The sequence below is a fragment of the Battus philenor genome, unplaced genomic scaffold (assembly GCF_028537555.1).
Source record: "Battus philenor isolate CCGP_79_NKW_IND1 unplaced genomic scaffold, ilBatPhil1.0.hap1 SCAF_24, whole genome shotgun sequence".
Taxonomy (NCBI): domain Eukaryota; kingdom Metazoa; phylum Arthropoda; class Insecta; order Lepidoptera; family Papilionidae; genus Battus; species Battus philenor.
The window spans coordinates 4503690-4575778 of NW_027181687.1; the positions used below are offsets into that span (position 1 = coordinate 4503690).

At 32.6% G+C, this 72089-nt stretch overlaps 3 protein-coding genes and 1 pseudogene across 3 annotated transcripts; all 4 read right to left on the bottom strand.

Moving 5' to 3' along the window:
- Positions 1–2127: 2127 nt before the first annotated feature.
- Positions 2128–6124, bottom strand: LOC137924505 (UDP-glycosyltransferase UGT5-like). Its single transcript, XM_068767891.1, has 4 exons — positions 5270–6124; positions 4555–4777; positions 3911–4130; positions 2128–2538 (listed from the first exon to the last, which is right to left on the bottom strand). Exons 1-4 carry the CDS (start codon positions 6098–6100, stop codon positions 2250–2252), a joined length of 1563 nt encoding a protein of 520 aa, XP_068623992.1. The 5' UTR covers positions 6101–6124; the 3' UTR covers positions 2128–2249.
- Positions 6125–8769: 2645 nt separating this feature from the next.
- On the bottom strand, positions 8770–12436 carry LOC137924506 (UDP-glucosyltransferase 2-like; annotated as a pseudogene).
- Positions 12437–15173: 2737 nt separating this feature from the next.
- Positions 15174–19318, bottom strand: LOC137924705 (UDP-glycosyltransferase UGT5-like). The gene is given in 5 exon segments (XM_068768124.1): positions 15174–15500; positions 16494–16533; positions 16536–16706; positions 17460–17682; positions 18441–19318. Coding segments are annotated over 5 exon segments (1554 nt in total). The 5' UTR covers positions 19272–19318; the 3' UTR covers positions 15174–15211.
- An 8371-nt stretch (positions 19319–27689) lies between these two features.
- Positions 27690–36882, bottom strand: LOC137924507 (uncharacterized). The gene is made up of 9 exons (XM_068767893.1): positions 35928–36882; positions 35310–35532; positions 34869–35088; positions 33950–34231; positions 32126–32213; positions 31205–32074; positions 29444–29666; positions 28734–28953; positions 27690–27993 (listed from the first exon to the last, which is right to left on the bottom strand). Exons 1-9 carry the CDS (start codon positions 36747–36749, stop codon positions 27705–27707), a joined length of 3237 nt encoding a protein of 1078 aa, XP_068623994.1. The 5' UTR covers positions 36750–36882; the 3' UTR covers positions 27690–27704.
- Between the last annotated feature and the right edge of the window lie 35207 nt (positions 36883–72089).

Consider the following 72089-nt stretch of genomic DNA (forward strand, 5'->3'; position numbering starts at 1 on the left):
TTTTATTACATTTTTCGTATCTAAGTAGCAAAAGCAAAGAAAGATTAAACAAGCAATGATTAATTTTAGCAAATAATTAGCACTACATTTTTTGGACCTAATTCATTTACATTTTTTTGTGGCTTATCTTAGTATTTAATTATTTCTAGTATATAACGTCATACATTACAAAAATACTAAATAAACGTTACTAAACTAGAGAAAAACTTTGGGTAACTGCTGTTACGGATGTTGATGCAGTTAATCCATATGTCACGCTAGATGGTTAAATTCCTGTGTAGGATTTATATTCGAAAACAATACTTCGACATTATTTTTTAAAATACTTAAAGGGGGAATATCAGGCCAAAATATTCTTTACCGAACTGCGTTTTTATTTCTATTGGAATCGTTCATAATGTATTTTATTTGTAGATAATTACAATAATTCACATATTTTGTCCCACTAAGACAAAGTATATGGCCTAAATCGAGATAAATATATTTAGGTACAAAAATAGATGAGTTGTAAATCTCATTATTTCATAGCTGTCTTGGAACCTACGAATAAACTTATTAAAACTGTTGGTGCTTAACGTATATGCGTTAAGCACAAATAATTACTACAAAAAGCTTCAATAAACACTAATTCCTTTGTTTTGGTGTTGATAAGTTATAATAAAATCATTATTTGGTCCAGTTACCAATTTAGTATTTAATATTTTTTCTTATTATTTCGTCTTACATATCCTGCAAATCAATATATATTAAAATTTTAGGATCATCACCTTTGGAAAAAATTAGACCTGTCATCATCACTGTCAATAAATGCTCATGTTTAAGTAGCTCTAATGTCAAAACACATTGCAAGAAATTTGCCGCTGCAATGCCAACCACTGCATCAAGCAACAATCCATGTATCGTTCAATACCAGTTGCAGTTATACTGCAATTGTCTTTTATCTGTAATATGTATTCATGTCCGTATATAATAATGATTACAAAAATTATCTTCATAAATATGATTATAGTTCTCAATATATTTTTTTCTACTATCGTAGAGTTTTTTTGCTGCATTATTAGTACCTATACAGGCGGGTAGACTTTTTGTATAGATGAAATAATTCAAAAGGGAGAAAATACTCTCACATTGCAAAAAGAAAATTTTATATTTGGCTTCTCATTATTTGTTAAATACAAGGTCACGGTAAAAATGTACATGTGTAAATTTGTAATAATATCTTATTGGCTGGACAATTTGTATATGGCTGGTTTTGACGACATAAAAATAATATTTAAAACAAAATTAAAATAGTTTGGCTGGGAAGTTATAATATCCGCCATATAATTCTGACCTTGTCTCTTCAAGTCTCTACGGCTTTTGATCTCTTTAGAAATCTTTAAGTAATAACAACTTAACATCAAAAGTAAACTGCAAATCTAATAGTCGCGTTTTTAATGGTTAAATATCTTAAAATTTCTAGAGCAATTGCATTATGCCACTACTTACAAGATGGCAAAAGGTCACCGGATAAAACGGCACTATAAAATCATGTCTCTAATTATTATACAAAATGCGAAGGAACTTTTCCCCCGCAAATGATGTACTTGCCAAGTACGTGAGGACGTTATCATGCTGAAGTAATATTATTACTTATTAAAATCTAGCCTTTTTTTTCTGGTTCCTTTTCTTCTTGTTTTATTTTTACATTTGTGTATTATAAAGTAACACATATGTTGAAAATTAGTGAACAAACTACAGATATTAGTATTTGTTTTTAGGTATCTTAAAATGGTGGCAATTGCTTAAACTTAAACGCTAAACGCTTATCCTGCCTGGCTGAAGGAATTCAATAATGAATGTAACCGTTCTATCCCTACAACACACATAAATGATTGACATTTGAATAGTTTCTTAGAGTACTAGAAGACAACTATTTCTTCTTTGCCTTTTACATCATATTACGTTATTGATATTATAGTTATTTAACATTTCCACTGATGTTAGACTTTATATCTTTTTTGCATAATGCTGTGATACAGCTTTGGATTTATATTAGTTCTTATAATAATATAAATATAAAAAATACGGCAATATCATTTTGAAACTAGAAAAGTTTCAAAATGATATTTCAGAATGATTGATGCTTTAAAAGTGGTGTTGTTGTTCTAATTATTATTTTTTTAAAATGACTTGCTTAAGTTAATTTTATTTGATACTGTCTTATTAATTATACATTTATCTAATCTTATTTAGCTTACTAGGTCTCACTACGCACGCTTTGGTTTCTTATCTCTCCGAACTGTTCTCCATACTAGTGTTATTATAAGTGTTGTCAGTAAAATGAATACGGCTATTAATGAAACTGCAGCCAAAAACAGTACGGCTACCAGCTTCAACTCCAAATAATCAGCCCAAGAGATATTAGCAGCGGGCGCGCGCAAGTGCTTCGCCCCGCCGTGCCTGAGGACGTATTCTATCCACCACATGGCGCGCTCCAACGGCTTCTGCGGCTGGTCTTGCATTAAAGATCGAAGTCGTAAAATATTGTTCCGATAGCTGCAAGTAAAATAACCCACGAGTTAATTTGCTGGCTTCTAAACCGTTACTCAAATATTTCATTTCTAATACTGTGGCTATTTGAGTAAAAAAATAATAATGGGAAACTATGACTTTTATTTTCAAACATAACCTTCTTTCAGATCGATACATGTAGTCCTGCCATTTTCAAATTTTTAACTGTTTCTAAGTAAAGTAAAAAGTTTTATATCATGTTGTGTTCTGAAGGCCATCAAAATAAATATTTGTTTAGGTTTCCTATAAAAAATTGTAATTCGTAAGCCAATTTATGAATGAATGTTCACCATTTGTTTTTATTAGCTTGATTGAAATTTTTGGCAATGTATTTATTTTGTTTAAAATAATATCGTATCTGGTTAAAAGCTATAATATGGGCCAGTCATCGTTCTGCCCTTCGCTCCGGTAATGTATGCGTATGTTACCGCGTATATATCTACAACTGCGGCCATGTCCTTGTTGGCTGACAGACTCACTTTGGCATGCTGTGCACGTCCATTAGGAGAATGGTATTGTGATGAATCCATGTTTTATCTACGGTTATTTAAAGGTAAAAGTAAATAAAGATTCGTCTGGACAAGTTCGGATCGCCAAACACTTCTTTGAAGTAAACAATCGCGGCACCGTTCTTGCGGACACATTTTTCATATCTAAATATTCATAAAAAATGAGATGTACTTGCTCAATTGAGAATCATACAGCACATCTTCAATAATTTAATATTATGCCATGAATTTGTCGACGATTTCTAGAGTGATGACTTCTTTTAGACAATCTAAACGTACGACGTCAAAGTACTGTTACGACCACAGTGGAACTCACAGTGACTTTCGTTAACGCTAACGCTACAGAGTTTCAATTATCAAGTCAAGGTTTCAATGATGGATCATTACACAATTGACAAGACACGAAATCCACGATTGCCCTTTTTGATAAATTTTAATATACATAAATATATTCTAAAAATCATGGAGTTATCATTTATTTAATGGAATCAGGCGTTACCTTGCGGAAGTCCATCCTAAGTAAGAAAGGGACCAATATTTAGCCACTTCTGCACATACAGTGGTAGTCGTGCAACAAAGTGCATCGCCCGTTGATAAATGCGTATGCGGCAAACAATGCGAATTACACAACTGCCACCGTCAAATCACTCAACACGTGTTTCACCCCTCCACGGGGCATTTTCAGGAGTTATGTTACACCGATTAGGGCCAAACACAGAGTTTAGTTATCAAGCAGCTCTCGTAAAAAGACGGTGTTTATGTTCCTTGCTTAACATTTTTTTTCTAATTTTTTAAATATTCTTTTTCGGGTATAACGAAACATTAAAATAATTGAATTTTGTGCATACCTTTCATTGCGGATGATATCTAAAATAGAATTCTTTAATTTTTCTACAGATAATGTGCCAATATTAAGTTTGATTCCAATGTTATGATGTTCGTATTTGTCCACGTTGTACCACTGATCGGCAGACATAGGTATACCTAAAAGAGGTACTCCAGCTGATATTGCCTCGTCAGTAGATTGCAGGCCTCCTTGTGTTATGAACAACTTAATATTTGGGTGATCTGAAAATAATTACTCAATCTATCATTTATCTATTTAACAATTTTACAACAATTTCTTCATCATTTATGTGTTATCAGAATAAGTTATTCTATACATTTCCTTTGTCATGTTGTTATATATTAATAAATACCACATCTACCAGAAACGAAATGATTTTTCTGTATTTACTTATTAAAAAGTACACGAAATTTAATTCTAATATGTACAAGGTATTGGTGTTTTAAAGTCGTGTCCGTTCTCCTCCTTAAATAGCGAAATACTTATACAACAAATTCATATGTTCTATGTTTAAATAAATATGCAACAGTGTTTGATAGAACAAGCTTTTTAAGCAAATACGCCGCACCTAGTGTACAGTTTCAGATGTCATGATAGGGTTAAAGTAAGCTTCCACCAAAAAATATACAAATTTGATATACTTACGCAACAGATCAGATTGTGGCAGCCATTTATAAACTCGAATATTATCCGATTTATAAGGGAAATCCTCACTGTCCCATTTTAAAATCACATTATATGGTAACTGTGAAAGCGCTTCTCCGAGTATTTCTATAGTTTGCGGAGGCAGGAGAGAAGTTTTCAGGTTTGACCCGAAACTAAGATAAATGACGCCGTTTTTAGAATTGTCGAGATACTGTTGAAGATCCTGCAACACATCGTTATACCTTGAATATAAAATATACTTCCTATAATATACAACATCTTTAATACACTCTTCCTCTAAATTTTGCATGAAAGTGTTTCCATCATAATAACTTATAACATGATTGTTATTCTCAATCATGAATGCTTGTATTCTTATTGCCAGGAGAAAAGCATCACTGTAAGAAAAATTAAGCAATATTTATCCACACTTGTCGGTTTCCTGTTAATTATTGCTGAGTGAAAACTTTTGAACCATTTCAAACAAAATTATTTCCGTTCATTCATATTCTCCAGATGAATGTCGAACACGTAAATTGCAAAACAACAAGTATACGTGAAAAGCATTTTAAACAAATTACTCTTTTATTTATATTATTCTAGAAGAGCATCACCAAGGTTTCGTCAAAAGTGTATACTGAATGACTACAAAAGTATTTCCACATATTTATTACAGTATATATTATGTTAATATATGATAACTATTTTTACTAACCTTTGGCAGTTCTTTCAATGGTTGTAGATGGAGCCCTCCCATATGTATTACACCAGGAGGTACCGGAAAGTATCCCTCCCAAATAGGATTAATATTCAAAAACAACATATCTACATTATTTTTTAAAACGGCTAGAGAGGGAACATCAGAACCAAAAATTCTTTTTATTATTTCGTCTTCGTTTTCGTCAACATAATTTAAAATGTAATTAATTCTCAGCTGATTATACAATTCAGATATTTTATCGTACAAAGACAAATCATAAAGTTTCTGCCGAAATATATTTGGATACAGAATTGGATGAGTTGGAACACCCATTATATCATATGTGTCTATGAATGCTCCGAAGGAACTTACTAAGATTGTTGGTGCTTTATATATATGCGTTATACCCAACGCTATAACGTATAGTGCCTCTATCATAATCAAATCATATTCTTGCGTTTTGTTATTGATTATTTCGTTAAATTCCTTTATTTTTGATTGTTCTACCAGAATTGTTTGAAAATGCTTCTTTAGATATTTAAGTTGTGTTATAAAATCATTTTCATTTCCAGGAGTTAATTTTGGAAAAGCTTTTGTGATCATTTTATATGATACATCATGGGCATTTATTTCGGTTAAGTTTTCTGGTGCATTGCCTTTTGGAAAAATTGGATCTGTTGTCACTACTGTCACTGAATGTCCGCGTTTAATTAACTCTAATGTCAAAGGTCGGAAAACTACCTGGTGGCTGATCGAAGGTGTCGGATATATCGCGAGAATTTTCGCCGCTTCAACACTAACCATTGCGTGAAACACCAATATAGCACTTATATACTTTAACACCATATTGCATAAATAACGTATGTCACGTTAAACAGTTACATTGGAAATGTCTTATAGATAAGATTTTATTGAAATATGTACTTTTATCTGTTATATATCTGTATGTAATCATCATAGATATTATAATCACAAATGTAGTTATAATGCTGACTATCTAACGTACAGTTTTGTTTCTGTACAAAAATGACTTTAGAATAGAAGACTGAAAAATATGTTAGTATTAGTGCAGACATTGCGAGCTCAGCGCTTGGAGTGTTTGGACGTGTCTCCCTACTTTTCCGCCTCCCGTTTTGCTGACTTGCATTGAGTTTTGCTGCCTTTCACCCTGGTGCAAGGAATTCCTGCGCACAGCGTTTGGTAGTGCGGAAGTGTCCTCGGATTTTTCCACCTCCCTCTCAGCTGTTGCTGCTCACTAAATCCTCTGTGCCCCTGCATACGGATTCACTACGCTCAGCGTTTGGAGTGTAAGAAGTGTCTTCGGACTTACGCGCTTCCCGTATTTGCTGACGTTGTGTCCGCCTTCTTGTACCCCAGTGCAAGAAAACCATGTGATCAGCGTTTGGAGTGTAGGAAGTGTCTTCGGACTTACGCGCTTCCCGTATTTGCTGACGTTGTGTCCGCCTTCTTGCACCCTAGTGGAAGAAAACTATGTGATCAGCGTTTTGAGTGTCGGAAGTGTCTTCGGACTTACGCGCTTCCTGTATTTGCTGACGTTGTGTCCGCCTTCTTGTACCCTAGTGCAAGAAAACCATGTGATCAGCGTTTGGAGTGTAGGAAGTGTCTTCGGACTTACGCGCTTCCCGTATTTGCTGACGTTGTGTCCGCCTTCTTGCACCCTAGTGGAAGAAAACTATGTGATCAGCGTTTTGAGTGTCGGAAGTGTCTTCGGACTTACGCGCTTCCTGTATTTGCTGACGTTGTGTCCGCCTTCTTGTACCCTAGTGCAAGAAAACCATGTGATCAGCGTTTGGAGTGTAGGAAGTGTCTTCGGACTTACGCGCTTCCCGTATTTGCTGACGTTGTGTCCGCCTTCTTGTACCCTAGTGCAAGAAAACCATGTGATCAGCGTTTGGAGTGTAGGAAGTGTCTTCGGACTTACGCGCTTCCCGTATTTGCTGACGTTGTGTCCGCCTTCTTGCAACCTAGTGGAAGAAAACTATGTGATCAGCGTTTTGAGTGTCGGAAGTGTCTTCGGACTTACGCGCTTCCCGTATTTGCTGACGTTGTGTCTGCCTTCTTGCACCTTAGTGCAAGAAAACCATGTGATCAGCGTTAGGAGTGTAGGAAGTGTCTTCGGACTTACGCGCTTCCCGTATTTGCTGACGTTGTGTCCGCCTTCTTGCACCCTAGTGGAAGAAAACCATGTGATCAGCGTTTGGAGTGTAGGAAGTGTCTTCGGACTTACGCGCTTCCCGTATTTGCTGACGTTGTGTCCGCCTTCTTGCACCCTAGTGGAAGAAAACTATGTGATCAGCGTTTTGAGTGTCGGAAGTGTCTTCGGACTTACGCGCTTCCTGTATTTGCTGACGTTGTGTCCGCCTTCTTGTACCCTAGTGCAAGAAAACCATGTGATCAGCGTTTGGAGTGTAGGAAGTGTCTTCGGACTTACGCGCTTCCCGTATTTGCTGACGTTGTGTCCGCCTTCTTGCACCCTAGTGGAAGAAAACTATGTGATCAGCGTTTTGAGTGTCGGAAGTGTCTTCGGACTTACGCGCTTCCTGTATTTGCTGACGTTGTGTCTGCCTTCTTGCACCCTAGTGGAAGAAAACTATGTGATCAGCGTTTTGAGTGTCGGAAGTGTCTTCGGACTTACGCGCTTCCCGTATTTGCTGACGTTGTGTCCGCCTTCTTGCAACCTAGTGGAAGAAAACTATGTGATCAGCGTTTTGAGTGTCGGAAGTGTCTTCGGACTTACGCGCTTCCCGTATTTGCTGACGTTGTGTCTGCCTTCTTGCACCTTAGTGCAAGAAAACCATGTGATCAGCGTTAGGAGTGTAGGAAGTGTCTTCGGACTTACGCGCTTCCCGTATTTGCTGACGTTGTGTCCGCCTTCTTGCACCCTAGTGGAAGAAAACCATGTGATCAGCGTTTGGAGTGTAGGAAGTGTCTTCGGACTTACGCGCTTCCCGTATTTGCTGACGTTGTGTCCGCCTTCTTGCACCCTAGTGGAAGAAAACTATGTGATCAGCGTTTTGAGTGTCGGAAGTGTCTTCGGACTTACGCGCTTCCTGTATTTGCTGACGTTGTGTCCGCCTTCTTGTACCCTAGTGCAAGAAAACCATGTGATCAGCGTTTGGAGTGTAGGAAGTGTCTTCGGACTTACGCGCTTCCCGTATTTGCTGACGTTGTGTCCGCCTTCTTGCACCCTAGTGGAAGAAAACTATGTGATCAGCGTTTTGAGTGTCGGAAGTGTCTTCGGACTTACGCGCTTCCTGTATTTGCTGACGTTGTGTCCGCCTTCTTGTACCCTAGTGCAAGAAAACCATGTGATCAGCGTTTGGAGTGTAGGAAGTGTCTTCGGACTTACGCGCTTCCCGTATTTGCTGACGTTGTGTCCGCCTTCTTGCACCCTAGTGGAAGAAAACTATGTGATCAGCGTTTTGAGTGTCGGAAGTGTCTTCGGACTTACGCGCTTCCTGTATTTGCTGACGTTGTGTCCGCCTTCTTGAACCCTAGTGCAAGAAAACCATGTGATCAGCGTTTGGAGTGTAGGAAGTGTCTTCGGACTTACGCGCTTCCTGTATTTGCTGACGTTGTGTCCGCCTTCTTGTACCCTAGTGCAAGAAAACCATGTGATCAGCGTTTGGAGTGTAGGAAGTGTCTTCGGACTTACGCGCTTCCCGTATTTGCTGACGTTGTGTCCGCCTTCTTGCACCCCAGTGCAAGAAAACCATGTGATCAGCGTTTTGAGTGTAGGAAGTGTCTTCGGACTTACGCGCTTCCCGTATTTGCTGACGTTGTGTCCGCCTTCTTGCACCCCAGTGCAAGAAAACCATGTGATCAGCGTTTTGAGTATCGGAAGTGTCTTCGGACTTACGCGCTTCTCGTATTTGCTGACGTTGTGTCTGCCTTCTTGCACCTTAGTGCAAGAAAACCATGTGATCAGCGTTTGGAGTGTAGGAAGTGTCTTCGGACTTACGCGCTTCCCGTATTTGCTGACGTCCTCTGTATAGCTAAAAACGATACCGATATTGTGAAAAAATAGCATAAGTAAAAAGTCGGTACCTGTGATGCGGCCGCCACTTTGAAGATGGTAGATTTTTTGAAAGGTCGCGTGAGGAAATGCGAAACCCTGCCGATTACGAATCTTTATCTCGACTCTTTCCAGGTAAATGATCTCTCCGATCGGTCGAGGGAAGTTGCTCTTCCCCTTTAATAACAAAAAGGTTTTAATTCTAAGTGTCATACTTCGACGCTTTCGTATTGTAATTCTAGAGCCAGGATTAATATGCAATTTCTGATCTTTTGTTGTACCTGTGTGTGTAAATATTTGTGGTATCTGATTTTACAAACGTCGTCAGACGTTACGTAGGCACAAAAACAATTTTTAACGCGTAACGTTTATTCGTTTACTAGAGTTACCAAATTTTCATAAGAGTAGTGTTTATTCTTCAGAAATGCCAAAACAAGTAATTGTAGCCGTAACGTATTACTCGATGCCTCGCCAAACTACTTGCTGTCTGGACAAACTATTTGCCTCGGTATTTGGGTTAACACAATTAGATGTTCAGTTTATATTATCTAATAATACTCATGACACGACAAAATTATATTATGCTATGACAACGTTATGAAAGACTGAAATAAATTAAAAAAAAATCCATTGTTAATATCATTGATTCTTAGTCCAATGCAAAAACTACCAATGTAAAAAAAAACCTTATTAAACCGCAGGCAGCGATTAGAAAATTTTGATGTCGCAAGTTATGCATTAAAATTGAAACAAAATAATAAAAATTTTCTTTTAAATATAGGAAATTTATATAGACAAACCTTTTCAGCACAGCATCTTTGGTTGTCGTCTTGAAGCATAAGGTCCCTAAACTTATCGCAAGGGTTTAAAATATATATTCTCATAAAACTTTTACATAGTTTAAATGAGACATTATATTACATTATACGCATTATTTTTAAAAACTGGGCAGATTGGTACTCTATAAACTAAAGCATGCGAAAATTTTAAGCTTGTTTTTAATTATTACTATATATTCTTCTCTTTTCTTTTCTTAGTTTGTTTTAATTTAAATTAACTTCAGCAGTATTAATTTCGTAAAATTATAATGATGCTGTGTTGATATAAAATTTATATTACAATGAATGAATTTCAAGTATTTTGTTATTCTAATACATGAATGTGTGTCGAATGAAATGTGTAATTATTTCCGCGCGCTTAAGTTAAACAATTGAGTTTTGTCATACAATTGTGTGGTTGGTGATAGTGGTACTTGCATAATCCTTTATTTATTTTGAGTTTTTTGCAGAAAATTTAAATTATTAGCAACAGCCGTTCCGTATATTGCAACAAGATATTCAAGATGCGATTTAATTAATGTATTGTACATAATTGGTCGGACTTTATGTAGAATATAATTTGATTACTTCTCGTTCGTTTGATTATAAATTTCGTCAGTAAAATTAATGCGACTATGAATGAAACTGTAGTCAAGAACAGTACAGCTACTAGCTCTAACTCCAGATATTCAGTCCATGAGATATTCGCGGCGGGCGCGCGCAAGTGCTTCGCCCCGCCGTGCCTGAGGACATATGCTATCCACCACATTGCGCGCTCCAACGGCTTCTGCGACTGATCTTCCATTAGAGTACGAAGTCCCAATATATTCTTACGATAGCTGTAATAAAGATTTACCATGTTTAAATTACTAGTGGTAAATACCATTTTATCTTGTAAAAAAATTTTGGTCTAAACAATTTCAATGATGCAATATCAAAAACGGAATACTTTGTAAATACCTTTGATTCTGAATAATTTCTTAAATATTATCTTTTAATTGGTCTTCAGTAAGTGTATAAAAGTCAAATCTGATTCTAATTGTGTATTTTTTAGTGTGCGTATTTTTCTACATTGTACCACTGCGAATATCGGTATCCCAATTAAAGGTATTCCGGCTGTTATCGCTTCGTCGGTAGATTGTAAGCCTCCTTGTATTATAAATAACTAAATGTTTGGGTGAAAAACGTTATTTCTTTAATGATTTTCATTTACATAATTCATTCATATATTCATTATTCTTCTTTATACGTATATTTTACAGTGATTTGATTTAATTTCGAAACAACGTTAAATGATCTGTTATGCTGAATACAAAAGGTTGGTTTCTTTTTTAAATGTAAAATTTGTAAAATCATTATTATTCAATATTTATAGATCATTTTCTGTCAATTCTCATTTTAAATAGTTTCTGAGCATGAATTTAAAATTTGATTTACTTACACAAGAGATCAGACTGTGGCAGCCATTTAGAAATTCTTATGTTATCCGATTTAGACGGAAAATCGTCTTTGTCCCACTTTGTAAGGACATTGTATGGTAGTTGAGAAAATACGTCTTGGAATATTGTTACCTTTTCTGGAGGCAGAAGTGAAGTTTTGACGTTTGACCCAACGCTAAAGTAAATAACGCCAATCTTAGAGGAATCGAGGTACTCTTGAAAATCCTACAATATTAACATACAAGGTCGTATGTGTTAATTTTTTTGATTAAAAAACTTTTTTTTTTAAATAATTAGCTTAGTATTGACTAAACTTACATATATACATTATTGCTTAGGAATAAAACAGTATAGAAATATTGATGCAAAGATTAATATTTTTGTTATTAAGGCTAAGTTCACATCTGACAATAAAGAATAAAATTCAATTAGCAAAATTGGTATTAAATATATATCAGCTACACTGACCTTGGGTGGATCTTTCGGAGGAAGTTGATGCATTCCTCCCATATATACCACACTAGGTGGCATCGGAAAATTTCCTTCCCAAAAAGGATTAATATCGATAAACAACATATCAACATTATTTTTTAAAAACACTTAAAGGCGGACTATCGGAACCAAATATTCTTTTTAAAATTTTGTCTTCGTTTTGATTGTCATAATTTAAAATATATTTTACTCTTAGTTGATTATAAAATTCAGACATTCTATACCACAAAGACAAAATATTTAGTTTCTGTCGGAACACATTTGGATACAGAATTGGATGAGTTGGAGCTCCTATTGTCTCATAAGTGTCTGGAAATCCACCGAAGGAACTTACTAAAATTGTCGATCCTTTATATATGTGAATGCCTAGAGCTGGAGTATAGAATGCTTCTAACATTATCAAATCTTATTCTTCCTTTTTGTTGTTGATGAATTCGTTAAACTCCTTTATCTTAGATTTTTCTTCAAACGTGACAGCGAAGTTCTTTATCATTATTCTCGTTTGACTTATGAAATCTTTTTATCACCTGTATATGCAGAATTTTTCTCTTTATTGATTCGTATGATACATCGTGCGTGTCAATTTCGTTTAAGTTTTCCGGTGCACCGCCTTTTGGAAACATCGGATCTGTTGTTACTACTGTCACTGAATGTCCGCCTTAAAGTAGCTCTAATGTCAATGTTCGAAATACAACCTGCTGACTGATCGATGGGCACAGATACAGCGCTAGAATTTTTGCCGCTTCAATACTAACTGCGGCGAGAAGCAACAATATTACCCAAATCTCTTTTAACATCATTATGCTAAAATAACGTTTATCACTACTCACAAATACATTCAAACAGGGGTGTTAGTAGTTTTTCTGAAATTATATTAGTAAATATATATATTAGTAGGAAGAGTATGTTTTTTCTGAAATTTATAACTTTATCTATTATATGATAACTTAAAATAAAAACTCTTTCTTACTAGACTACGAATACGAATCTTAATCATCCTGACTGCGAAATTTGTCGATATCGCTATGTTTTATAGCTTTATCAGAATGACTCGGCGGTAAAGCTTGATTGTAATATCGTAATCTTTATTTAGATCTGCTTCTTCTTTAGTTCATAATATTTCAAATGATTTGAAAATTGTTACCTATCAGTAGCGTCAAAATATGTTGACATATTTTGTTAATGCAGATAAAAGAAATATATTACTTTCTTATCTACGTGGATTAATTTTTTTAATAAATATTAAATACGATTTATCGACTTACGGGTATATTATTTTTTAAACTGGATCAAATTATTATAAAAAAAAACTTTGATTAATCTGGGTTAACATCTTAAGTTTTTTTTTTGTTAGTTGAAGAATTATCATTTAAACAAATAATTTTAAGAATATTTATTATTATGTTAAATTGAAATAGGTGACGCCGTGAAGAGATATGCAATAAAAAATTCGAGATTCTAGAAGAGTAATTCATTTGAAAACATAAGTACGTATAGACAATTGATTCCGCTTTATATTACTTTTTCAAATAACTCATAAACGCAGTGTGCTGTCATTACGCCTAGTCCCAAAAGTGGGAGCATTCACCAATACTTTCAAATAGTAACGTCTCAAAAATGCTCAAAAGTAAAGACGAACTCCTCAAGTAGCTAAATATCCCCATGAACGGTATAAAAATCAATATTTGACCAAGTTTATGTAAACAATAGCGTTATATAATACAATTGGCCGAATAGAGGAATTTCGTGCGTCGTGTGTTAACATCTATTACAAATGTCAATATTATACATATCTTACTTATAACGAGCTGACCCTGCGGAGTTTGTTTCACCTAATAGTCAATGAATGAGTAGATTCCATATTTTGATATTTACTCAAAAAAAATCTACACGGCTGACTAGTTGATGTTTTGACTTATAACTCTTTAGTTTATAATTCACATAAAATGTACTATTGTCGGGTATTTATGATATGTACCTATGTTCATATATCGTATACCTTGCCATTTAGGTGTCACCGCGTAATAAAGATTTATAATACTTAATTAAAATTTACAATTAAATAAAATGTGGATGAAATGAAGGTTAACGGGTTAGCAAATGTAATAAAATTTTATATCTTCATTTTAATTTCATAAGGATATCATAGTCATCTACTGCTTGACTTAGATCTTCTCCATAGATTAGCTGAAGGATATATCCATCATCTTCCGACAACATTAGCAACGTAATAAGTTTATAAAATAAAAAAGTAAATGAAAATATTGAAATTAAGAAAAACCAATGAACTACATATAAACTGTGATAAATATACACCTGTAATACAAATAAATAATTTAAGTTTTACGAATAGACCTAGACTGTGATAATTTAAGAGAGGATGAAAGGCGATGAAAAGAATGATATTGAAAATGAATGAGAATGATAGATTATCTCCTATATGTTACAAAAGTGAATGAATGATTATGTGAAGACTGAAAGAAGAGAGCAAAAATAAAAGATACGTGAAAAATGTATCAAATATGTAAAAGTCCCTTTTCCACAATAAGCTTGGGGAATACGAGAGACGCACAAAAACAGGGATCATTAAAAAAATAAAACATTAACCATGTCACATGTCCATTTGTGCACTTCCAGCGCTGTCTACTCCAGAATCATAAGGTTCCAGCAACCAACTATTCTGCGCGCTATATGGCTTTCTCACTACTATTTTCAACCTCTGGCACATAGTCCAGAGGTTGAAAATAGTAGTGAGAAGGCCATATAGCGCGCAGAATAGTTTACGTTAGTTCTCCACATACCCGAATCACTTCCGTAGAGAAATTCCGAACGTAGCCATCTTCATAGCTGTGACTAAAGGCTTCCTAATGAGGTCACAAGTGAAAGACCACGTTTCAATATTTTAAGACGTCAATATTAATACGCATTTGTCGTAAAACTTTGTCTCAAGGCACTTAGGGATATTGGACGAACGCTGTCGAGCCAAAGTGGAATCGATGATTTACCCCTTTCTCGAAGTTGTACCAATCTTGGTAGTTATATTTCTTGTTGACCATGATCACATTCTTACAATTGTTTGCTTCTAAAGTAAATGTGGATTTTAAATAAAAAAGTTAATACTTTAATAATTTAATACTACATATAAAAATAATATAAAATAACATGATAATTGTCAGGCACTTTTGAATTTTTTGTCACGTATCACAGCCATCCATATTCTAGAGATTATAAGTTTCGTCAATAAAGTGATTATGACTATTAATGAAATCACGACCAAAAGCACGAATGCCACCAGTTCTAGCTCCAAAAACTCAGCCCATGACATATTAGCGGCGGGCGCGCGCAAGTGCTTCGCCCCGCCGTGCCTGAGTACGTATTCTATCCACCACACGGCGCGCTCCAACGGCTTCTGCGGCTGGTCTTGCATTAACGATCGAAGTCGTAAAATGTTTTGTCGATAGCTGAAAGTAAGATAAATCATCTATCAGGTAATTCGCACAACTTGATTTTGTTCATAAAGTACATTTTGTATTTTTTTTTCAACATGTATAACAAACAAAAAATTGGACACACGGAATCGCTTAGATGCTTTAACTTAGCTTTAAGAACCGTGACCACGCATAAGGTCTTTGACTATATCAAGACTCAGGACACTGAAATAGTTTCTCACTTCGCACGTCATTGGCAACCTCACAGATGTTGCTATAGAGAGGGTTATCCACGGGATTTTTCTGCGACATCATATAAGCAGTGAGAAGATCCGTAGAAAAACATAAGAAGGATAATAAACTAAGATCTAATTATACTTAAATTAACTAACGACAATAGGACATGATGTTACATGGCAAATAAAAGTATTCAGATATTTTCAAGGGTTACTCACGGTAGTAACTTGTATATAATTATTCTTATTTAAGTCGTTTATAGGTAGCATTTGCGGCGTGGGTAGGCATTTTACAAGAGGACCAAGGACATGGTGAAGGTTGATGAAAGTCGCGGGATGCGGAGAGCGCAAGACCCGTTATTTTGGCGACCCTTGGCCTAGGCCTCCACGCCACAGCAAAGTGAGCGTTTATTGGTTGACATAGTGATGAAGTCGTTTATTTATAGCTCTACTGTTTACGAGTTTAGTCACATTTCTCCTATTTCGTTAGATAGTGTAGGAGTCAAATTATTTCTAATATATTTAGCATAATAATTTCTACTTAAACTGCCTAGATAAGGACTGACCACTTATCGGTTCTTTATATTAGTTGGTCTTTTACTATTTTTATTATTCAACCTAGCTACTATGCCTAGGAAGTCTTATTTATTATTTACACTATAAACAATTTCTAAAAACAAAATAAAATATTTGATTTAGTTAAACAGGTTAGGATTTATTAATCCCATTCTCTTAGCTCGTTATTTAGTTTTTTTTTCAATTTATGTAAGTACCTTTTATTAAAAATTACCTTTCATTTTGAATGACTTCTAAGATAGAATTTCTTAATCGGTCAATTTGTCAAAGTCGAGCCTGATTCCGATCTGGTGATGTACATATTTTTCTACATTATACCACTGATCTCCCAACATCGGTATCCCTATAAGAGGTACTCCAGCTGTTATCGCCTCGTCAGTAGATTGTAAGCCTCCTTGTGTTATAAATAACTTAATATTTGGATGACCTGGAAGTAATTAGTCTATATATCAGTTTGAAAAGTATTCTTACATTAGTCTTTCATTACATGTAATACCTATCATCTCTTTATTATTTGTTTTAAAGCTAATTGCTAATTTTGATTTTGCTATTAGTGTAACTATATCTATTTCATTATTATCTATTGCATTGGAAAGAATTACTTGTACACTGGATGCAGACCACTCTTAACCGGTCTTATTAACTATATTTGGGCGACGGCCTATGTGCAACAGTAGACATCTTACAGCGGATATGATCATGATAATGATAAAATATTTTTTGAGACTTTAATTCAACTTTTTAAATTAATTATAAGAAAAGATCAAAGTACACATTCGAAAATAAATTTTGTTAACGAAATTATTGCTAGTATTCGTTTTCAACTTTCTTGTGAAACAAATTTCGCAGTGAGATTGTTATATTTTCAAATAATTCTATAAAGTATAGAACCTTAAAATCAAGTAAAGAATGATTAAAGTTCTATTAATAAACGGGTAATGGAAGACATTTTGAATGGACTAGTTTATTAAACTTTGTTGTACATGTCTGTTTGACAGCTCAATAAATGAATAAATAAAAAATTCTCAGCCGGAATAATCCCATTTAGAAAACGAAGCAATTTTTATTAGCATGGAAATTTGTATACAGCTGCTTTGCCAAGCAAACATTTAAAACAAATTAAGTTATCTTCTAGGATATCATTAAATTTATCTTGAATATATAAAAAAAAAATACTTACGCAGGAGATCCGATTGTGGTAGCCATTTGAAAACTTTTATGTTATCCGATTTAAAAGGGAAATTTTCATTATCCCACTTTAAAATTACGTTGTATGGTAGTTGTGTAAATACGTTTCGGAATATTGCAATTTTTTCTGGAGGCAAAATCGAAGGTTGAACGTTTGTGCCGAAGCTAAAGTAAATGACTCCATTCTTGGAGGCGTCGAGATATTGTTGAAGGTCCTAAAAATACATTATTTTTGTTATTTAAGTTTGATATTAAAAATCGCAATACGGCATGTCATTTGTTTCTATGTTATAAAGTTATATAAAATTAGTTTAGTTGAAGGAAAAACATTGATAATATGTTATTTATATATTAAAACTACTACTGATCGTTAAATCATTTTAGATAAACGGTTCAATAGTCCACGACTTCAGAAAGATCTCATATCAGGGATTAATAAATTTTATCAATATGTTTTATATTATAAATGCTTGTAAAATATGACACAAAGACAAAAACCGCAGTTAACTTTGTGTTTTATGCATATATATGAAATACCTATTGTATACGAGGAATCCCATGTTGTCATCCTTAGCGCTGCCAAGGAAAAGTTTTTTTTTTAAAAAAATAACAAATGTAATATAATTTTTTTTAATATACGGATATGCAACAAACTATATACACATTTTTAAAATTGTTTACAAACCGTGTAACAACGGAGTATTTTAAAATAAGTACCATGTAAGTAGAGAGAGTATAAACTAAAATAATTAACAATATAACTAAACTTGTTAAAGGATTTAGAAAAAAAATGATTAATTTAGTATAAATTTATTTTTGAGTTCCTCATAAGTAATGTGTATATATTAATTTTAATATCAAATACATAAGTACCATGTATAAATAAATATGTATGAAAGTTAAACCATTTGTCAATATTAAAATTAACTGTTGTTGTTGAACTGATAATAGTAATGTTGTTAAATAAACTAACCTTGGGGAGATCTTTTGGTGGTAGTTGATGAAGCCCTCCCATATGTATCACACCAGGTGGCACTGGAAAGTTTCCTTCCCAAATAGGATTTACATTCAAAAACAACATATCCACATTATTTTTTAAAACGCTTAAAGGAGGAATATCAGGCCCGAATATTCTTTTTAGAACTATATTTTCGTGTTCTTCGAAACTACTCAAAGTGTATTTTATTCGCAACAAACCGTATAATTCAGTCATTTTATCCCACAATGTCAAATTATACAACTTTTGTCGGTACGTAGATGGATATAAAATTGGATGAGTTGGTGTTCCCATTATTTCATGTCCGTCTGGGAATGATCCGAAAGAACTGACTAAAATTGTTGGTCCCTTATATACGTGCATTATACCTAAAGCTGCACTAAAGACAGATTCAATCAATATTAAATCAAATTCCACTGTTTTGTTGTAGATTAATTCTTTAAACTCTTTTACTTTTAATTGTTCTTCCAACATAGTTGGGAAAAGTTCTTTGACAACTTTCAATTGATTTACTAAATCATTTTTCTTTCCAGTAACAACTGTAGCGAAATAATTTCTTAACATTTCATATGATTTTTCATGCACGTTAATTTCTGTTAAGTTTTCGGGTGCACCGCCTTTAGGAAAAATTGGATCTGTCGTCACAACTGTTACTGTATGTCCGCGTTTAATTAGTTCCAATGTCAACGGTCGAAAAACAACCTGGTGGCTGATCGAGGGACATGGATATACCGCTAGGATTTTTGCAGTATCAATACCAACTATTGAGGAAGCTAACAACATCAAACAAATCTCTTTAGCCACCATAACTGAAAAAGCGTTCGTCACAGTTCGCACTAACTTCGTAACAAGGCATACATTTCTATTTATTTTCAATATATAGCTATATTATAATAGATCAGTCATTGCACGAGTATATATCAATTGCCACTTTCATAGTGTTGCATAACCCTTTGCACGATGACTTCGTTATCAAATTGAAGTAGCCATTACTGTGTAAATACATGATGATCATGTAAACTGTTTGTGTAAAGGAGTACAAAATAAAATACAAAATAAAGGTTTAAGTTATTTACTCTTCCAGATTGTATATAATCTTTATCTTCGTCAACATCGTTTCAACTTCTTAGGTTTCAACCATGAATTTTAAATAGGACCGACCGGAAGTGACCTGCACCTAGAGTATTTTGACAATATTTACAATGACGTCTTTTCACCTTATTTATGGGTAGGCATTCGTACGCTATGGTTGATTTTCATTTCAAAAAGATCTCAGCGGTCTTTTGGTACATCTACGAGCTATGTGGTATACCCCATACCACATAAACCTTCTAATTGGGACTATGATAAATGCTGCCCTGCGTTCCATAGATTCTGCAAGGTACAGCAGAAAATCTATGAAAATAAAGTAATTTGTCGGATAAGTTCGGCAACAAGAAACCATAAATTAAATCTAATAAAAGAGTTAGGTCAACTATCGATGAAATGTAATCAGCAATGTAGATAAAGGAAGTAAGGCGAAGTGTGAAAGAAGATCAGAACGTGAAGATTGATAGATTTTGTGAAGGATAAAAAAGGAAGACGGAAAGAATTTGTGAGGAAAGAAAGGAGCAATATTAAAGAAAAACTCAAAAAAATATTTACACCCGAAGTGTAATGTTTTTGCTCCACACATGGAAGGGAAACACATAAGGAATAAAAAAAACTTTCGCATTGGGTGTGTTATGTACTGTATGTATGAATGTACTTTCTTTAGTCTACAGATCTCCATATTTCTAATTTGATCTTGTAGACAATGTACTTTTAGTCAATGTATAGTAATGAACTTTAGAAATTATTTATTTTTTGTTACGCATCAAATTTAATTACATGCATTTGTAAGTTTAATGACAACAAAAGTTATTTTACTAAGGTTTGGTCATGCTTGTAACTTGTGAAATATACTGTTAAATAAATTGGTTAGTTCGAATTTACCTTGAGTTTGTCAAACACTAACTTTCCTTTGTGTAATGCACTTACGTATTTGAGGACTCTGGGTTTAGACTTAAGTATAAATTGTCTTCGCTCTAGCTCAAAGCATGAAGCTAAATTATTAATAGAAGTGCTCTAAACAACTTATTATCCCACTTAACATAGTCATGAATGGTTAGGAATATTATTTCAAAGCATGGGCTCTGATGACTACTAAACATATTCTCATCTATATTGTTTTTGAGTAAAGATCATAGCTGGTTATGTGATCCAGTTTGTTCTACTTCTTTTTCTTTTCAGCCGATGGACGCACTCTGCAAGGCATAGGCATCCGATAACCGGTCCTGCCTTCATTCCACGACTTCCTGCGATCTTAACTATGTCATTGATCCCCCCAGTGGGGGGCCTATCCACACCGCGTCTACTGGCTCGTGGTCGCCATTTACTGAAAATCTTTCGGCCCCAACGGCCATTGCTGTCACGACAGATGTCAAGCGTGCTATTAATAAATTATACTTATTTAAACTCCCGAGAACCATGGTAATTAACGCTGCACTTGATCTTTTTGCAGTCGCTTCTCTAGATGAATACTACCTTGGTGTATTAATATCAAACAATAGTGCGCATAATGGATTTGATTGAAATAACGACGCAGCTATAAAATTCATTGAGCAAGAAATACATTAAACGTTGCTTTTTTAATGTTCAGTCGTGTCTTATAGAGGGGAATAGTCTGCTTGTTAATTAGCAGACAAAAATAGCTTTATTTCTCCTACTTCTACAATAAATCTAGCCGTTAAAATTAAAATGAATAACTTACGTTATCTAAATTAAGAACTAGTCAACAGATAATTATTTATTTTAGATCTATCACACTTTTATTACCATTTTCACTATCTATTCGCTAATTGGTTTTGCAAGAAAAAAAATATAAAAATTTGTACTCCATATACATAAGTTTCGTTGTATACATATTTGATTTATAACGTGAAGTTGAAAAATGAATTATAATAAACTGACTGCGAAAATGTGTTAAAAATTATTACATAACCTAAATAAATATACTTAATGACTAACTAATTTACTAAAGAAAAAACTTTAAGCTTCACTTGTTAAAACTTTACCCTCGGATTGTGTATATTTGCACATTCAACTCTAGTTTTATATGAGTGATTTTTTAATAAAGTATGGTGTTCCCCAATGGCAGTATTTTAAACAATAATCTTTACCCATTATACAGATGATATTGAATACATCTAAAACTGTTTATTACAATAATATTATTGAATACCACAGAACAACAAGTCTTGAAATCATATTTAATTTAAAAAAATTTACTTTGAATAATAAATAGAATATAATAAAATGATTTTAAAAGAATTTATCACAGAGAAGTGTCAGAAAACACAGTTTGTAACTTTCAGAATTTATGAATCACTTTTTACACAGGACTTGGAAGGTCGACACTAAAAATATTTTACCATATATTTAAGAGGCAGTATGCAACGAACACAAGTCATTGAAATAATTTTTTAATGACAATAATATTTAGCATTTATTACTAATTACATCGGCTATAAGTACATTATAGAAACGAATACATATGTCGATTTTTTTAATTTTTTTTTAATTAAATATAGTGTATATACAATATTTGTGTATTTAAGATTTCTTTTTGTGAGTAAATAAATGGTGATTTATAGTTTTTTATAATAATAATTCGGTAAAAAATATTAATAGTCCTTCCGCTAAAAGCGTAAAATAGACGAATTAATAAATGTTTGGTTATGTAATAATGATTATATTATAATCTTTTCCTTATGTGTGATGAAATAACATATCAATGGCGTGTTCCTCGTGTGTCTATCAGAACTACTTACTATATTTATTAACATATGTTTATAAACAAGTGGTGTTTGTAATTTCAAGTAACGTTTGTTTATTACCACGGACACGTGGACTGTATAGTATTAGTATGTCGTGAACACGAGCTAATATATAAATGATCCTTTGAGTAATGACAATATTAGAAGTGCAAATTAGTACTCGCTAATATTTTATGTATAAAGCAGGATAGGTTTGTTGTAATACCTACATATTATTTAAAGTGTTTGCATTTCGCTAGGCATAACATTTTATAATCTTTATGGCAGAGCTGGAATACCATTACGATTAAAGTTGTAGTATTTTCAGGCTATTCACAAATAAAGCCATTATTCGATGTAATGCTAAACATGGACCACCTTCATTTATTTTCAGTAGTACCAAATGGTACCAGCCTGCATCCAGTGTCTTCCGACTACCTTATCAAAGTCGTTATTCCACGTTGTATGCGAACGCCATACGCTGCACTTGCCCATCCAGGCTCAACTTTAAAACCCAAGATCCCAGTAACTGTGTATTTTGCGGGTTATGTACCCACTGTGACTTTAATTTACCGATCCACTGGGCTATGACACTTACTTTTGTTTTTAAATGGATCTCCTTATTACAGAAATTTCAGCCATAACCCGCTTCATAGCTATTTCTTTTCTTGTACCCCTATCTTAGGTGGGGGTCTTTTTTTTGGCAATTTAATTTTTCACTTAATTTTTTATTTTCATTCTCTGCTTCCATTACATCATTAATCTTTCATTCTATTCTTTTATGCCACAATTCTGCTTTCTTTCCCTTTTGCTCTGTTCGATCTTTTATTCTTTCCTCTTTTCTTATTACATTTTTATTTTACATATTTACTTATTTCCCATAATACATTATATATCACATTTGAGTTTTATTTTATCACATTTTATCACATTTATTATTGTATATTTGGATTTTTATTTTTTTTTAAAACGTTTTTAACTATTTTCTTGCAACATTCGAGGAATTCTTTCCTAGTTTCTTTTTCGCCTATCAGGGAGGCTATTGTCTCCTCCCTGATTTCAACGCCAGACCGGCACTCGAAGCCGAACCGGAGTCCCCCGAATGCGGGACACCGGGCCACAAGGTGGAGCACGGTTTGGTCCACACCCGGTTCACAGAAGCACGAGGGGTCCTCCTTGAGCTTAAACCTATGAAAGTACTCAGAGAACCTCCCGTGAAGAGCTGGGCCGAGACCGCGTCCACCTCTAAACTGCGGAGCACGCGGTAGGCTGAAATGACGTCCGGGTAAAATGTCCTCGTTACTGAAGCCGTCGTTCCTTCCATATCCTACCTCCTGTTCCATTCGTCGAGCACCTCCAATCTCAGTTGTCGCTTGACGAATGAATCATGGCTCATTTAGCGACTGTTAGCTTGGAAATGAAGTACTGAGTGAAACACCATGTTTACTACTGTAAGTCACTGGTAATATACACTGGTCGGAGATCTCCTACTTAAGACACTGAAGTAATTCGACGAGAAAACTTTTTGGTGATCTTTATTTGAGCAGAACCGGATAGCCAGACTATATGTTATTGGATGGAACGAATAAAGAATTTCTATTACCTAAATATATTATGCATGCTTTGACGTCTTATCACGCCTCAATGCTATCAATATTCTTGTGATGATAAGTCTCGTCAGATATGTAATTGCGATTATTAGGGAAATCGCCGCAACGAGCACAACGGTTACTAATTCCAGCTCCAGAAACTCGACCTATGTAATATTAGCGGCGGGCGCGCGCAAGTGCTTCGCCCCGCCGTGCCTGAGGACGAATTCTATCCACTACATGGCACGCTCCAATGGCTACTGCGGCTGATCTTGCATTAGAGATCGAAGTCGCAACATGTTTTTCTTATAGCTGAAATAAAATGAAACCATGAATATATTCGTGGTTAAAAACGCATTTCTTTTGTCTTAATTCTGAACCAATCAGCAATCTATTAATTTGTCAAAGTCTATACAAGAAGTGCGAAAAATTTTCTTACAGATATTATAAACTATACAATAAAATACTAAAGTAACTGAATAGAAAATAATAATTGTTTTTTTTTTCAGATTTTAAGTATTATTACTTATATAAAATGGTGACTATAATATAAGACAATTAAGGTTCTAGAACTACCTACATTCCTCATGTTTACATTTAAATTAAATATTTTATTTATTTTAATTGGCTATAATTAAAGTATTAAATGTTTTATTACTTTACACGATCATGTTCATAATCAATTTACACTGGTTATATGTAGCTTGTTTTATTGTTAATTAATGAGATCTTTTATAATAATTATTTATTAATTAAAGTTTAGTTAATAAAGACTAGCATTTTTTTAGCCAGGGCTGTTATATGAGCCTACAATAGGCAAATATTTTTTTTTTGCACAATTTTATATGAAACTTATGTGTTAGTGTATTAAATTTGACTTCAGACGTATCTAATTAAAATAAAAAAATACAAAATGAAAAGTCTGTTGTTTTTTTTTATTTAATAGTTTTCCATATGAAAATGGGTCATTATTACAATTTTACATCACATTTTATTCTGGATTGCTTCTAGAATAGATTATCTTAATCGATCAACAGTAAGTTTGTCAAAGTCGAGCCTGATTCCAATTATGTGTTGTACGTATTTTTTCACATTGTACCACTGGTCTGACAACAGCGGTATCACTATTAGAGGGACTCCAGCTGTTATCGCCTCGTCAGTAGATTGTTAGCCTCCTTGTATTATGAATAACTTAATATTTGGATGACCTGAAAATAGCTACTTATTAATAAATTAAAGAACATTTTTTTGATAAAGTCATGTCATTCATTATTTCATAAATTTGCTTTTTTTTATAGAGCGATTCATCATCCTTATCATCATCATTTCTGCCTCTGGATCTAAATCTCCTCCATAGATTCCACATAACACCTGTTGGAAGCGGCCTGCATCGAGCCTTATGGAAGGTATTCTTCATTGTTGGTTGCCGGCCCGTCGTCTTCACTACAGAAACTTACAGCCTGAACGTCTGATCTGCGCGCTGCGTCTCCTGGCCTGCCTTCTGCCATTTCAGTCATAATTCGCTGGGCTATATCACTTAATAAATGCAAAGATTTGTTCTATATAAATGACAAAAAATAATTCATTTGTATCACAATAATCACTTCTGTTGAGCAAGTGCGATCTTCGTCAATGTTGATTTAAAGTATGTATTTATAATTATTATATTTCAAAGTACTTTTAAATCGATGAATGTATGTATGTAAATGTATTCAAACAGGAAGCTGTTTAGACATCTGTCATTTATTTACGGACTTATTTTAAGATTTTGATTATATGTTTTTCGTGGTTTTTTTGTTTTAGTTGCCTATGTGCCACATCAATAAATAAAGTTAATATACTTACGCAAGAGATCCGATTGTGGCAGCCATCTAAAAAACCTTATGTTATTCAATTTATTACAAAATCCTTATTGTCCCACTTTAATATCACGTTGTATGGTAGCTGTGAAAATACTTCACGAAATATTGCAATTTTTTCCGGTGGTAAAATTGAAGTTTGTTCGTTTGTTCCAAAGCTGAAGTAAACGACGCCATTTTCAGAGGCGCGTGATAACGCTTTAAGTCCTGGAAATTAAGTTTATGTACAAGTTTTCAAAATAACGGAGGAGAGCAAGAGAAATATCGTTTTTCTTTCTTTTATTATTTGTTTTTACAGGTTGCATTAAAATTTGTAAATGAAATCTCTTCTTTTTTACTTATTTTTTTTAATTTTAAAGTTAATTATAAATTACGTTTTGTAAATAATTAATATGTGCTACTTTATGTGCGGCCTAAAATTTTTAAAATTTAAATTGGCTTGTTAATAAAAAGGTTTCTAACACCTAAAAATGGTGCATTTGTCATTATCAAACGTAACTATTGTCATAGATTAAATATCACCATTTGACTTTGTTTCAGATAAACTAACCGTAGGCAATTAATTCAAATTTCAAATTTTGGTGGTCGTTTCGATGCAGTCCTTTCATGTATGTCACACCAGGTGGCAATGGAAAATTTCTCTCCCAAACAGGATTAATATTCAAAAACATTAAATCCACATTGTTTTTTAAAACTTCCAGATGGGGTATATCAGACCCTTATATTCTTTTTATTTTTTCGTGTCCATTTTCATCGCTATAATTCCAAATGTATTTTAAACGTAATTGATTATATAATTCAGAAATTTTATCCCATACGGACAAATTATTTCGGAATTAGATGTGCTGGTGCACCCATTCCCACCCATCATAATTGTCTGCAAATGCTCCGAAAGGACTTACTAAGATTGTTGGCGCTTTATATATGTGTGTTAATTCTAAAGCTGTACTGTAAAATTCTTCTATCATTATCAAATCATATTCTTCCGTTTTGTTATTTAATTAATTTGTTAAATTCCTTTACTTTTGATTTTTCTTTAAACAACGATCAGACAATGTTTTTTAATTGTCTTACTTGAATAGATAAACTATTTTCGTTTCCACTAATAGTGAGAACAAAATGTTTCCTGAATATTTAGAAAGTTTCATGTAAGCTAATTTCCGTTAAGTTTTCGGGTGTTACACCTTTGGGAAAAAATAGATATGTCGTTAACACTGTCACTGTATGCCCGCGTTTAAATAGTTCCAATGTCAAGGGTCGGAAAACAATCTTGTGGCTGATTGAAAAACACGGATACACCGCTGAAACTTTTGTCCCCTCAATGTCAATCACAGAGTAAAGCAAAATTATTAAACATATCTCCTTTGCTAACATAATGGTAAACGTTTGTCCCAATTCTCGGTTTTTGCGATCTTAAATAAGCAACTATTTTAATATACCTTTATCTGTCTGTTGAATGAAAATATTTATAATGACTCCTCCACTAGTCACAAAAATTATAAGTGATTTTGGGTGTCGAATTTGCCAATATCGTATATATATATATATATATATATATATATATATATTTATATATATTGATATATATAGCTATACTGAGATAGCTTCATAACTGTAGTTTATTTGTTAAGATTTAATACTTCTAGTGAATACTTGTAAATTAAAAATACATTAAAATAATTTATGAAATCATTTTATTTCGTTGTAGGTAAATTATGTATCAAACAATATATTATTATTTACTCTACGTTTGTTAAAGTTTACAACAGTTAACACTTTATATATATTTTTACTTAAAATTGTATTAAAAGCTAAATTTGTATGGTATGTAATAAATCTCTTGCAGGTTTAATTGAGATGTAATTAAGGAGACAATAATTTACCTGACATTAAAAATATTATACATGCCCAATATATATAACTATCCAATGTTATATAACCTTTTATAAACAATATTCACGTTTTCTTCAATTTTTTAGGTTGATTGAATTTTCTTAAGATACGCGAAATTAAATACTTAGTTGCGTAAATAGAAAATACAAATATTAGTGTAAATAAAGAAACGAAACTTATTATCAAATACAATTCGAAATACGTTGCCCATGACATGTTTGCAGTGGCTGTCCGTAAATGTTTGGCTCCGCCGTTTCGTAGAACGTACTCGATCCACCACATAACGCGATCTAGAGGCATTTGAGGCTGGTCTGCCATAAGCGACCTTAGGCGTACGAGATTTTGTCGATAACTAAAAAATAAAGTTATTAATTATTAAAACAAATATTTTTTTAAACAGAGAGTAACCAGGTTTTATTGTAGATAAACACAAATAATTCAAAAAGGTTGCTATAAACCGTTTGTGCCATGATAAGGAACCTAAATTCAAAATACTGGATCTTTAATCAAATATTTGCCAATGACCCCTCACGAGGTCTCTTATGTCCTGAGTATATAACTAAGCGCATTGCTAGCTTAACGGCCTTAAAAACCAGTTGGGTATTGTAAAGTTTGAAGTTGTAGTTTCTTGGAGTCCCCAAAATTATTTATTGTAAATTGTCAATGAAGAAACGACACTAATCCGTGACAAAAAACAATGGAACATTTTCTTGTTTGTTACGCATACTACAAGATATCAGTTATACTACTCAGTTCGTGTAATAAGTCCAGTAATTTTAATACTTATGGCAATGATTAAATATGGTGACGGAAATAGGGGTCGTGATCTGACCCTAATTCCTGTTAATTAACAGTGATCATAGACAACTTCAATTGCTTCTTCTTTTCAGACGATAGACGCCACTTCAAGAGGACGATGACCATTCTTGCGCTGCCCGCATCTCATAATAACATTCTCTCGACTTTAGCTATGTTGTCGATTCATTTCAGTTGTCACTGCAGTTGTTTACTAGTAAAATATTCACCATTATTATTAAATTGATTTGTAAAGCTAACAGTGAGTTATTTACGTTTAACTAACAGGTCATTTACCTTTCATTTTCCACTACCTCTACAATTGCTTTCTTTAAGACGTCTTCAGTAATATCTTCGAAAATGAGTTTCAGTCCAATTTTGTGATAAACATATTTTTCCACATTATACCACTGGTCTCCCAGCATAGGTATCCCTAATAGAGGTACACCAGCTGTTATTGCCTCGTCAGTAGATTGTAAACCTCCTTGTGTAATAAATAACTTGATATTTGGGTGCCCTAGAACAATTTTTGTTATATTTTCATTTATACTAAAACATAAACTATTAATAATAATAAATGACTAAAGTGATCTGATTTACAGCCCCACGCATTCATTGTGCTCATGGGAATTATTAGAGCAAAGAATAGTAAATTAAACATAAAGCCTTCCTAGTCTTCTTCTTTTCAGCCATTAGACGCCCACTGCAAGGTATATGCCTCTCCAAAAGATTGCCACGATAACCTGTCCTGCGTTGCTCGCATTCAGCAACTTCCCACGATCTTAACTATCTCATCGGTCCACGTAGTGGGACGCCTGCCCACGTTACGTCTTCCAGCTTTTGGTCTCCACTAGAGAACCTCTCACCACCAACGGCTGCACGAACGTTATAACCCGCTCACTGCCACTTTAGACAAGTAAATATTCAAGCTACGTCCTGACTTTGGTACTATACAGAGAGCCTAAATATTAATGTTGCAAATAAACAAGTAACAAGTAAGCACTTACTCAATAAATCAGCTTGTGGCAGCCATTTATATATTTTTATGTTACCTGCCTTCACTTGTAAAATATCGCTATCTCTTTTCCATATTACATTGTATGGTAGTTCAGAAAACACCTTTTCGAAGATTATAACTTTTTCTGGGAGGAGTAAAGATGGTTGTACATTGGTTCCAAAGCTTATGTATATTACACCATTGTTTGAAGCATCCAAGAATTCTTGCAGATCCTAAAAAATGTACGTTATTTGAATCAAACTCATTGCTGTTTAAATAGTTTATATTCTAGAACATTTTAAAATCCCTACCACGTACAATAATAATGCGCAAAGCGTTTATGGAAAATTTCAAGAAGTAGTAATATCATTTGAATTAATTATATGGTATATGTTGAAGATAGATGATATCTAGTTTCTAAACAACGCAATGACGTGTATTTAATAGAATTCATTCACAAAATGTATGTCATTGCGCAGTAAACCTACGTTATTTTATAACGGTTCTTAGGTATGAATTGACATTCTATATTTATAAGAGTTTACGTGTTTCTATCAGTGAAAATGATGAAGATACTTATTTAATTATTGAGTTCTTTACATTACATTGTTTTAAAACTTTACAAGCGTGGGACTCTTATTGTTTAAGAGCCAGATATAGTTGACATCAGGAGTCTAAAGAGAAAGTCAGTCCCGTACTATACTCGGTAATGTGGGTTTCTAAACAAACCCTGTTTTGAGAAAACTTCGCAATTTTATGAGATCACTTTTCCAAAAAACCTGGCAATTATTTGACAAGTTTTATTATCACTTAAAAATCTTTTAAAATGTAATAGAAAATTTTCTTAGATGATTACTAAAATTTTCAAATAGATTGTTTGATAATGCAGAGCTAATAATTACATGGGAGTTAACTATATTGATTGTATAAAAGTACGCAGTACAGCATTTGCCTACGACGAAGTTCCTAATTTTTCAAACACATGCAAAATTTTATTTTTAAAAATAAAACTTTCGGATTGGTAAATCAGGATTTTCAAATCCAAAATCGGCTTGTAATGATTCGCTACCTTAATAAAATATAGTGGTGCAAAGTTTTATTTTACATTTTGTATACAAAAGCTAGATTTATAATTAGGTTTACTTTAATTTTACCTAAATTACAAACACCACAACAATTTAAGTCATCTACAAAGTCAACTTTTACAAATATTCTTGATACAGTAGCTAAATCAATTTCCAGAATAATACAGTTATCACTCAAAAATTTTTTACACGACAGTGGCATTTTTAATTCATTTTATTAAGAAATGAATTACGTTATTACCCTTTTATTTATTAAAAAAAAAAACTAATTGATTTTGAATACCGATCAGTATACCTTAGAGGTTTAAGGTTCTGATGTAGAAACCAAAGACCGACAAGTGCTGCGTAGATCGTCTACTCTCAAGGTGGACGGATGACATTGTCAAGATCGTCGGAAGACGTTGGGTGCCAGCGACTTCCAACCTGTCCTTTTGGAAATATATTAGGATTCCAGCAGTAGTCTTATGGTGATAATAACGATGATGATGATATATAATATTTAATCATAAATACCAAATTATAAACCCTAATTACTAGTAATAGAAGATACATTTCTATACAGAAATGTTTAAAAAAAAAAACTACAGCAGTGTTAATGCTATGACCAAAAATTATGCTATAATATATTTAATAACTCATAAATACAAGACAAATGTGACCAACAAAATGTATCGAATTTCACGTACCTTCGGTAATTTCTTCGGTGCTTTTTGATGTAAACCTCCCAAGTGTATCACATTCGGAGGCACTGGGTAGTTTCCCTCCCAAATTGGATTAATATTCACAAACATCATGTCAATATCATCTTTTAGAGTACTTAGAGACGGCGTTTCAGGCCCAAACAGTCTCTTGAGCATATTGTTAACTTTTACCTCATGGAGACTAAGGTCATAGTACATGATAGCTTGATTATAAAGCTCCGTTACTTTTTCCCATAATGTTAGATTATACAGTCTCTGTCGCATCATATTGTGATAGAGCAGTGGATTGGTAGGCGCACCCATAATCTCGTAAGATCCAAGGAATGGTCCAAATGAACTTATTAAAATAGTCGGCGCTTTAAATATATGTCTATAAACCAATGCAGGAAAAACAATTGATTCTATTATGATCAAATCAAATTCCTCTTTTGAATTTTTTATTAAATTTTGAACTTCTTTAGTATAAACTTGTTGTTCGAAAGTATTTGAAATGGTATCTAAAATAGCTCTAAATTGATCTTTTATATCAGTTTTAGATCCAACTGCGAAAGTTTTATAATTCTTTTTCACCATTGCGTATGACACATCGTGGACATCAATTTCAGTTAAATTTTTTGGAGCATTACCTTTTTGGTAAATTGGATCTGCAGTCAACACTGTCACTTGATGTCCTCTATTGATTAGTTCCAATGTTATTGGTCGAAATACCACTTGATGACTTATTGACGGACAAGGATATATTGACAAAATTTTGGCCGCATCGATGGTTATGAGACTACTAAGAAAAACTACACACAGATGTTTTGTTCCAAACATTGCAAAAGCCAGAGAACGTAGATGGTATAGCACTGAAAGCTATTAAATTTTCTTTCGCGATGCGGCCGAGGTCACTACACCGTACCTCACTTGTATGCGAGCCAACCGTAAATATGACATTGACTGATATATTATTATATATTCTCCTTCCTCACGGAACGATATCATGATTTCTAGGCTATAAGTATTAAAGTACTTCATAATTAAACTACATAATAGGTAAAACGTCATCGTGTAAATATTTATACACTATAACGGCATAATCATAAAGCATGCGGAATATTACTTAAAGATTGCATTATAAAATGATAAGCATCATATACAAATAATTAGCAACCGAACGTGATATGTACAAATTATTTAATTATCAGGCTTAAACGAATTCTTAATGCATTTACGCACGCACAACACGGTATCAATGGCATGACAAATTAGATCATTTATAGTCGAATCATTATATCAAATCAAGTCTGTCTGTTTATATATTTAAATATATATATATATATATATGCTGAAATTGTTGGTGCCACAATCAGCAAAATAATCCCAATAGAAACTATCAAATGCAGCGCCGTCCCGGGACTGAGACACATTCTCGAATCTCCGAACGACCCAATGACATTATAAAAAGCTAGCTTTCAATTTGAACTCATTCAAAAACTAACCACTCCTGACAGAAAGATCATGATCTCCCTGTCATGTTATATAGAAAAGTTGCTGGTTTCCGCCGCTTATTCTCCTAGCGTTAAGCAACTGACCAATATAAGAAATGCTTGGCGGGCCTCATATTTAACATCCCTAGTTTATGACATTAATATTGTTTTTACGATTATATAATGAATATCGAATCAGAAACAGGGAGATCTGTAGACAAACCTAAATGACCAATATAGCTCAGAGGTTGGGCAAGGTGAAATAGCAGTGGGCAGGCCACATAGCCACAAGAACGGATGGCCGTTTGGACTTGAAAATTTTGATAAGGAGACCATAGATCGCATTTTGAAAATGCATAATTGTTAAAAATTTAATATAAAAAGATAGACACATATTTTGTATGTGTGATGCCTAAATAAATGCCTGATTCTTCGTTTCAGTCCATGCATACAAGGCATACGTCTTCCCCAAAGATATCCTTGAGGGCATATGCCAAAATAAGTCTTGACAGGCGGGTTGGCCATAGCAGTTTGGTATTATGGTATGTAGAGGACGCTGCAGTCGATCCTATGAAAACTTATTTTGTGGGTAATATTAATCTTATGTAGTTCATGCACAAAGTGTTAATTACATGATATTGTATCCCGAGATCGAACCCTACAATTGAAAATCTCATTCTTCTACCGCTGGGGTACCACTGTACCACTTTATCTACTATATACTTCTTTTATATATGTTCTATTTTATTGGAAACCTCTCATTATTAAGACATAATTAGTTGAAGTATATTTATAAGTCTTGGTGGTGGGTATAAAATAATTACCGCTCGAGGTTACAAAGAAAGTAGGGTTGTCAATTAAACCGCCAGAGCATTAGAATCTCTCAAGACGATACGTTGTTATAAAACGATTCTACGAAATTGTGTTGTATTGGAAGTTTGTAATTATAAACGACAATTAGGTATATGTTGGCCGCAAAGCTGAGATAACTGTCTTACCAACAAAAACTATCTAACAAAACACTCAGAGGTAACTTCTTCTACGTTTATGTCATTTCTCTCTGTGTGGTCGTTTAGATGAATTCTCCATAGAGTAACTGGGTTTAAGAAACCCTGTGAAAGGATCTCGGTCGTAACTCTGGCTAAAAACGCATTTAGCGTTCCAAGGATTCCCTGAACGTCTGGAGTAATAAAATATAGAAATAGATATATGACAGTTGTTATATATTTTTGACATACGATTACAAATAACATCAGTTTACATTTGTTTTAATTTCTTATTCAACATAAATTTAGATATATGTGATACTAAAAGTCTTATAAATGTAAATATAATCACCAAAATTATCGAGGTCGATAAAAGGAATACTATAATAAGATCTATTTGTAAAAATTCTGCCCAAGTCATATTAGCAGCAGGTGCACGTAAATGCTTCGCCCCACCATTTCTCAGCACGAAATCTATCCACCACATGGCGCGTTCGAGAGGCGGCTGCGGTTGGTCTACCATCAGTGACCGCAGACGTACGATGTTATCGCGATACCTGAAGTAACAGTGTATCAAATTTTCATTTATTATTTATGCAAATCACAAACTGAAAATATGTACAACAGATACAAGGACAAAGAGTGTATTCCTTTAACTGGTCACTTTCAAACGCAACGGCGAATCTGGAATAGCCACGCCGGTGTACAATGATGATTTATTGCATTCTTTATAGAAACGAACTGTAGTATTTGAATTTTTTATACACAAAAAATTACATTTGCATGAGAAAAATTATAAGCCCTAATTAGACTTTCGCTATAAAGATCAATGAATAATTTTATTATATTAAATGTGTAAACTTAATACATTAAAACATCGATAAAAAAATTACAAGAATTTAAGGCGTTTAATTAACTTTGTACGAAACGTTTGAATTATATTCATAAAATATTTTGAAATTTTGTTGTCTGAACTAGTATTAGTTTAATCAAATTAATATATATATACGTCAATAATAAATAGAAATGTTAAAAATTTATGAAAATGAAAAATTACGAATTAGGAATTTATATATTAAGTTCTTAAAAATAATGAAATTTTTTTAATTATTTACGATATAGACTCTTAGATAGAATTCAAAATATTATTAAAATATGTTATTATATTAGTTTTAATTTTTATAAATTAGCTACCTTTTATTTTCTACAATTTCTATTATTGCATTCCGTAATTTATCTTCTGTTAAGTTCTCAAAGTCAAGGCGAAGTCCAATTTTATGGTAAACATACTTTTCAACATTGTACCATTGGTCTACGAACATCGGTATTCCTAGTAATGGAACACCGGCAGCGATTGCTTCATCAGTTGATTGTAACCCTCCTTGGGTTATAAATAATTTTATATTTGGATGTCCTGAAAGAAAGACACATTATTTATTAACATACATTATAAACTGTTTAGATTATTTATCATATCAGCCAAGAGACGTCAACTGCATAGCATAGTCTGTCCCAAAGATTGCACCGATGACCAGTCTCGCCTTGTCTACCCACGCCGTGTCAACCGCCTCGTGGTCAATGCAATTAATTATTACATTTATACATTTTTATTAAAATAATTAACATGATACATACTTAACAAATCCGCTTGTGGTAACCATTTAACAACCTTTATATTACTTGACGTGACTGGTATATTGTCATTATCCCATTTCCATATAACTTTGTACGGGAGTTTAGATAAGACTTTCTTGAAGATAGACATTTTTTCTTCAGGAAGAGTAGACGGATGTACATTGGTTCCAAAACTGAAGTAAATCACACCTTGCTTTGATTCATCAAGGTATTCCTGGAGATTCTTAAAAAAAATGTACCAAAACGTTAGCGTTCACGTGAAAATGCATCGTATTACGGGCCACTACGACCACAGTACTTTTTAAAGTTAAATTTAAACAACAAACTTAAACTTTTTAGAATTAAATATTATTGCGCGCTCGAATTAAAATTGGAACACAGATTTTACGATATGAGCTAGTCGATGCCTTTTGTTTAGGTTAAAATTGTAAATAGTACACGATTTTAAATAGTCTCTTTATATATATATGTAATATACACAACACTATATACATTTCAGATGGCTTTATAAATGATGGATATATAAACAAAGAAGAATTACAATATTACTTTAATCCTATTACTTAATCATGTCATTGAAGTACGTTATAGATTACGTATTAAATGCTTGATAAGTACCTTTGGCAAATCTTTCAATGGCTGTAGATGTAGTCCTCCTAAATGTATGACGTTAGGAGGTACTGGATAATTTCCCTCCCACATTGGATGTATATTCAGAAACAACATGTCAACGTAGTTTTTCAATACACTAAGAGATGGTACATCGGATCCAAATAGATCTTTAAGAATTTTTTCATCTTTCATCTGACTTAATTTTTGGTAATAATACATTGTAAATTGGTTATATAGTTCAGTTATTTTTTCCCACACTGTTAAATCGTAAAGTCTTTGTCGTAACATATTATGGTACAAAAAAGGATTAGTCGGCACTCCCATGATCTCATAAATTCCAAGAAACGGTCCAAAAGAGCTAACTAAAATTGTAGGTGCTTTGAATTTGTGACTAAAACCCAAAGCTGGTAAGTAAAGTGATTCTAACAGTATCAAGTCAAATCCCTCTGTTGAGTTCATAATAAGCTTTTGAACTGCGTCTGTTTTTATTTGAGTTTCAATTGTGAAAGAAGTAAATTCAAATATTACTTTCATATGTTTCACCAAGTCAGATTTACTTCCAGTTACGCTTGTGTTTAAATATTTTCTTAATAAGCTATATGACATATCATGTACATCTATTTCTGTTAAGTTTTCCGGTGCACCTCCTTTCGGAAAAATTGGATCTGCAGTTAACACTGTCACATGATGTCCATTCTTGAGTAACTCTAACGTTATTGGACGATACACAACTTGGTGACTGATCGATGGACACGGGTATATAGCTAATATTCTTGCTGCATCTATTGTACAAAATGCACTAATAAATAAAATTACACTAGTATACATTGTTAAAATTCTAGAATGCAATTACTGAAATGAAAATAAACACTCTCTTATAAGGCGGTCTCTGGAACATATTGCACCATATTTATAATTGTATGCACAATATCGACATGACACTGAACCCTTGTAAAGCGAAATAAATGACAGTCATTCTTATGTAGTAGCTGCAGACAAACTAATGTCTTTAACGAACTATCATTAGATATACATTAATATTTGTACTGTAAGTCTGGATGTATTTTTAATAAAAATCAACTATAAAAGACAAAACAATTATTTTTTTTAAATAACCAAATCATGCTAACAATATTATTGTACTTCATGTAAAACTTGTAAATAAAAAAAATTATATAATAACATTAATAAAAACGTCGTACAATTTTCAGTAGTTATTAGTCAAGCCTAGTTGTTAGTCAGCTATTTAGTTAGTAAATAGTACACTAGCAAGTAGTAGTATTTACTGATTTGGGTAATTAGTCTAATTTATTAATTGCTGCTTTTTGTTCCTAAATAAAGCAAAAAATTCATATATATCTATGTATTATTATGACCGGAAAGTATAGTTGTTTCGACCGACATACTTTACAAAAAACCGACTGATTTTTGCAGCTCCGGCAATGAAAATTTTACTAGATGGCAAAAGGTTGTTGATAACAAAGGTAAATATATTTTTGATTAGAAATAAAAACTTGTTAAAAACGTAGTCGTGTGATTTTAACTTAAAAAAGCGGCATTACTTTCCGGTTCTCTAAATACTAAGTACTACGTACTAATATGTAGTAACATATGACGATATCTTTTTATGATCCAGAATTTTGTAAAAATATTACTTTAACCAAGTAAAATTCAACTAAGAAAGGATATACGAAATTGTTACTGCAAGGAGGTTGTAGGGGGACAAGCGGGGTGTTCATTTAGTCCACAAAGTGGTGGGGAGACTGCTACTTATATATACTTATGTCAAACCTTACATTGACCATCATATTTGTTTAACTTAATTGCTTACTAGTTAAACATTTGGAGAACTGTTTTGATTTCAGGTGCAACTTCTAACTGGTTTTGCTATAATATAAAAAGGCCAGGAGATCTGGGAAGCCGTGGATGTCTTACGGCTGATATGATGAACATACGACATTTATTTTAATTTATCTTTTGTATACCGTTGGTTTTTTATTTGTTAGATATTCATGGAAATTAATGACAAAAAAGACAATAAAAGGTAAATCATTTAAAGCTGAACACATACTGGCACATGGCAACAAAATTGAAGAAAATTCTATGAAATTGAAAAGATATAAATTGTATATATATTTATATATACATATTATTACTTTAATTTATTTGAATAATTGGGTTTATAAGTTATATTTATTATATGGGTTATGAGTTATATTTAAAGATAATTTATATAAATACGGACACTTATCAATTATCGTCTTTAATCGTAATTATCTGCTGGAATAAACGGTTTCATTATTTCCTATATGTGCTAAACGGATAAATTAATGACAATAGTAAAATAACATAACTGTCTCATTATACAAGAGTTATGAGCTATTATAAAATTATATTATCATACTTGAAATCTTGACAAGTAATGTGTAGTAATTTGATTTGAAGCCATTTAGCCTATGAGAATTATAAAATAGTTATTTACACAAGGCAGGAACTTGAAATAACAGCTAGTTCGTTATACTTCTTTCTGACTCTGTCAAATTGATAATAACTCTTTTGTAAGCATCTGTGTAGGCTTATTCAAATGTATATACCCCCTAATAAAAATCTTTCAGACCTAATGGCTTACGATTGCACGAGTCATGTGTCTCGCTCATTGCTACTCCAGACAAGCAAATCTTCGAGCTATGTCGGTGTTTTTGCTTATTCTGCAGATCTCCGCAATTCTCAATTGAACTCTTATTAACTAACATTAATAATTAGACCAATACATTTATTTTGCTGTTTCACTATGAATCTTAAGTCTGATAATATCTGAACGGTTTTCTCAGATTACCATATTAATTGTTTGTAATGATTTGCATTTTACGATTGCTCTTGTATGATAATGATAACCCCTAATTATCAATTGCCGATGTCGGCTCGTGATATTCAATAAAATGAGCCCTTATCGCATCATTTTCCATTTTACGATGCGTTTTGTACTATAAACATGATATAAACTAATCTGGATTATGTCAAGGCATCTTTTCTTATATCTAATGTCTTGGAGGTACATAGCTCCGGGTTTTTCAAAGATTAAATGCTGTACCATCCTTTTTGGATATGTGACCAAAAGACTTCAGTTATCGGAGGCAGGGAGTAAAAAGCGGGATGATGATTTTGTAATCGTATAGAATGGACTAGTTAATACATAATGCAATCTATGGAGTCTGAAGCATTATCTATTGCACTTTTTTTCGAAAGGAACTATATGATCTCAATAGGCCTTCTTTAACGTGCACTACGTTTCTGACTCGTGATTGAATATGAAGAGGATCTGAAAGCAAGAAGGAATGAAAGAACAAAATGAAAGATATTGTGAAGGAAAAAAGGTAAGAACAAAAGAAATTGAGAAGAACGAAAGTGAGTGAAGAATAAAGATAAAAATTTGAAAAACTTATTTGTAAGCAAAGAACCTGACCCCAACAAATTAGGGATACGAGAGGCGTCCAATAGCGGGGGCCATTAAATAAAAAAAATATGAAGAAGACCTTAACGCGTGATTATTGGCCTATCGTGCACTGCACAAAGTGCAGCTGGACACGGTTCTGGTCCAAATGTTCACGGGGCACGGGGGATTCGCTGAGTACTTATGTTTAAACTTAAGAGGAGTCCCTCGTGCACCTATGCCCAGCGATGGATTTGACCATAATGCACGCAATACGAGCTGTCCCGTATTTGCAAGGGAAAGATGCGAAGTGGAACTGAAGGTAAGGATAGAAAGTGGCGCCATCAACTCCATATTGGAAAATATCTACAATTTTTTTATAAATATTGTTACAAAATAATAAAGAAAGTCATAGATAATTAAACCGGCAACTCACTCTCTATGTGTCTACATACAGTTTATATTTATTTATATACAAACATTCGTGTTTCGCTATAATTCTTCTCATTTCCTTTTCAGTCGATAGACGCCATGTGATACAAACAGTCTTTCACAATCTAGAATAGAATCTGCTTGTTGGCGTTATTAACCTTGTGTCGTGACCTTGTACTGTACTTCGTCCAAGACATTGAATGCAATGTGTTCCATTACTAGCCGCCGCCACTTGAACATTCATGTCTTGTAATAACAAACTGTTAAATAAAGGTTTAGGTTAATAGTTTATGTTTAAAGTTTTATATGTAATATCTCATGAGTGAAAGAATGTTATATTTAAATGCGTTTGTTTATTGCGTCTTTAAAACTGCGATTCTTTTTATTGCTGAATTTTAGGCTATGGATACACTGGTTTATAAAGAGCGATTATTGTTTTTTTATTTTTATTTTTGATTAAGTTCATGATCCGTCAAACGGGCGAAGTTAATAGCAAACTGATAAGAGTTAAATTAATTAAATAGTCATTATATTTTGTAAAAATTTGAGTTTTTAATTTTTCCAATTTAATATTTTTTGTGTTAAGAACCTTCCGCGAAGTATAAGGAAAGTTTTTAAATAAATTTACATGTAGATTATTTATATATGTACATACATAGATATACATATTACATCGTTTTCTTTTCTTCTCCTTTTTTCTTTTATGTCATGCCATGATTTTTTGTTAATATGTTGATTCAACACTATTTTTTGTCTTTATATATCTACAGAGAGACAGGGTCTTTTTACGGTGTTAAATAATTATTTCACATTCCTGTTTTTACTTTCTTTCTCTCAAGTTTCACCACTCTCGTGTCCGATAAAGTTGTTGCTGTTAGACCAGAAGGCTTTTAAAGCTTCATTAGAACAAAGTTCACAGAACGGAAGAGTCGATGAACTATTCCATGTTGATTCAGCCACGCGATACTTCTTTTCTAGGGAGAAGAAAATATTAGCGCCATCTAAAGGCGCTGTCTGTAACTACATAGTTCTAACATATTTATATATACAGGTACATATACGCATATATTGAGAGATAACTAGCTGTTGATTAGTGGTAAATTATTATAATTAACTACAGTAGGTCACGTATTTCTAGACAGACCCCGTATTATACGTCCTATAAATAATATATCATCTGTTTAAACAAAAAAAAAAACATCATCGAGGTGATCGACACATGCCAGGATCAAAAATATGTTGGATAACAACTTGAACTCGAACTCCGTTGTCGATTATGGCCTCTCTTTCACATGAAGTAGGCTTGTACTGCAACAACAAAGGTAAATAGATAAGTTGGCGTTCCCTTTCTATTATATAAAAGGCTTATCTATTTTCTAACTATTTAAAGATGATGACATACTCTAAGCAAAAGCATGCCATCACGTTGGTGTGGCTGCATTAATCGCGCAGACAATTTTTAAAAATGTTGTAAGTTGATAATATTGGGGTTTATTGACGATTTGACAGACAAAGTGGACATTGAAAATAATAGAAAGCTGTGTGTGTGTTAGCTGTGATATGCTGATCCGCAGAATCGCTAAACGTACTAAACAAGTTAAATTGTGTTTCCTTTTGATTTGGTGTGGACCTAAGTTATTTGTTGGATATACTGGGTTAAGATAAAATTAGGTGAAATAAATTGATGTCAACATAAATCGCTTCAGTTTATGACATAGAGCGGTTTTAATGTTCATTTTTATGATATTGCATTATCATTTTACATTTCACAAAGACAATATAAATACTATTAAAATCTTCTTTGCGGCGAAGCATAGGTACACAAGGATATACGGAGGTTTTCGGGTTTGATTTGGTATTTCCCTTTAAGTGATCCGTTTTTAATACATTTTTTTTTGGATTGTAATGTCCTATGATGAACATAAATATTTAAATACGAAGTTCTCATAATATGTTCTTAATATATATGTTTACTATAGAGTGTACACTATACAACTGTTGTATAATATACAGGGTGATTGGTTAAAGATGTAAAAGCATTATCGAGGTAAGTATATCGTTCATTACCTGTCAAATTTATGTATGGTACCACCCATAAAAATTAAAACAAATACAAAATCTCTTTATTCAAGAAAGCGTTTACATGCGCTTTTTAATTTTCGATTATTTTAACATTATAAGTAGTCAGGTACTATCGGCTCGGAACGCTGGTGTTGAGAAGAGCCGGCTAGATAGGATCAACAGCTGCTATTTTAAATGAAATTTTCATGTGTATATTATAATAATAACCACGTAAATTAGTCAACAGACTTAGTTCCACATATTTTGATCAATAAAAACTCTTGAATGCTATAATATAATAAGCTATAATAATAGGTTTATTTAGTAATATACGTTTGATACTATATTTAAAACTAGGAAAAGGTAGGTCAAAGACACCTTGTGGAGTTTTATTTGTAATATCCCTGTCCAAAAACCAATATTATTATTTTTTGGACATTTATTACTATATTAAAATGTTGTATTGCTACAGAGTTTCTGTGAAATGGTTATATCGTATAAATTATACAACACTTTTGTGAGAGTTAGTACCCGCAATTTACTATCAAAGTCGCTGTCATTGACCACAAAACCAATATAATTTTAAGTCTCTAATTCAGAGAAAACAATTGTTTTGCTTTTAAATTTCTCTCCTCATTATTCATACGCTCGAGGCTTATGCCATAGGAATATTGTTAAATTTCTATAAAATATAAAATTATGATATTATTTCATATATTCGTTAGTATTCTCGTAAACTTTAAATTTAAAACTTTCGCGGAAAAAACTTTTACTCGGGTTAAATAAAATCTACGTGAGCATGAAATTGCGTTGACAAAAAAATCCTTTTATCTCTATCGCACGTAAAACGTTGTCATTCGGGCCGAAAGGTTCTCAAGTGGCAGCTTCGTTGGTAGATACGGCGTTGGTAGGCTCCCTACTACACTGGACCGTCGACATAGTCAAGGTTGCGGGAACTCTCTGCATGAGTGTAACACAAGATCGTTCATCATTGCAAATTTTGGTTGTCGTGGTGATGATGATGAATAGTTGCTTCCATAAGGCAGTCAAGGTTCCTACTATAGTTATTTTTTTAAAATAAAATAAGAGCAACGGACTTGCCCGACTCGTATCCAGTTCAGGATTGCTCATTCAAAAAAGTGGTCTGGCCTAACAAAAATATGACAATATTCAGATTTATAAAAAAATCTGAAAAGATATTTACAAGAAATCTTAACTGTTTTTAAAAACATGAATGTACTACGCAAAGCAGACAACAATTTTTAATCCGACAAAGCGTAAGGTTAGTAGGCGAAATTTAAAAGTAGTTGCCGATCTAAATTTTACACTTCTATATCGTCCTACTCAATTTTATCGCACAACATTCTTAAAATAAAAATTGTACACAATTAAGTTTTCATTTGTTATTTTCGTTTCTTATTAATAAAATGAATATATGTGAACCATCATGTCTTTTTTTGGAATAAGTATATATATGATTTCGTCAAAAACGTGTGAAGAAGATCGTGTGTATAAACAACATAAATAAACTTTAATAACACACATGTATATTTCCAATTAGACCGGACGGAAGCGTCGTGAATCCAGCGTTTTCCACAACCTTAACAAGCCCTCACCTACTTCAAGTTACTTACCCCGGATTGACTTTCGTTAGGGTAAAAGGTAATTTAAAAAAATATATATAATCTGTGTAACAAAGTTGTTCAAAGTACTTCTATTAATAACTTAACTTCATGCTTTGTGCTTGAACGAACGCAACCTGTACTTAAGTTTGATCTAGAGCCCTCAAATACCTAAGTGCATTATACAAAGGTAAGTTAGTGTTCAAACTCGAGGTAAATAAAAACTTATTTGTTTATGTTAAAAGTACACAATATTAGCAATTAATATAAACAAACGTAATTAAAATAACTTTGGTCATAGTTAAACTATTTTATAAACGAGGGTGAATCATAACTGATCAAAACAAATATAACTGTCATAATACAGCGAATTGGCAAGTTGATTTTTTTTAAATCTTTTGCAAGTTGATTGGGGCTAGTGGACGGAACCCATAGCGAATAGAACAAATGATCGCTGGGTCTCTATGGTTCTGAAGTGGAGACTACGTAGCAATCGGCAAGCGTAGAGGTTTTTATTTCGGATGTATCGCTGCTCGTATGTATTTCGTGATTATTTAGGGACCGGTCCAATAATACTTCTGTAAACAGTTACTAAATTTTAGAGTGATGTTTTGCTTTCACTGTTTAGTTATGAATAAAGCGGCCGAGTAAGCTCCTTTTTCCGCTGTTTGTCGTTCAGGATGACGCTAACTTGATAGGCCTTTAGAACTCGACTGTGAATAATAATGGTTCTGGGAAGGGGGCGGAAGCGCTTCGAGAAAAGCACTCCCACATTTTGCACAGGTTAATTTCTTTTATCTAGTTCTGGAACTATCATTATTATGCTGGCAAGTATAAAGGCAGACGTCATCTGCGAAAACGACTCGTTCTACTCCTTTCACGTGTGGTTTGTTAACTGTAGACCGGTCCTTGGGGCACACTAGCTTGAAAGTGGCGTGAGCATAAATCCCCGACGCGGTACTAAAACGTCCGACGGCAGATATAATTATCCACGATATATATTTGATGTTAATAAACAAAACAGTGTTCAGCATTCATTATTTATATCTACCTCGCCTAAACGGTTACCTCGTAAAAAACGTGTTAGATATTAAGTTCTCCATTATACATAAGAAATGTTAAAAATAAGTATGTAAATAATAGTTATATTCTACCCAAAAAAAAAAGATTATGATCGTATGTATACATCGGAAAAGATTTTGATACTAATTTTAAGGTGTCTGTTTCTAGATCTACAAGGTTTGGATGTAGGTATGAAGTCCGAATAATGAGTGTAAACACAACATGTTCCATTCTCGCAATTACAGTGTTATTTGTGCCGTGGTCCGAGGCAATTTACGTTGCGGTCGGCTCTGCAGGCTCGTTTTTAGGTACGGTTAAGTAGTGTCTCTAACGTCTAATACGGAGTTTTAATTATACGTCATTTACAGTCATTTTAATACATGTCACAGCTGTACATGTTGCGTACTGAAATAAGTTTTTTTTTTTAAAACATAAGCTCGGTTTCAAGTTTGATGTCTATACATCTATGATATTTCAAATAAAACACTGTAAATTTGCTGTCGCGGCATAAGTAATGTAATATAACTAACTTATTATGTTGTATAGTGAGGATTACGATTCTCCTTCTATATGGTTACGTATAGATCAGTATGCAACCGAGTTAAGTTTACCTTGGGTAAGTGAAGAACACACTATGCTTACAAGTACGTGTTCTCTACTCCAGAACTTCAAGGTCCCTGTGGGTATCTGTTCTACGCAGTATGTGGTCCACCTATTGCCACTTCAACTTCAATGTTTGATGGCACAAATGCAGGGCAAGACCGGTCATTCTGTCGAACTTTGGGTGAGGCCTATACCTTGCTGTGACTGCCTATTAGCTAATCTGTTGATAATGATGTTGGTGATGAGGAATGTATCAGTAAGTTCATTAAAATGCAGTGTTTTTATTAGCAAAAGGCCTATCTTGAAATTAAAAATATCCGAACAGAAATACATTTTACGATTGTAAAAATATTTTTAGCTACCGTGTTTGTAATTCACGTGCAGAACTTTTCGGAATAGCTTCCCCGTGGATCCTTTTCGTCCTTATTGTATTAAATAAATGACAATTCCAGCATTAAAATCGACCCTGCGCCTTATCTCGAGCCTTTTCTACTTTATCCATAACTGCCAATACGCTGGATGGCCGTCTATAAAGTTTTATGTTGACATTCAAAAGAATGCGAATTATATGTTGAAAACTTTGCCCAATTTAAACATTGGACACCTGATGTTACCTGAGTTAGGGTTCAAACGGCTGCGATGAGTACAAAGTATTTTCAACTTTACACATTGGTTTTAAAGGTCTTATTCTTTACTCTGAATTATCATGTGATACACCTTAAAAGTTTGTTAGATATTAACGTAAAAATTTTATTACTGTATTAATGATTTGAATGTGAATATAAAGCTTGCGCTTGGATTGATATATAAAGGGCTCTTTTTCTTCTTATCAGTCTATAGACGGCCACTGCAAGGCATAGACATTCCCCAAAGATAGCAGCGATGATCGAACTTATTGTGCCCACATCCATTGACTTCCTGCAATCTTGACTATGTCGTGGCCTGCTTAAGTTTAAATAATTTTTATTACTCTTTAAGTTTTCCCTAAAAAAACATTTCAATTTCTATTGAATTATTTTCACATTAAGGCTCATTTGAAATATACATTGGTTTAAGTTGAAAAATGCCATCATAGGCTAGCCCAACCTGATTATGGTATACATCAAATTGGGCTTTTCTAGCATTCGTTTTATAACGTATTTAGATTACTGTCAATGATATTTATTAGATAATAGTTATGACCGAAGACATATTCATATGAGTTATTTTCGGAAAAAAAAAATAATTTATTTTTCATTAAGTGATAAAAAGACTACGTAACAAACAACAAATAATTATAATGTATAGCCTTAAAACTACGTTTTCATTATTACCGTACAAATTGAATTGTTTGAAACCAGGCCACAATAGATTTAAACATGGGCCATACTATTTGGTTACTACTGATTTATACAGCGTCGAACATAAATAACAATTTTTTTAATTAATTTTGTTTTTAGCAAATATAGAAAATGCGAATGCGAATCTCTGACCGGACGAATTAGAGTTTAAGTTAAATACAGTTTTAATTATATTACCACCGTCGTTTACAAGCGGAACAACATAACTTAAGAAGGACTTGGATGATCCTGGATCCCTTTGCTGTATATATATAATCTACATATACATTTATTTAAAAACTTTCCTTATATTTCTAGGAAGGTTCTTATGAAATAAAATATTAAATTGGAAAAATTACAAACTCAAATTTTTTCACAAAATTTAATGACTATTAAATTAATTTAAGAATTAACAGTTTATATACTACATGTATACTTTACCACGTAAATTTTAAATGTAGATTGACCTGTAAAAATGTTATGTGTTGGCGTTACACAATTAAATTATGTAGGAAATAAGAATGGACAATAATGTTATCATTCACATTGTGACAAATAAACTTGAATTTAAAGATTTTGAAGGCGCTTATTTATTAATTAATTTTTAATACAAATTATGCACGGATAAAGATCCACCCGGTGTAGTTCTAGCCTTAATTTAATTACGCGATTGTATCGTTAGAGGATTATTTCCGTGAGTTTGTTATTTATGACGTCCATAATGTCACGAGGCACCAAGTTTTAGCTATGTGTGCTTCTCAAAATTTATTGACTTTACAAATGTACGTTAAAGCTTGAATTTAATTGTGCAGCTTTATTTAGCCTGTAACGATTGTCAAAGATGGTCTTTAAGTTTGTTTCTATGTATTCCTTCTTCTAAAAAGATAAAAAAAGAAAGTAAAAATATTTCTGACAAACAAAAGATTAAATTCAAAACTGTGTTTTCTGTGTATGCTACAAAAAGGTTTCAAATTGAAAATAAATTGGCAGTACCACTGACTTCGATGTTCTATTTTGCTTTTTCATGGTAGCTATTCAATATTGGGGATCAATGGAACTACGTGATTTCTGGAAACATTGTACACATATAACATACTCACGCTATGTTCGTTTTTAATTAGAGATACAATGAAAATGTAACGATTATGTACTAATATATTTTGTGTTGTGTTCTTCGTTCAAGGTTCCTTAAATAAATGATCATCTTAAAACTTTTTCGACAAGAGAAATACATGGTGTATCGTAAAAAAATTGCTAACACAAGTGATGGCTTTTAAATGGACTCAAATTTAAAAATTCTTTATCTAATATTCGATGAATTAAGTCTCCTATTAACATATCTCTTAGATCTTAGAATAGGGAGACAAAACTTCTTTTAATTATTTAAAAAATAATATATATAAGATAACGACAAGACCTTATGTAAAAATCTTAATATTCATTTGTTTAACTTACCAGTTCTCCTCAAAAAAAATATCTACGGCAGAATATTTTCATAAGTTGGCCCGCCACATTTTTTAAATCTCAAGGCATTTATAGGTCTGTAGCGCTTGGACAACAACTTGAAATAAAATAACGCACCAATTAATGTATACTAGAGTAAATTTCTAAATTATATTGTTTACGTGCATAAATTTTAGCTATATTTAACTATAAAAAAATTGTAAATGATAATAAAACGCTGACGTGACTCGCAGTTGGGAGAAGAAAGATCCGTATCAGATAGCGGCAATCCCTGCCCGAAAATGTCTGCGCTCAGTAAACGCGACAATAAATAATATTTTAAACAAACCACCTTAGTAATACAAATTAGAGTTAATTAAAAAAAAAAACAGTTCGGTTCTCGTTATTACCCATGACTTGTATTTTATTAGGTAAATCGTAGCATTGCACTAGTTGTCTGGTGGCAGATTTATGTTTTAAACTTAAATATAATACGTGATATTTGGTACATAGTTTTAATAAAAGTATAGAATAATATGATAAAAATGCGGATTTTATTTTCAAAGTTATGTAATCCAAATGCCTTCTCTCGTATTGCGAATACTGGTCAAATCGAAGCCTTGGTTCAATTCAGCTAATTTCTCAACTTCTTCCCAAGCGTTCGGAAGTTGTTAATGCAATCTCTTTCTTTATGATAGTTCTATCAACAATCAGTCGGATATAAGTAAGGTGGCCTTAGCATATCAAAGCTACGAGAGTTTACGATAAATTACTTATATCGATATATATATTTATGTATAACTTTATCGTGCATTGTATTTGTGAAGTTTCGACGTTATTGTTTTTACTATGTCATACTACAAATTATACGGAAAGTTATATAAGAAGATAAATGAAATAGGTAAAGCCGTTATCAAGTTATGGTGTGGCCAAAGAGAAATAAGAATGTACTTTTATACCAATACACACACACAAACATCTTTAGTAATTTAAAAAAATTCTCGTGTTTCATATCGTTAATAAATATAGAATTATTAGTTATGTATTTAACCCAGTATTTATTACGTTGGGTTAAGTTTTAAAGTAACAGTTCAAAGAGCAATCAGTTTATAGTCATTAGCCACTTTGTTGAACATAATGTTTTCTCTTTCCGCTCTTTTTGTACGCAATGAATTGTACATATATTAAATAATTCGAATTCATCGAAACAAATTTTCTATAATGAATAACCCTTTAACAATTTGTAGTTTATTGTATTTAGGTAAAATAAAACACAAGTTAATAACTATATTTAACGAACTCAGAATAGTTTATTTAATACATATATGTATATGTATATATATATAGATATATATTATATAAACATTAGCATTTATTTAAAGGTGTTTGAAGATTAGAATTTGGTTGATTTAAAGAAATTAAATTAAAGTTTTGACAATGATTTGTTTATATTTCTTTTTAGTACTAGCATCAAACGTATGTGTGCATAACAAAGATATTTGGACATAATCATATAAAGCGAAAGTTTCACTCAAATGCAAATAAAGCTAATGCGAATTTACTAACATTAATGATGAGACGGTTTAAACATCACAAAAATATAAGGTTACGGTAATTTTTACATAATCTCTGGATGCAAGAGATGTAATTTCTTGGCATTCAATGTAGACATTAGGCGGGTACCAGGTATAAAGAGCCGAATACGGTGCCCGGCGCTACCAACCCGTGTAGCATGTTCAAGGTAACCTCCATCCGGGTTGGCGTTTAGCACCAACAACCTTACACTTCTACCTACGTAGCCTAATTTTAAATGATCCTATCAATACTCAAAACAAGCTTTATTCCTAGTTCTAACCTTAAAAAAAACGCACATAAAAATAAATAACTACATAGACAAAGTTTATATATAAGGCATATCAATATTAAATATGTACGATCATAAATCTACTTCACTATATATATCTATATATATGTATATATATGAGTGTAGAACTTCTCTGTTACAAGCGACCTGCACCAATCCACAATATGGTCGATGCCTTCTTATCACGTCATTGTGATATATAAAGTTGTGAAGTTGTCATTTGTTAATGATATCTTTAAAAATGTGATATACATAAATTCTCAATTCATATTCACAAATAAACACCTTAATGTGTATATAAAGAGAGAAAATGTATTAAAATATGTTATATCGGTCAACTATAGGGAGCATCTTTCTTCTGAATATCTTCTGTTTTGTCGTCGTCTATGCCTATTCCAAAAACATCTATGGGGGATATACGATAATCACCACGCTAAGCAGGCAGGTTAGCTATAACATGTTTGTGATCAGTGTCAATCCTATTTGCACAAAGTGAGAAATATTTTTATTTTGCATCTCGAGAATGGAACCCGCCTTCTACAATCTCAAGTCTCAAGTCTAATCGCAGAGCTACCACCACTCTCTCTAACGACCTTTTTTTTATATATATATATTTTCAATGCTACCAATTCCATCACCAAATTCGTTTTCATAGACTTTTTACAACAAGTAAATGGTAAATGGTACAATAATAGATAGAAACTAAGTATAAAAAGTAACAAGTAACAAGAACATGGTACAAAATTAGAAATAGATAGGGGACCGAGACGTTTATTATCTCCTATCTTAATCCTAGTTTGAGAGAGGCGACGACAGCTGTCACGTCATCGGGAACATTTTCATCCCACAGATTTCTTTATTTAATGTCCACCCGCGTCTCCAATTTTTTTTACTTTCATGTCCTTCAGGTTAAATATATCACTTATTACTGCAGTGTATAAAATACAATATTTATGAACTATTTATGAATAAAATAATGATCAATGATGTTATTTCCAGTTCGTTGTATACATGAATAATATTTATTTCTCTAATTCATTGTATTTAAATTTAGTTTTGAATGCAATTGCTTCCATTTTGAAATTTCTTATATTGTAATTATAACAAATGACTTAAAACGCCTGTTAAAAATAAATAGCAAATACCCTCGTAAATATTTTTGCTGTACGGTTTGTATTTAAGTCATGTTTGAAAACCAATATAAGCCATGTGATATTATTATTGTTGGGCACAAGCCGTTTTTCGAGAGAGAAGGGAAGAGGTCGAGAGCTAGCCGTTATTCCCTGGAGGCTTAAAGAAGATTGGCTGATGTAACACATCTATAGTCTCTATACCTAAACCTACATACATTCGCCTAAATGCTAGCCGATAAGTCCCGATCAACGCTTTACTTAAATTCTTGGTAACAGACAACGCACTTTGATTAATGCCTTAGTTCAGCAGGAAACCGCGTCGACAAACTTCGCTACAATGACCCACCCATGCGCCACTATGTTTAAGAAAAATTCTTATAATATATAATGGCACCCACAAAAATCAAGCCACTGGAAGCGGGCGGGGGGCAATTAGTTTGAAATTAAAATAAAATATGTGAATTAAACCTCATTGATAAGCTAAGCGTAGAGATAATTAACAAATTTTATTGTAAAATTTATTGTTAAATAATTAAAAATACGTTAGGGGAAATTTGTACGTTTACATATCATATAATATTACAAATTCATACTTATATAACTGTAAACCGATATCCTCTTTATACTAAAATCTATCATATATATCAAACATATATACATTTACAGATTTTCCGAAAGAAATCGTAATTAGCGACAAGTACATTCTTAATTATGCACTTTGGTTCATTTAGAAAATTCTTTTATAAATACGAAAAAAAATCTGTGCTACTGTTTTATCCTTCTTTGTACTCTTTTATATTTTACTCTACTACCCTTTGTTCAGTTCCAATCTAATCTATTCTATTCTCTTCGACGATTTCTATCTTGTTTTAATTCCACTAGCGTTAATAGATACTTTGAGAATATAAATGCATTAATTGCAGTGAGTGCACATTACATTGTGACTTCATATGGAATGTCATCTTTACCAGAAGGTTCATTCGCAATAGAGCCTTTTAAATGGAACGCAGTAACATTTGCGCGTAATGTTTAGTTTCTGCAATTCCACAAGTGCAGAGAAATTATTAAGTACATTTAAACGATGTCATTTACTATAATATAATGATATTTTACAATTTTCACTCCGGTCAATTTAAAATAACTACCTATTAAACTGTCTCAGTTAAATATATTTTAAAAACTATCGTTTTAAGTCTAAATTGGATAAATGAATATAGCTCATTTCAACTAACACGTCAAAAAAAACTTTAAAGATTTAATACCTATTTTCAGTAAGTCTATATAAAGTGATTACTTTCAATTATGTTACATTAATTATTTATTCTTAGTCATGTTACATTATTTATTTATTTTTTTCTATTAGAATACGACAAGTCAATAGTTTCTTGCAGTACTTAATATACGGGGACAGATAGTAAACAATAACTAATTTGAATACGTGAATCGAATTTTAAAATTGGTTTTTTACTATTACTTTCATTTATTATTTCTGAAATAATTCATTTTTGCATAAGAGGATGTTCCATGCATTAATTGCAAGGAAATAAGTTATGCATTCACCCTTTTTAAGCTTTTACACCTATTTGTAATCATTCTGGGGCATAGCTACAAATCTGGGGCTGGTAAAAAACTAGGTTTATATCCGTTGGTTCATGGGCATGCTCTTGGAATGACTTGCATCCAGTATGACACTGCGATAGGCTGATGAAGTTTTTGCAATAAAACTAATCCAGTCCATTAGTATACTAACGACTTTGTTTTGAAACTTGTTTTGTTATAGCTTTTTTTTTGTGGCGTTTTAATAAACCATAATTAAGAAAAACAATCGGTCGACAAAGACGTCATCGCTGTGATATTTTGTTGATGGAGTACCACTAATTTTTTACGAAGTTATTAATTATTTATTCAAATATTAATTTTATTAACGTAAGAAATGAATAATGATTTTTCAACAACGAATTCTGTAAAAAAGCTTTCGATTTATTGTCCGAAATATTTCTTTCAATGAGTTTATCGAACATTCTGTCGATGTCTCTCAGAATAATTTCAAAGTTTTAATTGTCTTAATAAAGTACGGGAAGGCATATACCTTCCAATCCTCTTTACTTAATATTTTATTGCTTAATTAAAACGAGTCTCTACCGCAATAAAATCTAACTATTCCCTTGCTAGTTTAAAATGAAAACATTCATACGAGCATAGCCGTTTTCGGAGCGAACTATTTAATATATTTTTTTTCTTATTTTAATTTTGTATGTGGGATTGATGACGGTGTCAGTAGATAAGCAAATAGTCCAAGATACTAGGAAAATTATTTATTTTGTACTACAGATATGTACAGAGAATTAAGTGTCCCACTCTTTCTGACCCTTTCAAATAATCCAACGACTTAAAGTGTGGTTATTATGTAAGATCAGACAAGTTCCAATGTTCCAAAATGGTTAAAAGAGAAAATGTAAAAAGATGGACCTTACATGCATGTAAAGGGCATGCATACATCCTGTAAGTCATTTGTGGGAAATATGAAAACTAACGAAAACAAAATAAACAATACGTGCATCCTATAACGCTGAAAAATTAAACAGTAAAACGTGAAAAGAAAAAAAATAATGAAACAAACCCCGAACGACACTAAGATATGAATTAAACATTTATCCTTAACACAGTGTAGTAAATAACCTAACACACGTACGTACTATATATTGAATAAGTAAGTTTTCTTTCTTAACTAGATGTATGTGTAAATAATATTAATAGAAAACAATATAACAATATACCAAAATACATAATATGACACCAGATAATAAATGCAATAAAAACATAACAAAAGAAAATGACAAAATTAAAAAAAGGATGGTTCTTCCTGTTTGTTGTCTGTCATAATTTATAACCTTGCAGCTAGGTGTTACTGTGAAAGAATGCTGAACGAAATTGCACTGAATATTCAACATAAATCAATATTTGTCTAAGTTACTATGTAATCGGCAGTGTTAAAGACAGCGCGGTCTAAACTACAACTAACGCCATCTAGTGCAGAATACAGGAACTTCACATGTTTTGTGTTAATCTTCTTTGTTACAATCTTAATTAATTATTTCAGCCATACGGGGGCCAAACTGAAAGTTTTTAGAACTGGCAACTTAAAAGCATTATATTAAAAAAATAAGTTTAAATTTTGAAAATAGAACTCTTTACCAATAATATTGAGTATACATTTCATTCATTTGTCATTTGTTTTACGATTTGGCGGCAAATTGAAAATTGTCTGTGCACGTCAGAATGAATTTAAGCCGAGAAAATTTTCGTGGAATGATTTTTTATGACTTTCGATGTCATATAAGTTAACAAGAAAGTTATGATAGACTTCGATTGGCTTTTCACGATGAAGCCCCATCTCGTGCCACAGTTTACAACTGGTTTAATGAATTCAAACGTGGTCGAACTAATCTCACCGATGATTTGCGTGAGGGACGGCCTTCTACAGCGACGACTGAAGACAATATCAGTGTTGTAAGGCGTATGATAGAGACTGACAAAAGAGTGACCTATCAGCAGATTCGGACAAGTCTAGGCATAGGTATGAGTCAAGTGCACAAAATCCTCCATGAACATTTAGCGGTCAGGAAGCTTTGTGCCCGCTGGATACCGCATAATTTGACCGAGGCTCAAAAACTCCGCCGTGTTGATTGGTGCCGAGAAATGATCCAAAAATTTAACGGAGGTGACTCAAATGCTGTGTTCGACATACTAACGGGTGAGGAAAGCTGGATTTACTGTTATGATCCGGAAACCAAAAGACAGTCTGCTCAGTGGGTGTTTCCTTCCGAAGAGTTGCCAACTAAAGTGAAGAGAGCTCGTAGTGTTGGAAAAAAGATGGTGGCCTCGTTCTTCGGAAAGACAGGTCATTACGCGACAGTTGTCTTAGAGGATCAGAAAACGGTTAATGCAGAGTGGTACACTAACAACTGTTTGCCACTTGTCTTGGAAAAAGTTCGAGAGAAACGACCTCGCAGCAGGATCCTCCTTCATCACGACAATGCCTCGTCGCACACCGCCAGGCAAACGATCGACTATTTGGCGACCTCAGACGTGGAATTACTGGGTCACCCGCCGTATAGCCCCGACCTCGCACCCTGCGATTTTTATTTATTCCCGAAAATAAAAGAAAAACTTCGAGGAAAACATTTTATGGACGCCGAAGAAGCAGTGGCTGCGTTTCAAAACGCCGTCGAAGAGACCCCTAAGGCCGAGTGGGCAAGGTGCTTTTCTCAATGGTTCCATCGAATGCAGCGATGTATTGATGTAAATGGACGCTATTTTGAAAAGTTATAATAAAACTAATAACTTGCTAGAATGCTTAGTTTTTTATTTTCTAAGAACTTTTAGTTTGACCCTCGTATACATTAGTTGTTCCGACAGACTGTTGAAGGTATCTATATGACTGCTAGAAGGTATCTGATGCATTCCGATACCTTCGCGTGTAAAAAAATGATGTATATAAATAGTCAAAAGTTTATGTTTTAATAGTAATTAAATATTAAAATTTTGCGCAATTTTTTAATTTATGACGAAAAAATTATTTATAACTAAATTATAAAATAATTATGAAATCGGTTATTTAACTCGAAAGGGAAAATAATCTCTATCATATGAAATTCTGAATTTAAGATAACGATTAATAAATCTACTCTTATAGGTTTTAAGAGTCAATCAAAAAGGATACCTGTTCAAATTTAAGACGTAAAATATATTACGATAAATTATTAATTGTACTTCATAATTTAACACTAATTATACCAACACTTATTGGGTCCTACTAGAACGTATGGAATATGGTAGTTAGGAAGGAAATACGAATATTTTTTTTTTATAATTAGACAAAAAGGTACGTTGATCATTTCTTTTACAAAAGCAAAATACAAAAAATTTTGATCCATATCTCATCATGTTGTTTAAATTTTCAATGCAAAATATCAAAATGGGTCATTTGACCCGTAATGGTATATTTAGTGTTAATTGTCTTACCTTACCGCAATAAAGCGATTACTCTGAAACATATTATACAAATATATTTTATTTATCAGAATATAACTGATATGACTAATAACTTCTGGCAGTACAAAGTCTGGACAGCGAGCGTTTTATGAAATAGGGCTATTTTAAAAAAAAAATATAGCACAAAAAATATTCATGAATATTATTTCACAGCTGAAAAATTACATTCATCTGAATAAAAGATCCAGTTTTTCTTGCCAACGATATTTCGAAATTATTCTTTGTACAATAAAAATGAAAAAATACGCAGTAACGGTTTTTGCATTACCAAAGAACCGACTTTAATTTTCACATCGTTTTTGGTACGTATGGAGAAGAATATATATATTTTTTTAATATGAGGGATGCTCGTATTGCGTATGAGTTTTGACACAAAAAACTTTGTCCAAATTACATAAATTTTTGCATATGCAAGCACCCAAGCCGCAGCGGTGTTTAGCATAACCACCGGCTAAGAGCAAATTCTTGACACGTTCGTCTTCTTTTTTCGTACACGAAAAGCTTTCGTTCTTAAATTCCACATTTAAAGTGCAAAATATTTAAATTTGACAATCAACTTGTCATTTATTTATTTATTATTGTTAAACGTGCTTTATTACTGGCCATTAAAAATATATTAAAAATGTAGATGTAAATGTTAATAAAGCAAAATTTTCTTGACATAAATATATATATATGTTACTTTTATTCGGACAAACGAACTTGTCGTCGGGAGACACTGGATATAGGCCGCTTCCAACCGTTCTTATTAATAATTTGTTTTATCTGTGGAACCTTGTCATTAGCTAACTTATTAAAATCATTTTTTGTTTTCTCTAAATTGGCGAAATTGAAATTGTCTGTAGGCTTTCCTTAAAAATTATTAATATTAAATATATATTAGTATATACATATATGTTAACGTACGTATTTGCCTATTTAATTATAACATATATTTTTCATCTTCTAAACTATCTCTTATAATGTAAAAATAACACGTCGCCTGCCTGCTAACCATTTATATATTTTCCGTTTTATTGCTTCGGTTGGTATGTTGGTATTTAATTAAATAATAATTCTAGGATTTTCTTTAAGTTGTTTAGTGTATAATAAAAGGAATTCAATAATAATAAATAGGCGATGTAATATTTAAAAACGAAAAAGAAAGCAGTACACTTTTGATTCGATTCTTATTAAGCTTGAATTAAAATTTGTATAATACATTTTTCCTGTTGCAAAAAAGTACGAAAAATTAAATATATGGGATGGGTCAAAGGAGATCATTGTAGTATAAAATTTACCATTTTGTTATCAAGTTAAATATATATAAGATAAACAATAAATAAACGAATAGATTCGTTTACATTCACAGTAACTACGAACTTAGGAATTTTTTTTGTAATTCTATGATTTTTTTAAATTACTTTTTGTAATTGTAATGGAATAACGAACCAATTAACGAAACAACAAGGAATAAATACGTAGTAAATTTGTATGCGAAATCTCTATAAATTGCTAAAAGATTTTGGCTTGTTAACGGCTAGCATCATCAATAGGTTTCCATGGCAGAATTAGGAGGATAGGATAATAAAAAACTTGTTTAGGTAAGAAGAGGAGTCTGATTGATGAAGGTTATTGCCAACAGAACAATAAATAAATTTAACATATTTCACGGTGATTATTTAAAATCAATCATTCGAAATATATTTTAAAAAGTCTCCAACATATGTAGAATTAGATTGTACCTAGAATTTTGTTGCGAAAATTCTTTAATGTTATATAGTTAATTGTAAATTATAAATTTCGAGTTGAAAACAAATACAAATACTCTAGAATGACCCTCAGCGGTATTTATAGCATTGACAAACATTTTCCTTTTGTACTCGGCCTGGTTTTGATAATTACATCAGTAATTGGATGGCTTTGTTTGTCCAAACTTTGGCATTAGCTGTGGATTGGTTCGGTCAGAATATTACCACGACTTGTTATAACGTCCTTTGTGACCTACGCAAGAAGATAAAAAGCCGGATATACGACCGTATTACTCTACGTGACAATAAACCTATTGAAACAAACTTTTTTTATTTGAGAACTCCTCTCTAACCAGCATTTGATTTTCACTTTAAAAGGTAACTATTGGTTTCCACTTTTAAATTTGTGTTTATACGAGCGTACATGTTTGGTACTAAAAAAACATCATTTTATTATTAATATTTTAGTGGTCTACACAAGCAAGTTTTTAATTTTATATGCATAAATTAATAACTGTTTTTCATGAGTTTGTTAGTGCCACGTCCGTTTTACCCTATGATGATTGATTAAATAAAAAGGTGGCAAGTGACATACGGTTGTTTTTATTTTCTAATTTCTTATTTAGCACCTAATTATTACATAGGCGAATATCGGGCAGCGGTTAAGTATTCCGACACGTGTGGAAACTGCTTGTGCCGGTTCAATGGCCGTTAGAGCCCAAAACTCTTTCAAAAAGTTTGGTCGTGGAAGGAATCTGATAGCTACCATAAGTACCAAGAAAACTCCTTTTGGAAAGTTCTACTTTCACACCAAACCTCACGTTTCACGATCCCAAAAGTAAACGGCATAGGAGTGCGAAGACTAATCCGTTTCTAGACGATAACGACCTTCTATAAAAAGGACTTTGATACTATAATACTGAACATCAGAAAAAATGTATTGTTGCTTCATCAACTATGATGCAACGAAATAAAAAATAGGAACAAAGTTTGAAACCATCCTGGTTAAATATAGTTATGTATATACGTTCTCGATAAAGTCTTCGTTAACTTCATCTCTAAAAGCCACGCTTGTGATAGCGTGGTGTTTAGATGTGATAAAAAGCAGTGAAATCATTTTATTGACAGCTTGTTTCGGAGTTGTTTATGGAGAGTACTTTCCAACGAAATCTCCGTGGTTTGCATTAAAAAATATATTAAATGAAGGTCACAACTTACAACATTCGAATTCCTTTATATCATTCAAGGTAAGTCCATATACATGGTGCTTAACTAGGTTACGTCTTTTTTATATTGCTCCATCATTGGTCTTTTTTTTAAATTCGTGACAGAATATAATGAAATAGAAATGTAAGTATATAAATCAAAATTCTTTATAGGTTTCATTTCTTGTAACTATTCAAAATTCACACGAAATAAGAAACGACCGACTTAAGATTTTTAACACTTTGGTAGTAAATTCGGATGAAAGCGGCCTGCAGAAAAAAGGAAGTCGCTAATGGTCGGAAGCTTTCAAGGACTTTATTCGACGAAAGGTGCGTCAGGTATTTTTAGAGAAATGTGAGCTCTATTATAAAAGTTTAACTTTCATGGCGTTCAAATAAAAAAAAATCACTCTACAAGAACTTTCCGTTACGTGACTTTAGATTTTCAATTAAAGATTTTAAAAAATGTTATAATTTAAGGTGTCTCAATAATCTATTTATGTATAATGGTTTATTTGCGAAAAAGTAAGCTATCTACCAAAACAGTGTTTATTAATCATTAATTATCAATATCATATTAGTCGATAGAGGTCGACTGAAGAGCATAGGATAACTCCTAAGATCGCCACGATGATCTGTCTGATCTCTGATGTATTGTGATGCCCGAACCCAAAAACCTGCCGTGATTTTGACTATGCCGTGTTTTTATATTAATTACTATTTATAACTTTATATTCTTGTATTACTAAAAATACTGTTTAATCTTTTTTATTTAATTTTAGCTTTTTATTCAAGAAGAAGTAAAATTTCGAACGACGTTTCAGCAGGTACCCTTTGCCATTGGATTTTTATTTAAAACAAATGCGCTCGTAAATCTTCTCAGTAACAAATACCTGTACATTATAAAAACATGTTTTCGGTTTAACGATATAACCGTAAAAAATTTAAGCGGTAAAGATCATTTCACTAACTCTCTCCGCATAAATAGGTGTTACACCGGTACTAGAATAAACATAAAATGTAAGATTAGACTCTATATTTTTATAGTCAAATATAAAAAATAATATCATGATATTGCACAGTTTTTTTTTTAAGAAGAGAATAAACGGTGAATACTTATCCGGCCAGTACGATTAATGACACGAGAATGGGTTCGTTACTTAAAAAACGATTACCGGGCACTTTTGTTATGAAGTAAGTGGTATTTTGTAATCTCATTCAAAGTTAGCTAATTTATCTGTATTTTTTTTTCCAATAGGGTAATATTATTTAGTTTTATTTTTTTTAATTTAAATAAGAATCACATTAGAAATGCGTACATTACAATAGTTATCCTTTATAAACTTTCGACTTAATATATATGAATGATTCGATAGATCAATGATTAAATAGTTTTAGTTCACGCGTAATATTCGCGTAGATCTAAAACCTTATTAATTTTTGTTTTGTGATTAATAAAGCAGAGTAAAATTCAAGGAAAAAAGGTTGAAGTAACTCTTTTTCTGAAAATGCGCACCAGATGGCTAAGCAAAGATAAAGCGTCAGAGATAAATTCCTTCAACCAATCTTGTAATAGAGACGTCACCATTACACGAGAATGTTTTATAATAATCTTAATTTAAGAAATTCAATAAACAAAAGTTTTGTCAAAACGCTTATTAGTCCATTTCGTAGTATATTCACGATTAAGACGTTTAGAAATGAATTGTTCTAAATTTAAGCAAAAAGAAATATTTTGTTAAAACAATTATCGGAAAAATTACGAACTCTGCCGAGTTTCTGGTTAGTTCGTCCCAGGAGGTGGTACATTATGAACTAACGTAAACTTAATTTTAAGCTTACAAAGCCATTTCGATTTTCACTTTGAATAATCCTAACCCAAAATTTGATGAAATGTCTATTGCATTCTTAAACTGTGAATATTTTTAAACAGTATATATAACATGAATCCTTTTTCACACAATTGTCGAGGGGTTGGAGTTCTGAAAGCGCTTTTGTATGCGCGGAAACGTACATTGCGGCCTCACAAAATTGCAACAATGATTTATTGAGGAAACTCCGGGAATAACTTATTTGCTATATTCCTAATAGTGAGAAGGTGCTTACAAATTACTCGACTGTTAATTTAAAAATAAAAAAAGTATTTAGACGTTTATTGTTGATTTAAATTGTTGGTTTGTTGGATTATATTGTTGGTTTAAAATCAACAATAAATGCGCGGGATTTTTTAGATCCAAATCGTGCATTAATAATTCTCTCACGAATTCTTTTCGCTTTTCTTTCTTTTCCACTGTTGTATCGTGAGGTACACGGTAAAGATTATTTAGATCTAGAGGGAATTCCTACTTTACTTTTGGAAAGTATACCCAGTTAATCATCTTTGCCTGATATGATGACTTTTTTGTAATCATCTCCTTCGGTCGCCATTAGGGGTAGTAGATTTTTATCGATACCTGACGCTCTTCATCGTTGTTCGTTTTAGTAGTGGACTTGGAGAACGGGGCAGAGAGAGAATTAATCTTTTAGGAAGGTGAACAAGTATTGTATATTTTTATTGTTATATCACAAACCCAGTGAAGATTTGCTAATGTCATATAACTGGCATATTCCTTGTAATATTTACGCTTCCTATATAAATAGGCTATGATTATAAAAACATTTTGAATTCTGCATTTTTTTCAAAAAATTCCAAAGAATATGTAGTATAATAAACAACGTGACAAGCCTTTATTTCTGTTACAGAAAAACTATTCGTTGGTTTTTAGGCATGCTGGATAGTAAGAACGGTTAGATATAGAGTGAATATATTTATAGATTATGATCATCATATCAGCCGATAAACGCCCACTGCAAGTCATAGTTCTACGTCCAAGATCGACATGATAATCGGTCTTGGGCTGCCCGAATTTAGAAACTTCCCGTGACTTGTAATATGTCGTCGGTTCATCTAGTAGGCGCCCACCCACGCCGCGTCTACCGGCCCACGATAGCCATTCGTGAATCTTGGTTTCACTGAATACTTGAAATACATTTAACATGTCATGGATTATATATGAACAGTTATATTTTTAACTTCGCCTCTGAAATGTTGTAGTCATCTAAGGGAAATTAAAAATAATTTATTGAATTGATTAGTCACATACCTAAATCGCCGATTGCATTTTATAACATTATTGGATACCGTTCAGCTGCGACAGTAAAAGAGGTGTTCTTTTTTTGACGTCCGTTATTGAAATTACGAGAAAGCCGAACTATACAACCATAGTTTCAACGTCACTTCATCACTATCAAAATAGCGTGGGAGAATTTTCGCACAGCCCAGTGTTTTGAAAAGGTGCAATGCTTGCTTGATTTCTACACTTAGGACATGTTACAGGATTTGGATAAGGGCTTAGTGTAGCTTATCCTAACCTAATCTCTGCTCCAAGCTCCGACAATGAGTGTTTTGCCGAAATTCAACACAATATTATCATATTTTTTAATTTCAATTAATTAACTTATTTTTTATTTTAATAACATTATGGCAATAATACAAGTTTATTAGAATGCCAAAAATTATAAAACTTGTATCGTGTATCCAAAATTTAAAAAAAAATGAAATTACTTCGTGCTACAGAAATATAATAATAAAAATAAATGTCCTCGTAAATAATAAACTATTGGTTTACAAAAAAAAAAAGAAAACTAATGGGATATACTTTTTATTATCTTAATAAAAAAAAGTTTAAGTTAAAATACAAATGTTGTAACTTTTTTGTCAACTTTTTGCTCGAGATTCGATTAAGTTCTGCTTACATCTGCTTATCATAATGTAATTTTAGTCCTAAGCTCCGTTGTGTTTGAACTAGAAACAGCTTAGGTTAGGCAATTGTTGGATTTGCACTGTACTGCGTCCAATACATGCCAGTTCAATTACCGTATTCAAGCCCGGAACAGGCTTTAAATACAAATGGGACCCTTGCAATGCACTGTTCGAACCATATAGAGACGTGCGTCTTGGTTGACTTGGAAAACAATATGAGCTAAGACGTGACTAAGTCATACATAAACCTGAAAAGAGATATATGAAAATGTAAAAATACTGTAAAAACGACCCAAGATGACGATATAAACAGTATGTTTTAGTTTCATTTTATCTAGCTTACTTGTTTTGCATACATACATAAAATCACAATCTTACGAAATAATAACATTTTTTTTTACAAATTTATATTTCTCTCCTCTTTATTACTTTGTTTTGTAATCTTAATAATTTGGTAAGGTGAGCATTGAGCGCGACACAGTTATTCGTATCTTACTATTTTAGTACAGTTCGTCGTTGTTCTTTGCATACTATCATCATTTTAGCCTAAGAACAACCACTGCTCAACATATACTTCCCCCATATCTTTCCAATAGTATGGATGGAAGCGGTCTTCATCCAGCATCTTCTGACGACCTGGACAAGGTCATTTGTCCAGGACTCTCGGAGTGCCTTCACAGGTTTAATCACAAGGAGAGTCTCTCGTGCTTCTGTGAGCCGAGGGCGGACCAGACCAGAATTGTCCCGCATTCGTATAATACCAAGAAAAAAGATAAATAAGGACAGTTTCGTCCCACTAATAAATAACGATAAAGATAGACCTGCGTTTCTCATATACTGCATTGCCTTAGTTGTTAACGTGACCAAAAGAAACAGTACTGAACAATACATAAATATATAATAATATAACAGGTCGAGTGAGCATGTAAAAAAGCAGGAAAAGAAAATAAATGTAAAACAAGAATTGTAAACAAAATATGAAGATAATTATAAAATAAATATGTAAAAAACTAGAAATTATATAATAAATTTAAAATCTTACTGTTTAAAATGTGATAACGATTATAACAAAAGAAAATAAACAACATTAAAAATTTAAAGCCCTGTCCAAAACCAGATAAGGGTGGACGAGAAAAAAAAAGGTCATTTGATTTTGTATGTGAATTTGCTACGATGCGCTTGCCGATTCAGGTCTCTAGAACTGATAAGCCCCAATGCACATCCGTTCTACGCATCATGTAGCTCGCACAGAACCACTTCAACAGGCAAATCGGCCGGGCCATTTCGATTACCTTCGTTCGTATACCGATCATCTCATTCCTGATACACGTCGTATAAGTTTTACATTTTATAATGGTTTTGTATTTATTTATAAAAGTGTATGAGTAATGTTAAAATAACAGTGCTAAATATAATACAAAACGAACAAGAAGCACGTCTCTAAAAATAGCTGTTACGTGGCAATACCTGTGAATATAAATAAAATTACTTTTACCTTTTGATCGTTGGCTTGTGTTAAGACATTCAGTTTGAGCATTTGAAAGTGTAACCGGCGTGCGTGTCAGTTGATGGAAATAGGCAACCCTTTGTTAGCGTGTTCCGCAGACGTGTTTTTTTTTTCGCTTAACGTAAACTTTCATCTCGTATTTGAACATTTTCTAAAATTATACGTGGATTGAGTGTTACAGAAGATGTGTGTATAAAAAAATGTTTGCTGTTTGGTTGTGCCATGTATGTCATTGATTTTTAAGATTCAAAAATTGAGAAATATTTCAAAAGTTTCTATGACAATTACTTTAAAATTATAACACTTTATTTTTTATTTAAATTTACTCGTTCACCCCTATCCAAAGAAGGACGCGGTCTTTTTATTATGCTAAATAACTTTTTCAAGTTCCTATTTTTATTTTCTTTCACTCTGCATTTTTCACAATATCTTTCATTCATCATTTATTTTTCTTTACAATATCTTACACTCTCTTGGCTTACTTGTCTTACACACAACCTTTCTTTCTTCTCTTCCGCTCCTAAAACACTACAGTACTTCTTTATATCACCGTGCAGTTTCATCAACTGTATTTTTTCTCTTTTTATCTATGTGATCTGTTTTATTTATGTAATTAAACACTCGGTATTTTATTTGTTATACAGGAATTATTTTTTGACAGAAATCTCTTTATCGAGGAAAACTTTCTATATAAATTATTTCCCACGTGGCAAATTAAAGACCACAGAGCCTACGTTTCTGAATTAAAATAATATCTATTAGAGATAGTAATAAAATAAAAAAACCTAAGAAATATATGCAATGAAAAATATTCCATAATATATATCTATATCATATTAAAATAATGAACCACTAATGAAATTCATGACTTCTTATTTAAATTTCTTTTCATTTACTATCTTTTTACTAGAGTGATACAAGCCAATAACTTTTTACATAACAATAACTATCGAAATGTTATTATAAATTATAAGTTATTATGTGTCAATTACATCAAGCAAAAAAACTACATTCTCCAAAACACTAAAATAGTTTTCATTCATAAAAATATTCACAAAAATTCAAATGGACCTCTTTATTATTACGCACTTTTAAAAAAAATCGCTAATTTAAATATGGAACGGTTCGTGTTTTTCACACTTTTTTTGATGAACCTGTCTACGGTTTTTTGAAATATGATATGAAATTCTGGATAAGGAAAATGTATGAACATAATTTTGTAGTAGTTTCAGAGTTATGGCTATCAGGGGAGTAGTATGTGTCAAGTGTATCTGAAAAAAGTAGTTTAATTTGATGATGAATCACTAATTTAAAATCCGCAAATATCCGAAATAATTTGTTAATTAATTTAATTTGAATACATCTTGTATCTCTTTTTGTTACTTTAATATATTGTGTTATTATTAATATAAAAACTATTTGCGTGGCGTATCATTTATTCACTTTACATTTAACTTATTTATAATCGAAATTATATTACTATATAATATCTGTGACGAAGTTGTTGTATCTTATTTCAATAACGCTCATAAGGGTTATGTTTTATCTAGTTTTATCTTATCAAATATATAAATATAATTAAGCTTCTGTTAAGAATGACTCATTGTTATTAACACGAGAAAAACTGTAATTTTATATTGTCGTTTTAGCTCATAGACACTTACTACAAAGTATATGCTTTCCCCAAAAGATATCTGTGGGTAATATATTATAATCGCCACGCTCGGCAGGCGAGTTGGCGATCGCGGTATGGTATTATGGTACGCAGCGGATGCTACTGCCAACCCTCTGGAAACTTGTTCATGTGTAGAGGCAATCCTATATAATTAATGCACAAAGTGTGAACTATATGCGATTGTATCAGGTATTAGAAGCCGCGACGTACGATCGTAAATCTCAGTCCTTCACCCTTGGGCTATCTTTGTTCAATGGAACTATATGCACGTTACATGAAACTGGAATTTTTTATGGAATTATAAGTTAAAAGTCAGTGATATAATTAGTACAGGGCTAAGATCATTTTTTACAGTAATTCTTACGTTTTTTTTATGACTCCCCCCATTTTGGGGACCTCTCGTTCCACCCCCTATTTTGTTAGGAACAGGGTTTCGTTGGGGCAATTACTTTTTCAAGTTTTTTTTTTTTATTTTACAGTTTCTTTTCTCTTTTTTCGCTCTTTGACATTTGATCTATTACATTTTTCATTCTAAGTAAGAAAAGGACTAATGTATAGCTACTACCGTAAATGCGCATGCGGCAAATAATGCGAATTACACAACTACCACCGTTAAATCACTCGACATGTGTTTCACCCCTCCACAGGGTATTCTCAGGAGTAATGTTACACCGATTAGTGCCAAACACCGAGGACTCGCATTTATAAGCGGGCTGGTGGGCGATTCACTTTATTGCACGACTACTGCTACATAGCGGAAGTAGCTATACATTAGTCCTTTTCTTACTTAGTATTGACTTCCACAAAGTAACGCCTGAATCTATTAGATATTTTTCATTCATCTCTATTAATTTTTTCGGCACCTTCCATCCTATCCTCAGTCTGGGTTTATTTTATTGTTACAATGTATAACATTTTTACTTTGATTATTTATATATACGTTTCTACAGTTTTATCTTCAGTTTTTTTTATTTAGTTTTGTTTTGTTTCCTTATTTTAAAATTTATTCACATTTACATTATTATTTATTACTATTATTTACTGTTATCCGATCGTGTTAACCTAAGTTGTAATTCGTACGTTAAATAGGATGACTAGATTTAGGTGATTAAATTGAGTTTTAGTTGTATTTATCTTAGACGGTGAACAGCGACGGGTAGAGAGCCCTATTTTAAGACGGCCAATTATTTTAGGGGACGATGTTCTGCAGTTTCGAACGCTGCAACGCTTAGTTAAGACAAAATCGCATTAATTAATGTAACGGGATAGTGTGTCTTGTTTGTAATTAGTATCCCTAAGAAATCCCTTGAAATATTTTGAAACTTATACCGTATTTATTCTATGACATCTGACATATTATAATTGGAATTTGTATTGATCGTTCCATATTAAGATCACGTTCAATAACTTTTATACATAAAAATCTTCGATTTTTATCGTCATTTGTTGGCTCTTAGGTTTCAAATAGAACCAATAAAAGCGGCATGTATTCAGTATTTTCCGACGACCTGTATTTTGTCATTTGTCCATTTTGTTTTCAGATTTCCCACCCTGCGTTTACCCGTCTGTGCTCTCCATTCCAAAATCTTCAAGCCCCTGTGGCCTTTAATTCTGGCTTAACCACTTGCACTGCAACTTGCCAAACAGCTGGATTATAATAGGCCTAACCAAATATGGTACTATTAAATAAATATACGAGTAGGCTTTGTAGATTTGTTACTGCGACCGTTACGTACTGTCCTTTATTTATATATCAACATATAACTGAGAAGTAATGGAAGGTGAATGTGAGGACTGCTGAGTGCGGCCCTGTGTCGAGTACGGCTCTGAACTGGGACGTTTGGCCGACTGGAGATGCCGTCGCAGCGCAGGGCCGTACTCGGCAGTCCCCACATATCAATTATTTTTGTTCGTCTGCAATTCTCCTAATTACTAATTTTATCTCATAGAGAAATCCTTCTCTATAGATCGTTGAACGACTGTGCGCTTGTCACTGAGGCCCGAAATGAGAGATCACGTTTCTGTACCGTAAGTCATCACTGATATCACACATTGATTGTAGAATTTCGTCTTTATCTACAGAGAGTTATTGAACAAAATGTGTACTAATTGTATGCACAAATTGTGAATATGATTGTATTCCCGGAACCGAACCTGCCACCTACGATCTCAAGTCATACTCCTTTACTACTGGGCTACCATTGTTCGTTAGAATATAATCAAATAATAATATAAGAATATAATATAAATATTTACCCAATGTTACTGAATTCTTGTAGAAAAAAAAACAGACAACTTGTATTTGAGTATTTGTGGTTTATCATTAAGACATTGAATCGACAAAAACGTGAGATAGATCTATAACGATTGACTATAAGAAGTATGGAGAAATTAGTACTTAAATATCGATCCCTGTGAATCTAATGAGATTGTAAATACGGAAATCATGACCGAGCATACCGTGCAAACTTCCTAATAACGAATTAATGAAATTGAGTTTAAATTTAATAGATCTATTAGCACTTACTCTGTTAATAGCTCTTCATTCAACACAGGAATTTCTGCCCTGTAATAAATGGCAGGAAATTAGCGGCTTTACGAAACATTTGCTTCGGATTGCCGGCGTCTGTGGTTGAATTATAAATCATGTCAGCTGAATTTATCCTTTATTGCTTAATTCTTAGTTGATAGGTTACATATTTCCTGAGCTCTTTTTGCTTAAACATTATTGTAATTTTTTTTTGTGTCGACACCTATAATAATAAGGTTGAAAGTAAAAAAAAATATAGTAAAAATAACGTTTTTTTATGATTTGTGACATCCAATAAAAATATATTAAACAATTAAGTACTTTATGTTAATAAATTAAATGATTATTTATATGTGACCTAATATTTTGAAGTAGATACCTCGGATCAAGTGCAGCGTAAGACATCTACTCAAGAGGTGGACTGATGACCTTGTGAAGGTCGCCGGAAGCCGCGATTCAGGCATCTATAACTCTCCCATGTCCCCAGGTGCAGCTGTGGGTCATATGAATGTATTATATGGATCTGTTTCGATTTATTTTGTCTATAGTTACGGAGAAGCCAGGTTTAAGTATAATGTATAAAAAATCAATTTGCATTCAAAAATACAGAAAACCTTGTATTATTTTTAATAACTTATAGTTTGGCGATGTTATTTGAACATTCTGTATGAAATTTTAAGTTTTATATGCTTATAAGCCATTACCTATTTGATACGTAGTCAATATTTTCGCGTGAATTTTTATTCCTTTTCACAACTTTTTTTCGATGAAAGTCGTTATAACTTTTTTTTCTCCCGCATATGTTTACCTTCAATTTTCGTATTCCCATATCCCATAACATAAATTGTTGCTTCTCATAACATCTCACATTACGTAGGTAGTTGAGCAAACTTTCAGTTTCCTTCTTTATTGTAACGATTGCTTAGTACAGAGGCAGCTGCTTTCACGGAAATTGGGTTGGGTCTCGAGTTTTCTGTTAACATCGGAATCGAATCCGAAAAAATATAACAGGGGATTACTATTTCACATTTTTTCATAACTTTAGGACATCTGTTTAATGTATAAATATATTACAAATTATAACACCTATGGATGCAGAAATAGGATAGTAGTAATTAATTTCTATTATTTGATTTTATAATTATAAACACTGTATTGTACTTAGTTATATTATTTAAAGCTGGAGACTCTTTAATGTTGTTGTAGCCAATCTATGAAAACGAAATGAAAGTCATTTTGACGCTTTATATTATGGATATATTACTGCAATACTCAGAAATTGCTGGAAGAAGGACGCGTCTAACAAAGTCTTGTTGGAAATCTTTGAGCGGAGCCTGATAAACGCAATAATTACTTCTGGGAAGAAAAGTTTACTTTTTCATAACAATATGACTTGTTTATTTATTATTATTATTAACAATAATTCTTAGTTATACAGTTGATATAAAGGTGGCGATGACATTTTAGCTTTGTGTACATTTTGGAATATCGAGTTTTATTATCTATTCCATAATCAATTCTGAGACAATAAGTATACAATCGTCACTACAAATAATAAGCCTTCCCGTAAAGATATCTATGGTATTTAATGGATTCAGGCGTTACATTGCGGAAGTCCATCCTAAATAATAAAGGACCAATATCTGCAGCAGAGAGCACTCGGTGTTTAGCACTAATCTGTGTAACAACTCCTGAAGATGCCCCGTGGAGGGGTGAAACACGTGTTGAGTGGATTTACGGTGGCGGTTGTGTAGTTGGCATTGTCTGTCGCATGCGCATTTACGAGCGGGCTGGCGGGCGGTGCACTTTCATGCACGACAACCACTGCGTGTGCGGAGGTGGCTAGATATCTATGGGTTTATATAGCATTATCGCCACGCTACTAAAACAGGGTGACGATCGCTGTATTATGATATCCAGAGAACACTGTTGGCCTTTCTCTCGAAACTTGTTTGTGAGGAGTGGCAAACCTTTTTAATTAATGCACATTGTGTTAATTATATAAGATCGTATTTTAGGAATCGAATCAGCGACCTACGATCACAAGTCTCTATCCTCAACAACTGGACTACCACTGCTCAAAGTATACTGTATCATAACTGTGTTTATTTACACATATAGGAACTATAGTTTTTGCTTATAAAGTTAAAATTTTGATAGTGCTGACACTATTGCTTCATAAAAAATATTGGAATATCGTGTATTACTAAAGAATTCTATTAAATAATTATTTCTCACACCAAAAGAATGTAAGATAATTTGTTATTTATAACGAATATTATTATTTTTTCTTATAAAGTATTTACAAATTAAATTTTTGTGAGACCTCTCGTAAAATAACAACAAGGGTTCTTCGCTGTTAAGCCGATGAAATTGAGTTGTTTTTGTGAAGAAAGCTAAAACCGTGCTTATATAAAGACATGAAAGCTTCGCGTTTGGTTGTGCTCGTGTAAATATATGTATAACTTAAAAAAAATACTGTTTGAAATTTTGCTCCGTGTTTACCAAGGCTTCTTTATAATGTTCATTTGTTATACATTAATTAATTATTTGGTTCTACCAAAGACGCTTAATCGATCATTTAGTTCACACAAATGAACATACCACTGTTGATAAACAAAAATTATTTTAAAAAAATGTTTTAACAGGTGTGTACCATATCTTACTTGTATACTAAAATAGGCTGGTCGGTTACAGGTGAAAAAGCTTCACAGGTGTGAAATGTATAGATAATTTTTCAGCAAAAATCGTACCTGTTTCTACTTTATATAGAAAGTTATCACTTTGAAATATGCTACATTAATTTATATTTTATATTAGAATACATCAAACAAATACCTTCTGATACAAATTTGAAGCATCGCATATTATATAATTATTCATGTTAATTTGACGAAAATCGAATTAAAAAAAAATTACCATGTTATCAAGATTTATTTATTTTATTTCTAATAACATTGATATATGTATATGTTATACTATATATTAACAGAAAATGCTATACATTGACCTATTTACCGCTTTAACTAATCATCCTGTATATACGTGCAAGTATTATTTTTCAGTTATATAACTTCATTTATATTATAATTGTCTAGATTGATTAATAAGAAAACACACACTAATAAAAAATAAATACAGCTTTGTTTTAAACATTTGTAAAATTTATTTGCAGGTTAAGGTTGCTTTAGTGACGTTTTATATTTTACGTCGCTAAAAACATTAAAGCACTTGTTTCTCCAAATGTTTCAAGAACAAATGTTAACTTTGGAAATGAAGAAGTTTACAGGGAGCACTTTTCAGGAATTAAAGCGACGTAACCGCAACGCTTTGTTAGCTTTAATTAAGAAACTTGCAAGGAATAGTTAAGCAAATGAATTTTTTACTAAGGAGATGGTATATTACTAGAAAATAATTTTCCTTTTTGGATTGATATATTTATCAAACGCATATTTTTGTCACATATACTCTGAAGTGACTATACTAGAATGTAAATTATGTGTGTAATATATTTTTTTCGATAATTAACACATCTATTTTGTATAAGTTATACAAGCCGTAACCCAACGGCTCTATGGGGCCCGTACTATCTTTTGTGGGTGTATTATAATAAAATCCTTTCGTAATTTTTTAGCATGGCATAATGAAAATTCTTACTAAGTTTTTATCATATAAAGTAATTAATTCAAAAGTAT

Coding starts and splice junctions, on each gene's coding strand:
- LOC137924505 (XM_068767891.1), bottom strand. CDS start 6,100: ATGGTGTTAAAGTATATAAGTGCTATATTGGTGTTTCACGCAATGGTT. Junction 4,778..5,269: donor CATTGAAAGAACTGCCAAAG/GTTAGTAAAAAT, acceptor GATGTGTTGCAG/GATCTTCAACAGTATCTCGA. Junction 2,539..3,910: donor GATATCATCCGCAATGAAAG/GTATGCACAAAA, acceptor TTTTACTTGCAG/CTATCGGAACAATATTTTAC.
- LOC137924507 (XM_068767893.1), bottom strand. CDS start 36,749: ATGTATACTAGTGTAATTTTATTTATTAGTGCATTTTGTACAATAGAT. Junction 35,533..35,927: donor CATTGAAAGATTTGCCAAAG/GTACTTATCAAG, acceptor ATTTTTTTTAAG/AATCTCCAGGAATACCTTGA. Junction 34,232..34,868: donor GAAATTGTAGAAAATAAAAG/GTAGCTAATTTA, acceptor CTGTTACTTCAG/GTATCGCGATAACATCGTAC.